General features: G+C 37.7%; 4 protein-coding genes across 4 annotated transcripts; 3 read left to right on the top strand and 1 right to left on the bottom strand.

Annotated features, from left to right (window-relative positions):
- Positions 1-42756: 42756 nt before the first annotated feature.
- Positions 42757-43594, top strand: LOC110727376 (senescence-specific cysteine protease SAG12-like). Its single transcript, XM_021906941.1, has 2 exons — positions 42757-43162; positions 43250-43594. The coding sequence occupies exons 1-2, from the start codon at positions 43054-43056 to the stop codon at positions 43474-43476; spliced, it is 336 nt and encodes a 111-aa protein (XP_021762633.1). The 5' UTR covers positions 42757-43053; the 3' UTR covers positions 43477-43594.
- A 3264-nt stretch (positions 43595-46858) lies between these two features.
- On the top strand, positions 46859-48481 carry LOC110727375 (protein PAM71-homolog, chloroplastic-like). The gene is made up of 6 exons (XM_021906940.1): positions 46859-47047; positions 47582-47647; positions 47730-47780; positions 47866-47970; positions 48052-48117; positions 48246-48481. The coding sequence occupies exons 1-5, from the start codon at positions 46874-46876 to the stop codon at positions 48115-48117; spliced, it is 462 nt and encodes a 153-aa protein (XP_021762632.1). The 5' UTR covers positions 46859-46873; the 3' UTR covers positions 48246-48481.
- Positions 48482-53898: 5417 nt separating this feature from the next.
- LOC110727374 (beta-glucuronosyltransferase GlcAT14A-like) lies at positions 53899-58666 on the bottom strand. The gene is made up of 4 exons (XM_021906939.1): positions 57701-58666; positions 56873-56948; positions 56662-56777; positions 53899-54832 (listed from the first exon to the last, which is right to left on the bottom strand). Exons 1-4 carry the CDS (start codon positions 58254-58256, stop codon positions 54333-54335), a joined length of 1248 nt encoding a protein of 415 aa, XP_021762631.1. The 5' UTR covers positions 58257-58666; the 3' UTR covers positions 53899-54332.
- A 1377-nt stretch (positions 58667-60043) lies between these two features.
- LOC110727373 (1,2-dihydroxy-3-keto-5-methylthiopentene dioxygenase 1-like) lies at positions 60044-63605 on the top strand. The gene is made up of 5 exons (XM_021906937.1): positions 60044-60348; positions 60482-60569; positions 60663-60757; positions 62857-63096; positions 63275-63605. The coding sequence occupies exons 1-5, from the start codon at positions 60337-60339 to the stop codon at positions 63401-63403; spliced, it is 564 nt and encodes a 187-aa protein (XP_021762629.1). The 5' UTR covers positions 60044-60336; the 3' UTR covers positions 63404-63605.
- Positions 63606-72089: the final 8484 nt, after the last annotated feature.

Here is a 72089-nt window from a genome sequence, read left to right as displayed (position 1 = left end):
TAAGCTCATATATGTATAAGAGTATGAGACTTGGAATTTCATAAAACTGAGTTCTAACCTATTCACAAAAAATCAAACATTAAGGGTCATCAATATCATCAATTTCTGATTACAGGTCTAGCCTTTTACCAATTTCGACCAATTATATTATGGGATATGAAAAATCACATTGGCTATCTAGAAAGTAGGTTCTCTAAGCTTTCTAACTTGGGGTCACGCGTCCTCATAGGATGAAAGTTGCTACACATACACATGGCGTATGTGGAGCCTACATGCACTGCCAATGAGATTACGCCACATCATCAGAAGCAAAATAAAAGAGAGGGAAAACATGGGGGGGGGGGAATAATTAGGCAGTTTGGCTCCATGGGCTACTTGAGGCGGGATAATTTTGTTAAGCACCAATTATGCATTAATGTTTAGTCACATTTATCAATTAATCTCATCCACTCTGAATTTAAAAATTAAAGGATAATCTCATATATTTCCAAATTTGGCTGGAGAAGAACAGTGAAAAGATGGCAGCCATTAACGCCAGTAAGAAATGCGGTGTAATTTTTTTTTAAATTGATGGAGTTAAAGTTAAATACCTCATACTCATAATAAATTAATACAGTACATAATGAGTCTTGTATGTTCGACAGTTTTGTACTTTACTCCATACTTACTACATTCTAATTTATTTATTTATTTTTTTTTTAAGAAGAAGAAAATTACTACATTCGAATTGAACAAGGTATATATTGAAGTTTTATTGGATATAATGGTGTGGTCTTTATATTCCAGTTATAACTATTAGAGTTTGTTTATTCTGAATGTTATAGGGATTTTGGATTTTATTCAACTCTAGTAGTGTAGATTTTATAGTTCTGGGAATCGGACAAAGAAACTGTATTCTAGTTTAAATCCAAAATTCTGTGTTCGACGCATAATAATAGTTATTGAGTTCTGTTACTTTACGTGGTGTTAAAAGGTTTCATATTACTTTAGTAAAATAAATTATTTTTTAGTATTACAAACTGAAAAGCAGTACCTGATAAGAAATGTATCCAACTCTAGTTATTAATATTTTTTAAAAAAATCATTAATTTTCAGTATAAAATAAATAAACATAATACTCAGTAAATAGTAGTATCATGTATTGGTGTTAGTAAAGTCAATTTGTTTTTTTTTAATCTGTACCCTAAATAAATAATATTTATTGAAAATTAATAATAGTTTATAAACTAGTTCTAAGCTAATTGTTGACACAATAAGTATTTTGTTCTAGTTCCATAATTGTAAACACGACAAGTATTATGTTTACGTATTTAGCAAATTATTTAGTGCTTAACAAGAAAATTAAATCGTTATCAATTATAGGGTATGGATTTTCCGAAGGATACAAACTTGCCACAGGATACTAAAATGTAGTTGTTTTGTTTTTGTTTTGCTTTTGGTTTAGTTTGCTGATTGTTTTTCCTAATTCTTAGTTTGTTCTAGGCTTTGTTCTTCTCGCCCCTCGTGATCACCAAAAAACAAACTAACTTGTTTTACAAAATGACCAAAGGATACAAACTTACCAAAGGATGAAATAAAAGTGTATAAAGAAACCAGTTGCGTCATAAAGACAACTTGCAAACAATTACAAAAATTAAATCATTAGAGTACAGTGCATCATTGTAAACTAAAGTATATTTTTACATAATAAATAAAATGGTAATGTTACTACAAATACATCAAACATACCTTACTATGGAACTAGTCTAAATTTTTTATTTTAATTGACAAAGATCATTAATAAATGATAATTTTAGCTTAAAAGACCACCGATAAACGATAAATTTTAAAATTTTAATTATGTTTTATAGTTACTTGTTCATCTAATTCTTGGAGAGAGGGAGAGAGAGAGAGAGAGAGAGAGAAAAAAAAAAAACCAACATTGCAATCATATTATATGGGATCTTTTAAAATTTGTTAATTATTTTTAACGAAAGGCTTCAATCATATAATGTTATGGTCATTGTTCTATTGTTAGCAGAAAATGCTATATTTAGAGGCTTGCCCGGTTTTATCACCTAAACATGAGTTGTTTATCAAATGACAAAATTTGTAAATAAATGCAAAAAAAAAAAAAAAAAAAAAAAAAAAAACCCTGTTCATGGTAAAACCGCTAACACCATTAGCGATTCTACCATGAATAGTGTTTTTTTGGCACGGTTCATGATAGAACCACTAATGGTGTTAGCGGTTCTACCATGAATAGTGCAAAAAAAGCATTGTTCATGGTAAAACCGCTAACACCACTAGCGGTTCTTCCACGAACAGTGTTTTATTTTTTATATTTATTTACAAATTTGCCACCGTGATAAACAACTCATGTTTATCAAGGTGATAAACTTGTATTTCTCCTATATTTATTAAATTAATAACTCACATAAATTCCGTCGATTAACATATTTATATGGAATAATAACTTCAAAGGGTTTTAATCAATTTTTTAGGGTTAAACATATATACATTTAGAATACAAATTAAACAACTGTTATCTGTTACTAAAGAGTATGGCATGTGTTCTTACTAACTTGTTACTTTACACATCCGATCCGTAGTGCTATTACAATGTATCATATACATTAAATAGATTCAAATACCTATTGATTCATAATTGTGTACCAATTTAGTATGTGGATTAAAATTACATTAAAATGTCGGTAAAAATTAGCTAACAAAGTTGTAGTCAACGCTGGATAAGTAACCAATATTGTACATTCAACATGTGAATAATAGTTGAATGTTAAAAAAATATGTATTGAAATACACAAAATAGTTTATGAGATTATTTTAATAATTAGTATGAAGTTAAAATGTCATACAACATATTAAGATAGAAAGTTATAAACTATTTACCATCGATTTTATCGTTTTCAGTATTATGATACAAAGTTATAAACTACTACCTCCGTTTTTTTTAGTTGACAGTTTTAACTTTAGCACTATTCACACAGTCTTCTTTGACTGTGTTTTGTGCTTTATACGTAATGAAAAATATAGTCATGTGGGATCTTGTTAGATTCGTCACAATGTATATATTTTCAAAATATCAACTTTTCATAATTTTTGCTTATAGGTAATTAAAGATATTAATGATTGAAATTGTGCATTGGCAAACATGACTAAAGAAAGGGTCAACTAAAAAGAAACGGAAGAAGTATATTATATAATTGTTCTTATTCATCTATTCTATCGTTCTCAATATTACACCATTTTGTCTATAGCATATAGGCCATATACATTAGGATTTGGAAATACAACTTCTAAGTGATTAAAACAAATAGTGGATGGTTACTAAAAATATCAATTTGTAACATATAAAAAACATAAACCTGATTTTTTCTACTATAGATATATATATACTGTAAAAAGTTCAAAAAAGTTATATACATGAATGGATAACATGTAGTAATAGTAACCAAGATTCGAACTCGGGATAACAGCCATAAAAGCTTTTCCATTGCTGCATTAATAACCAAGATTGTGGGATATTCACCATGTTAACAATTTGACACTTAAATTACTTAATGTAAACAAGACTGGGCCATGAGAAGGAACACTAGGTTTTTTTTTTCAAACTGTAAAATAGATTTAAAATACTATTTAAATTATAATTGTTACCACTTACTACACATATATTACAAACTTCCAATCGTCTAAACGTGTTATATTTATTGATAAATTAAACTTTAATATAATTTTGTTTTGCACTGTTTTATTTTCTATTTTAATAAACATATTAACAGACTACAAAAGTTTCCTGCATTAAGCACGATGTTTGGTTCTAAATCAGAAGTTTTCTATTACCATGATAAATTAAAGAGGTTAATGTTTTGTCATTATGATTACTAAAATGCCCATCTTAGTTTCTTACTAGTCGCTTCTGGGATAAATCAAAGAGGCTAATGTTTTATCATTGTGATTACTACAACTCCGATCTTGTGTTATTAAAAAATAATCTAACTTACAAAACTTTGATGTTGAAAATAAGGAAAAACCGAAGAACATTTGAATTAACGATATTTCATTTTTCATGAACGAAATATTATCTTTCATAACTTTATTAAAAATCAATTGGAAATATTGATATTTCAATTTACATCACAATCGAATTTGGATGAAGAGAAATAAATCATATAATGGAAAACGACAAGAAATATTATTAGAAATTTATAATACAAAATGTTGAAGATTGAATAAGATGGAAACCTAATATAAGATATTTCAAATTAATACAAATCAATAACAAAAAAATATTACAAATTTACATTCATTTTTTAAAAAAAATTGTTCGGCAAAAAAAAAAATCTTACAAAAAATGGAACAAATTGTTTAGATAAAATTTTCGGCACGGAATATAAAAATCTAAAAATTAGATTTGTAACACATTATTAAAAACAAACAAAGTGCCGAGACAATCAGGAAAAAAAAAATAAAAAAAAATAAAAAACATGACCAAGATGGAGAACATTAGAAGAGGGGAGAGAGAAAATATTCAAATCCAAAATATTAAACATTATAAACTGATTTCAAGAAGTTCAATTGTGGGTAGAAGATTGATATTCGAAATATAGTTAAGAAACACAAACTAGGAAAATATATATGCATGAAATAATATATATATAATTATTTTCACAAACATATCTAGAAAAAGAAAAAAAAAGAAAAAAAAAGAAGAATAGATGAACATGAAGAACCATTGAGGATAGAGAAAAGAGAATTGAAAATTAGAACAAAAAACATAATTTGACTGACGAAATGAGAGGAGATAAGGTGGGGGTAGTTGGAGAAAGTGGGTGCCATTAAATGTGCATTGAAAAGCCAAATTTCATTTGAATTTTAAATTGAAATTCAAATGAAATTTTAGAAAATAAATTTTTTAGGACCCAATATGTTAACCAATGAAATGTTGACACAACACAGGTGTATGTTGGGCCCACATACACCTTGTGTATGTGTAACTTTTACGTCATAGGATGCATACTTTATTTTTTATGATTTTTACAAAATCTATTAACTATTACTAAAACAAAACGTTGCTGACGCCATCACTGTCTACATGTCACTCAAAAAATAAATTTTTTCCCACCTAAATACAAGAATGATGTCCTTTTTTTTTGGTATATCTACCATTTTTAACAATTTTAAAATTTGAATATTAGAAGCTTCGACATTACTACTACAACCTATCAATTTATCTTTAAAAATTCAAACAATTGTAAATAGCACACTAATAAATGGACTCCTTCATTGAAATATGTATTAGGCGGCGTTGAACATGTATTATATCATAATTTTGATTAAATCTAAAACTATAAAATTTAAAATATTTTTGTACAAAATGCATAATTCTTATTTATATTTATCATTTATTTTTAAAATGTACAAATTACAAAAATAGATTTTATTTAAACCGTGCATCGCACGGGTTTAACCTAGTAGAGTATTAAAACACTAACTTGGTTCAAGACTGCTCTTTCCAACCAAGAGTATTATTATTATATAACATATACACACACACACACACACACACACACACACACACATATATATGTCATTTTCGAAGTATTTTGACCATTACCACCTGATTTCCCAGGAACATCCCAAACTAAAGCGATTTTAAAAGAAAATTCTATCTCTCATAATGTAACCGTTAGATGGATTCTAATTTTTAATATATTATTATAGAAGACATATAGACCTTCCAAAGACATATCATACGCCCAAATCTAACCACTAGATTGTAATACCCTTGAAATTTCCTTCTTTTAAAATACTCTTTTTACTCTAAATAAAACTCATTTTAGGAAATAACCAAAATATTACTGCCACCGTGATAACGGCTAAGGCTATTTTCAAAGTCACACTACAGAAGTCTAACTTAAAAAACAACTTTTCAAAATAAATAACTTGAGTTCACGCCTCTAACTTAAAAATCAACTTTTCAAAATAAATAACTTGAGTTCACACCTCAAAATATAAGTAAAATAAAACGTCTACAAGTTGGAACCAATATAAACATGGCCCTTCAAAACCAATTTAAAATAAAACATAACAATGTTAGTCCATAATTAATAAATCAACAATTCATAATATAGAACTAAGAAAGCATAACAAGTAATTTCTGCACTCATTCCCTTCATGCTCTTCATGCTTCAAGTACCCCTCACTTTATCTTTATTTCAACCTCTCTACTCACCATATCAATAGGTCATAGTAGGGCCAATCCAAAAGAAAGCCAAACACAAACACAAAAGTACGAAACAGCAAAAGCTGAGTACATATGCACCACACTAACATGATCATCCAAACAATAATAAATAAAACATGCTCGCCATACAATTCACAAGTCAACTTACCTTTGACTCTTAAATAACAATATTAATTATTAATAAATAGCTTTGGATTACGCATCGAACGAATTTTCTTCCTTAAAAATAGCCCTTTAAAATATGGAGCTTCTAATTAAGGAGCTACCCCAATTGGCACCTACTATGTCACACTTGTGACGGAATTCCAGCGCATTAATAATAAAAGAAAGTACAACATCCTGTACTCCTGTAAAAGCTATGATCAAATATAAAGTCACATAACTCCCCCCATATGTTCATACTCATGGTGTATACTCTTGCACATACAATTTACGTGATTTACCAAATTAACGTAAATCAAGAACGTTAATTAAGGTTGAGCTACCCCCAAATTAACGTTAATTAACGTTTTGGTGCGTATCCTCTTACACTTTACGTGATTTACCAAATTAACTTGTGATGACTCCAACCATTCAATCAAGAACAAACATAACAATAATCAGCACATACTTCCATTTTATTCTTGAATTAATTAGTGAGCACATACAATTTACTTTAATTAAGGTTTCTTGCCTAGTTTTGTTCACAAAATTGCACTATTACTACCTTGGTGCATAAGATGCACTAATAAACTATAAGAGTTATGAAAGAAGTTGTAATTTCTCATTAAACAATATTATATATATATATATATATATATATATATATATATATATAATATAAATAAAATAATATATATAATATAATATATATATATATATATATATATATATATAGTATACAACTGGTAAGGGCTTTGGCTTAAGTTAGGCTATACATGATTACAATCAATCAATCACTAAGATTAAGGAGGGGATTAAGGCTAAATTATATAGAGTAAATTACTGACTAATATTCCTAGAATCAAGGTAGAGAATATTAACAAAATAATAGAAGATATTTACTTTGAGAAGATCAATCCTTAACACGCCCCCTCAAAACGGGTGGCCAAGATGAGAGCCCGATTTTGCTTGTTAGAGTAGTAAAAGTTTGTCTTGGTAATGGCTTGGTAAGAACATCTGCAAGTTGGTCATTTGGTTGAAATGTAAGAAACTAGGAGCTGACCACTTTGAACATTCTCCTTGACAAAGTGATAATCAAGAGCTAAGTGTTTCTTTTTGGATTGAAACACCGGGTTTGCACTTACATAGGTGGCTCCGGCATTGTCACAATAGATGACTGGAGCTGTTGTAAATTTATGACCAAGTTCCTTAAACAAATTTCGCACCCTTAAGATTTCAGCCGTAGCATTTCACGGCTCGATACTCGACCTCAGTTGAGGACCTTGCTCTTGAGCGTTGTTTTCTTGATGACCAAGATATTGGGTTCTTGCCTAAGTAAACAATATATGCTGTTGTGGAGATATAATCATCCTTATCTCTAGCCCAATCAGAGTCGGAGAAAGCATGGATAGTAAGAGGAGAGTTTTTATGCTAAGTTAAACCCATGTTGGATGTGCTACTGAGGTACCGTAGGAGGCGATGCAATGCTTGCATATGTTGATAAGTTGGTCTTTGCATATATTAGGCTAACTTATTGACTGTGAAGGCAACGTCGGGACGTGTTAGACCAAGATATTGAAGACTACCAATGAGTTGGCGGCATTATGTAGGATCCGGCAGTGGCTCTCCATGAATGGACAAAGGAGGATCCGTGACAATGGGTGTGGCAACTGGTGTGGCTTCATCCATGTTGTCTTTGCACAAAATTTCATTAATTACTTCTTTTGACTTAAGAAAAGACCATTTGGATGGGGCATGACTTCAACTCCTAAAAAGTATGAGAGATCACCCAAGTCTTTTAAGGAGAAACGAGCAGCAAGTTGTTGAATAAAAGATTCCATGAATGATGATGTATTGCTTGTCACAATAATATCGTCAACGTAGACAATTAAATAAATGATGTTACCATTTTTGTGGAGAGTGAACAAAGAGGAGTTAGAGATAGTGTTCCTAAATCCCAAGTGAATCAAATGTTGGCGCAATTCATTGTACCATGCTCTCGGTGCTTGTTTTAACCCGTAGAGGGCTTTGTTTAGCTTACAGACATATGTAGGATTATAATTAGGATCACTATAACCCGGTGGTTGAATGGTATAAACATCATCAGGTAAAGTGCCTTGGATAAAGGCATTACTGATGTCCGATTGGCGAAGAGGCCAACTTTGGCTAACGGCAAGGGAGAGAATAAGACAGACTGTTGTGGGTTTTACAACGGGGCTAAATGTTTCACCATAGTCGATTCCCGGCCTTTAATTAACTCCCTTTGAAACATACCTAGCCTTGTATTGAATGATATTGCCGTCTTTATCTTTCTTAATTCGAAAAATCCATTTGTACCCCACTACATTTTGTGAAGGAGAGGAGGGAACAAGATCCCATGTTTTATTTTTCACCAAGCATTGATTTCGGCATCCATGGCTTTTCTCCACACTGGACTTTTGAGAGCTTGTGTAATATTTTTCGGAACCTCAATATCAACAACCTATGCATTTAAATTTAATTTGTCAATTGGTTTCCTAATGCCATGTTGAAGTCGGGTGGCCATTTGTGGTGACAAAGGTGCATGGTGGTTCACATTTTGTGGTGATGAGAGAGGAGAAGGTGTGAGAGAGGCATGTGTGGGTGGAGTGGAAGGAGGTGTGTGGTATGATGTTTCAGCAGTAGAAGGAGTGGTAGTGGGGTTATTTGAGGAGTGGGGTGGGTTTGGTGTAGGAGTTAGAATGGGTAAGGTAAGAGGTGCCCATTTTTCGACCAATGATGAATGTGAAGGAAAAGAAATATTTTTCTCAGAGATAGGGAATTTGTTTTCTATGAAATGAACGTGCCTAGAAGTTTAGATATGATGAGAGTTTAATTCTAGACAATAATAGACACTTTGTGTGGGTGAATACCCAAGAAAGACACATGGTTTGGATTTTAATTCCAATTTATGAGAATTGTAGGGTGTAAGAAAAGGGTAACAAAAGCAGCCAAAGCTCCTTAGTTTATTATAGTTGGGTTGAACACCAAACAATTTAGAGTAGGGCAATTCATTGTTTAGTGTTGGAGTCGGTAGACGATTAATTAAATAAGTGGCAGTGGAACAAGCATGGGTCCAATATTCAAGAGGCATGTTGGCGTGTGTTAGTAAGGAGAGAAATGTTTCAACAACATGGCGATGTCGACGTTCGGAACAACCATTGTGTTGAGGGGTATGAGGAAGTGTAGTTAAGTGAGAGATATCATCAATAGAGAGGAATGTTTTAAGGGATTCATATTCACCACACATTATCCATGTAAAAGTTTTAAGGGGTAATTGAAAGTATTTTTCAACAAGAGCTTTATATTGGATGAATGTATTTTTGGCGTCGAATTTATTTTTAAGACGATATAACCAAATGTATTTGGTATAGTGGTCCACAAAAAGTACGTAATATTTGAAACCATCATAAGAGTAAACTGGTGAAGTCCATAGGTCGGTATAAACATATTCGATATAGAGAATGGAAGACGATGACTTTTATTACAAGCACAAGAATTACATTCTAGAGTAGAGATACTGGATACATTTAGTTTATTTTTAGAGATAATTTGCCTAAAGGCATATTGGGATGGATGTCCTAATCGGTGATGCCAATCAAGAGAACTAGTAGTTATGCTTGTGTAGACCTTAGGAGAAGTGGTTTGGACTTCATAGATGCCAGACTTAATTTGCCCCTGGAAGAGAGATGCCCCCATTGTCAGATCCTTCACAAGAAAAGAAGTGGATGAGAAAGTGATAGAAATATTATTATCTTGACATAATTGAGATATGGAAATAATATTTTTGGATATAGCAGGAACAACAAGAACATTGTTAAGTTTTAATGAATTTGAGAAGATTATAGAACCAAAGTTAGTAATTTTTAGGCCTTTACCGTCACCAACAACTAGTTCTTCACTCCCATCATACGGAGTGTGCATAGAGAGATTGTTCAAGTCTGCTGTTACATGGTGGGAGGCACCGCTATCAAGAATCCAGGTGGAAGAGGACAATGTAGCAAGATTGACAGTGTTGGCTTGTGGCATAAGAGTTGGACGGTTGTTGTGTGGTGGTGGTGTAGCAATAGGAAACTGTTGTTTAACAAAATTGCAATGAGCAACAACATGACCCTGTTCACGGCACCATTGGCATTTGCCGAGAAAAGGTCTTGATTGCTTAGTATGGTTGTTGGGAGTTGGAAGAATACCTGTAGTATTAGTACGATTGTTGTTTTTACCGTAGGTACGGAAGTAAGGCTTTGTTGACGCTGCAAAGGCAGTGGCAGGAAGTGAGGGATCAGTATAGCTTTGTTGCAAGGAGAGCTCCTTGTTAATAAGTTTCTCTGCAGTTTCTCAAATGAGATGGGTGTATCCCTAGCATAACCGATTCGATGACTGAGTTGTAGGAGTCATCAAGGCCAAAGAGGACTCGATCAATTAAATCCTCGTGCTCAAGCTTCTTGCCCAATGACGCTAAACGATCGACATAAGTTTTGAGAGATTGCATATATTTAGTGATGAATTGACCACCCTTGGTGATGCGATTTAGTTGATCCTTGACTTGTTTGATGTGGCCACGAGTAGGAAGAGCATAAGTGCGTTTGAGAATGTCCCACAGCTGCTTGGAGGTACGAGCCTCAGAGACCAAGGGAACAAGGTTTGGTGATAATGTGCCGATTAAAGCACCAAAGAGAAGACGATCTTGGCGAGTCCAAAAAACATGATCTAGGTTGGGTTCCTCTTCACCACTAGAAGAGGTGATAACAGAAAGAGGGCGTGGAAGGGAGCCATCAATGTATTGAAACAAATTATGGCCGACGAGTATAGCTTCGATTTGAATTTTCTAGGAAAGGTAGTTCACAGGGGTGAGTTTGATAGTGGTCTGGATATTGAGAAAAGTGAAGGGTTTGGCAGGGTCATTCCCATTGGGAATTTGATAAGAAGGAATAGAGTTTGAGTTGACCAATTTGGTTAGAGAAGAAAGAAAAATTAAGTGGAGGGAGGAGATCGGTAGGTTGATACCATATAAGAGTTATGAAAGAAGTTATAATTTCTCATTAAACGATTACATATATATAGTACAACTGGTATGGGCTTTAGCATAAGCTAGGCTATATAAGATTACAATCAATCAATCACTAGGATTAAGGCTAAATTATATAGAGTAAATTACTGACTAATATTCCTAGAATCAAGGTAGAGAATATTTACAAAATAATAGAAGATATTTACTTTGAGAAGATCAATCCTTAACATAAACTTTCTTGACTCAATCTCAACTTACATGAGTGAGTAAATAAATAAACTAACTTCTTGACTCAACTCCAATAATATATGGGCGAGAAAGAAATCATGAATCATGCTCAATAATTATAACTTTAGCTCTTATAAAGATACATAAGCCTTGCTTATTAAATTCATTCTTCCTTGACACTTAAAAATAAAACTACTTACATGATTCACACATATTCAACCAGTATCATGCCTCAAATAACATATTCACATGCTTGCATAATAATTCATGATCAACTAACATCCAATCCAAGCATTTAATCAACCAAACATGCTACTAATTCATCACTTGAAACATACTTTACTTCCCTAACATGATATTACGCACACACAAATATTTCTATGCGCATACGTACCTTGAATAATGCCTAAACTCAGCCACACTCGCTAGAAATCACCTAACTCAAAGCTTCCTACAAATAAAAATACATAACCATAATTAATCCTCTATTCTCACAAATTTTTAGCAACAATAATACACTTTAGACCTCACTAATTAACCCAATTTAATGGTTAAAAGGCTTAAAACCTTTTCTTTAAGTGGGTACTTAAAACTCTTTCAAAAAGACTTGCTTTTCATCACTTAAATAAAATTTCAGCATACTTATTTATTATAAAACATCACTAATCAATTAGAAAATCATATTTAAATCATCAAGAACCTTTTTCCTTTTATGGATAATCAAACCCTAACATAATAATTAAAAAGTAGTGTGTATAATTAAATTCCAGCATTAATTGAGGGCTTAAAACTCATTAAAAGCATGTTCTAATCATTAAGTTAACAACCACAACAACCAAGAATCAAAGCCTAATCATAAACATTCAATATCCAATCTAGGGTTTGTATATTAGGGTTTTTAATCATATTAAAATCTGAAAATTATAAGAATAAATTAACAACATCAACTACCCAAAAACAACATCAGAATATAATTAAAATCATGCCTTGAATTAATTAAAACAAACTTAGAAATTAAATTAGGAGAAAGAGAGTTTTTTTTTTTTTTTTTTTGTCCCAAAACCAAAAAGAGAGGAGAGAGACGATGGCCTGCTGGTGGTCGCCGGCTGTTGCTGCTGGCCGCTGGTGGTCGGTGGTGGCACCGGTGGTCGCCGGTGGTTGATAGGAGGAGAGAGGCGTGAGAAAGAGAGGAAAAAAATAGGAAAAAGGAGAGAGAAAAATAAGAGAAAAAGTTTGGAGTTTTGTAAAATTTGACAAATTTGATTTTAAGTGTGAAATTGTTGAGTTTTTAGGGTATTTATACCCCTTTTAAAACAAAAAAAAAACTTAAATACAAAACTGCCATTACTAATCTCATCCCTCTTTGAATTCTCCTTTAGGGCTAACTTGTTGGGCCCTTAAAAACTCTTTTACTCTTAACAAATTAGTCCAATACTTTTATTGATGTTGACCAATTTTATTGCCCCGATTATTAGCTCATATTATTTTATACACACTTCTTTTATATTTAAATAAATAATTCATTTAAAATGAAATGAATCATTTTAATTTATAAATAAAATAACTAATTTATATATATATATAATATTATATAAATACGGAGTATTACATAGATCATAAGATATCAAGTCTGAAATATCAGGGGAAGCATAAAACTTTCAAGAACTTCAAGAAGGAGAAAGAAATGAGTATTATAATTTATGTCATAACCTTATTTTTCACTTATTATAAATATTTTCTTAAAATATTTTTGAATCAATCTAGGTGATGAAAATATAAGTTACTCATGCCTCAAATTTATATCAATCTCTCCCATAAAAAGAAAACGTATATGTATCATTTTAAACTGATTTATCTTCCTCTAAGTTTTCTTTATATCCAATAACTATATGAAAGGAGCACTATAATTAAGTAAAAAGTTATTTCATTTTAGAATAGAATATTTTATACCTTTTATAGAACTTTTATTTAAACTTTAACTCCATCATTGTTCGGAAGAGCAAAGTTTCCTTATGCATTTCTTAATAAGAAGACAATTAATTTTTAACTAAGTAAAATACATACGACTATGCATGCTTGTATCATCTTAGTAATAAAATAAAATCTTTCGATTTATGGTTTATGGCCTATATTTAAACAAGAGGGTAAAATTGAGTATTTAATTATGACGGGTTACAATTTGATCTATTTGCCATGGAGAATTATACTTTTAAGTTTCATTTCCTCCGGTAGATCGTTTATGTAGTCTAACATGATCAAAATTTTCAATTCATCACCTATTATTTAGATTTAGGCCATATAGAATGTCCATTTTGCATAGGTCAATTTCATACTATCCCAACACATTTCCTTTCATATTCCTCTCAATTCGTATCAAACAAAATGCCATTAAATCCCAACTTACAGAAGTTGGTCAATGCAAAAGTCGTCAATCGAAATGCATCTCATAAAAAAAAAAAATATAAAAAATTCTCCTCCAAGAATTTTCTATGGTGTCACTAATTCTAGTGGCTTCCTTAACCTTGATAGATTGACCTCCACCTTGAAAGCAAGATTTCTCAGTTTCATTCAAATGATCCTATATGGATCGAACCCCCCCCCCCCCCAAAAAAAAAAAATCCTTTTCAAAACCTTGTATGAAATTTTTAGACCATGTTTAGATGGACATTTGCTAGAATTATATATGGTTTTGATCCAGGAGTGGATTCAAATCCCACGATGAACGGTACATTAGGCAACTTTAATGCTCAAGCCCACCATATATCGTAAGGTTTATTTATTTATTTATTTTGCATTTGAATGTGATTGAAGATCAGGAAATTTAAGTGTTTTTGTGTATTATCAATTTAAGAAAAAGCATGTGAATAACCATAACTAAGTAACAACGTATTAGTAAGAGCCTACTCTTTAGAACAGAGGAAGAGACGAGTTCCACACGTTCGATCTTTTTAACTTATACCCCGTACCTAGAGATTAGGGGATTTTTATCCACCAATCACCGTCTGACAAGTGGACCAACCAGGTTCCGCCACGTGTCCTTCATGAAGGCCAATAGGAGCCTGCCACGTGTCAATCACAGATACGTCCTCTACGGACCAATCAAGGCACGCCACGTGTCCACCCATGCCAAATGGGAAAACCGGCCATCAAGGCCCAATCCAGTCTAGAGGCCCGATCAGCCCTAGGTTTACCTTAAACCTAGAGAGTGGCACGCTTCTCAAGGCTATAAATACTTAATTAATCCTCATTAGTTGGGGGATCGAGAAATCAAGAAATTAAGCAGAGAAGAACAGAAATATTACGGAATACCAACAACCGGCTAATCTCGCTAACGACGCAGATTACCAACACTAAGCACTCTCACCTAGAGAGATCTTATTACTTTAATTTCCGTATTAATTACTCCTTAATCAGGTACTAACTTGACCGTTGGAGGCGGAGCTCTCAGGAGTCTCCGTTATTTTGCAGGTACAGGCGTCCGGTTCCAGTCTCGGAATTGTAACTCTCCCGCAGGACATCAGAAAACCCCGAAACATTTGGCGCCGTCTGTGGGGAGAGTACTTCAGAGATGGCATCCAAGTCTGTACCGACTCCTGAAGAGAGGCGTCCCCTAGACGATCCTCAAGTTCAGTCGGACCATGATACCGAAAGTGAATTTGAAGTTGAAACTCATACAGCTCCAGACGGGACCCTAAGGGCCCGACGTACCCGTCATACCGAAAGGAGGGAACGGGAGCATCTTCAAACAGGAAGCGAGCCAGCAGGCGCACCGCCTGCTCGGCAACAGCCGACTGATGGGTCTGCTCCCATCACAAGGAACGAACTCATGACCTTCATGAGGGACTTCAAGGGAGAGATTCAAGAGTTGATCAACAAAAAACCGCCTGCTTCAGTCAAAGAGCAGTCGGCCAAGAAACCTTCCACTTCACTGAAGAGGAAGCCAGTTCAAGGGCGAGAGGCGACTCCTCATCCTAAATCCAAGAAGCGGGAGCCACCTGCTCTTGATTTCACAAAACTCCGTTATCCTACGGGAAATAGGAAACCGGTTCGTCATATTCAGGCGGACGGGTCAAAGCAAACGTTCACAGATGCTCGGCTCCTGCTAGAGCAGAAGAAGAGTGACCGATTATCAGAGTCGGCTTCTACTTCAAATTTTCAAGACAGTTTGCGAAATGCCTCGTTGAGGCATACTCAGTCGTACCATGAGAGTCAGTCAGGCGGCACCTCCCGTCAGTCCGGCTTTCATAGTGCTCAGGCGGTACCAAACTTACCATTTGTGCCGCAACAACAGTATTTTATGCAGCCACCTCCATTTGGTGGACCTGCAGCAAAAAACGTCCAACCTATGGACTGGCAGCTACGGCTGCTTAGACTTGGTGAACAACCGTCGGCCTTCTCCAAGGAAATTACTGAAGCCGCTCAGCCGGCCAAAGTAAAAAATGTTCTAGTAGGCGCCTATGACGGCACTACTAACCCAGAAGACCATCTGATGGCATTCACCAACCTGATGTACCTTCAAGGGTTGGATGATCCCACTTGGTGCAAGTGTTTCCCAGCGACTCTCAAGGGAATTGCACAGCAATGGTTCGGCAACCTGCCGACCGGTTGTGTAAACAGCTTCAGGACGCTTGCTTACTTATTTGCCTCCAACTTCGCCATGAACATCCCTGCGAAGAAAACGACCCTAGATTTGGGAACAATTCAGCAGGGCGAGAAGGAGGGGCTTCGTTCTTACATCAGGCGGTTCAACCTGATGAGAATACAGATTCAAGGGTTGCCGGATGAGGTAGCTTATACTGACTTTTTTAGAGGTCTCAAAGACGGGTCTACCTTCAAATTTGATTTAGTTCGAAAAAGGGTGGCGACTCTTCAAGAGGCCTTGATTGAAGCAGAAGCCTATATACAGGCGACTGATCTGTGTACGATAAAACAGTCGGACGGGAAGAGGTTCGACAAAAGAGAGGGACGACAGAAACAGTCGTCCAACAAAGATGAGAAAAGAAAAGAGGTCTGGGCGGCTGATTCCTCTAAACAGCCGGCTCGGAAAAAGAAAAAAGAATTCAAACCATACTCCCCAAAGTATGTGTTTAACAAGGATAACCAGTTTATCCTAAAAGAAATAAAGGGACGGTTCTCAATTGAGAAGCCTCTCCCCATGAAGGGTTCTGCAAGCAACCGGAACCAAGACAAAATCTGTGCTTATCATGATGACGTTGGTCATCACACCAATGACTGCATCAGTCTCATGCGGTACCTAGACCGCTTGGCTGATCAAGGTGATCTTGACACTTATGTCAAGAAATCTACGGGGAACACTTCCTCAAAAAAGCAGTCGGCCAAAAAGAATCAACAGGCCAACAGTTCCGATACAGATGATGCAGTCGTCTACACCATTGCAGGCGGCTTCTCAGGAGGCGGCCCCACTATTAAGGGCAATAAGGATAATATAAGGCGGCTAGATGTAAATTCCGTTCACCAAGAACGGCCGTCCAAATATACATTTCCTGAGATTGTCATCACTGAAGAGGATCTAGGAGGGGTAAGGGGGCCGCATGACGACCCTCTCGTTATTGAATGTAAAGTGGCCAACCAGAGAGTTGGCCGAATCCTCATAGATACCGGGAGCTCCTCAGATCTCATCAGCAGCAAATGTCTGTCAAAACTGAAATATCAGACGGACTGCATACATCCGGCCTCCCACCCTTTAATAGGGTTTGGAGGAGGAGTCGTCCACCCATTGGGACGAGTAGATTTACCCATTCGCCTGGGCGAAAAAGGGGAAGGACGACACATGGTAGTCCGGTTCCTAGTAGTAGAGGAACTCTCGGCCTACAACATGATTCTGGGTCGACCAACCCTGAATAATTCCAAGGCTGTTATAATCCCGTCTCTTATGCTGCTTAAGTTTGAAAGGGATAATGGAACAGTCGGCTCCCTAAGGGGAGATCAGAGGATGGCCCGAGAGTGCTATCTCTCGGATGTCAAGCCCACTGTTATGGCCGCTGGGTCAAGTGGAGAAAAAACAGACCTTGACAATGTCAAGGAGAGTGCGCCTGTTCAAGAAACAGGCGACAAAAAGAGAAAGGCGTCCCAGACAGAGTCCGCAAGAAAAGCAAGAAAATAGCAATCATTGGCAGAGGAGCGGCCGGATGAGTTCCGCCCTCAGCCGCCTGGTGAGCATGCGGACCTGATATTAGACGACTCACGTCCTGACCGAACAGTCAAAGTTGGGACGACTGCTCTGAGAAACCTTGGTGACGACTTTCACAACCTGTTGAAAGAATACAAGGACATCTTTGCATTTGAAGTCCATGAAATGCCAGGCATTAGTCCTGATCTGGCAGTACATAAACTCGCTGTGGATCCGAAAAAGAAGCCGGTACGGCAAAAGAAGCGGAACCATGGTGAAGAAAGAGGTCAGGCGGCAGCCGCCGAAGTCAAAAAATTACTTGATGCAGGGTTCATTCGGCAATGTTACTTCCCAGATTGGGTTGCAAATGTGGTGCTTGTTAAAAAGCCGAATGGCACCTGGCAAATGTGTGTAGACTACACAGACTTAAACAAGGCGTGCCCCAAAGACAGTTACCCTCTGCCTAAAATTGATAACCTGGTCGACTCAACAGCCGGCCATGCCTTGATGAGTTTCATGGACGCCTATTTTGGTTTCCATCAAATTCCCTTATGGAAGAAAGATCAGGAGAAGACGGCCTTCGTCACTGATCAGGGATTATACTGTTACACGGTCATGCCGTTTGGTCTTAAGAATGCCCCGGCTACCTTCCAACGAATGATAAACACAGTGTTCTTTGATCAGATTGGGAGAAACGTCGAGGCATATATTGATGATATGATTGTCAAGACTAAACTTCAGAAAGATCATCTGACGGACCTCCGAGAAACTTTCGCCACACTCAGGCGGCACCATGTCATGCTCAATCCCAAGAAATGTGTATTTGGAGTTGAGTCTGGGAAATTTCTCGGATTCCTTATCAATCAGAGAGGAATAGAGGCGAACCCTGAGAAGGTACAGGCGGTCATTGACATGCAGTCGCCTCGTACCGTCCGTGAGGTTCAGAAGTTAACAGGTTGTCTGGCGGCCTTGGGGAGATTCCTAAGCCGATCAGGCGACAAATGCCTATACTTTTTCCAGTCAATGAAGAAAAAGGCAAGGTTTGAATGGGGGCCGGATGCTGAGGCCGCCTTCCAGAAATTAAAGGTTCACTTGCATTCCTTGCCGAGGCTGGTCAGCCCTTTGCCCAAAGAAGATCTCTACATGTACCTGGCCGTCTCTGATCATGCGTTAAGCGCTGTGCTCCTTGCTGAAAGGGACGGCTGTCAGCTCCCGGTCTACTTTGTCAGTCACGTACTGAAAAATGCCGAGTTGAGGTATCCCCTAGTGGAGAAATTTGGTCTTGCACTCTTCATGGCTGTTAAAAAATTGAAGCCCTACTTTTTGGCACATGCAGTCGTCGTGTATACCGACCAACCAATCAAGCGGCCCCTTACCATCATGGAGTCGTCAGGACGAATGATCAAATGGGCCATAGAAATACAGAGCCTCGAAGTTACTTTTGAGCCTAGAAAAGCAGTGAAGGGGCAAGCCTTTGCTGACTTTATTGTAGAGATGACTCGTCCTCCTGACTCTCAAGTTCCAGACCAAGTCTAAAAGGTATATGTGGACGGAAGCTCTACTTCAAATGGTTGTGGAGCAGGCGTCGTATGTCAATCTCCAGAGGGCGACAGGTTCGAGTATGCTCTACGCTTCAGTTTTCAGGCTTCAAACAATGAGGCAGAATATGAAGCTTTACTAGCCGGGATCCGCATGTGCAAGGCGGCAGGAGCAAGAAAAATAGACGCCTGTTCTGATTCACAATTGATAGTGAGTCAGTACAATGGCGAATACGAAGCAACCCATCCGGCCATGATCAAGTATTTACAGGCGGTCCGACAAGCAGTCGGCTCCCTTGAGGATTTCCATCTGATCCAAGTGCCGAGATCAGAAAACAACCAGGCAGATGCACTGTCAAAATTAGCATCATCCGCCTCCTCCGATACTCCTCGTACTGTTTTTTGGGAAGTAATGGAGAAGAGAAGCATCGAGGAAAACCCTATTGGAGTCCTAGACAGAAGCTCAACCTGGATGGATTCAATCAGGGCATATCTGACAAACGGTACACTGCCGGATGATCCTCAACAAGCGGCAACACTGAAAAAACGAGCCTCTTGTTTTGAGATGATACAGGGAGAACTTCACAAGAGGGGGTACCTTCAACCATTCTTAGTGTGTTACTCCTGAAAAGGGACGAGAGATACTAGATGATCTTCACTCTGGTTTCTGTGCTTCCCATATAGGTGGTAGGATGCTTGCTCAAAGGGCAAGGCGGCAGGGCTACTTTTGGCCTACTTTGGAAGCAGATGCAATGGAGATGGTGAAAAAATGTGACAAGTGCCAAAGGTTTGGCAAATTAATTCACCGTCCGGCTACTGACCTCACTACCATTCACAGCCCACTACCGTTTGCTAAGTGGGGCATGGACATTCTGGGTCCATATGCGCCTGCTACAGGCGGCAGAAGGTATATACTTGTTGCTGTTGACTACTTCACTAAATGGGTAGAGGCGGAGGCTGTAAAGGGAATCAAGACGAAAGATGTAATTTCATTCATTTGGAAAAACGTCATCACTCGGTTCGGGGTTCCCATGTCTATGGTTTTTGATAATGGTCCCCAATTTGAGACGCCTGTTCTCAAAAGCTGGTTGGGAGACCAAGGAATTGCACATTACTTTGCATCTGTCGGCCGTCCACAAGCAAACGGCCAGGTAGAAGCCTTTAATAAAATCATCTCAGACGGTCTCAAGAAAAAGATTGAACGAGCAGGCGGCCTATGGGCGGATGAACTACCACATGTTCTCTGGGCCATTAGGACGACTGAAAAAGGGGCGACTGGAGAAACTCCATTCCTCCTAACTTATGGTGCAGAAGCTGTTCTTCCAATAGAACACTACGAGCCAACTCTTCGAGTAATGCTGTATAACGAAGAGGCAAACTGGGAAGCCATGCGCCTGGCATTAGACTCTCTTCCTGAAAAGAGGGGCAATGCTGTTTTGCGCCATGAGATCTATCGCCTGAGAATGACTAGATCATACAACAAAAAATTACACAGGCGTCCACTCAAAGTAGGGGACTTTGTACTTAGAAAAATGGAAGCAGTAGGTAGGGCTAACGAGTCTGGCAAACTAACTCCCAACTGGGAAGGACCCTACCGAATCTATGAGGAAGTCAGGGACGGTACCTACCGTCTGGAAACACCAGACGGACAACCGTTGCCTCGAACTTGGAATGTAGATAACCTTAAAAAATATTTCTTCTGAGAGATATAAAGTAAAGAGCTACTTAATAAGTTTGCACTTACTATTTAATTTTGTATTACGAGGGGCATGCCGTCTGTACCTTTACAGTCGGCTACTCTCCATTGAGTTTCACTCTATCTTCTGAGGGGCATGCCGTCTGTTCCTTTACAGTCGGCTACTCTCCATTGAGTATTTTACTCACAACACTTAGCTAAAAAGATTAGGGCCTGGCCGACCCTGTGCCTAACAGGCGGCTACCCTTCTTTGACTTAGCACCTACGTTCACCAAGAACTTACCAAGGCCACCGGCCGAATGATCAGACCAGGCGCCAAGCCACCTGATCAAATCTACAAAACTAATACGACCTGTCCCAACATCATAGCAGGCGTCCGACGGCATCCCTCCGGATGAAATTCGTCGCAGAGAGCAGCTCCCTTTTGGGTGGAACATTGTTCTATAAACTAATTACACGGCACCTATACGACTGTCCCCAAAAGCAACCACGTAGCCGTTTTTGAGACAAGGATAACTCTATCACTAACCAAACCAGTGGTAGCAGTTGACATCTGAGTCAGATGACCGCCTGTATTACTTGGGATAAATGCAGGGGGTACCTATTGAGTTAATAGCCAACAAACATTGGCGAATCAAGGGGTCTAGCCGGCCTACGCCGCCTGGCACCTCTACTTCTCAAACAAAAGTGACGGCGACTGAGTAACTCCAACGTTAACTCATAGTCACTCCTTCAAATTTGGTATAAAACCTAAAAAGTTTGAGTCGTCCGCCTGTTTCAAACAAACAAGGGCACTCAAACCCCTATTCCTACTAGGTAACCTATTGAGTTAATAGCCAACAAACATTGGCGAATCAAGGGGTCTAGCCGGCCTACGCCGCCTGGTACCTCTACTACTCAATCTAGATTGTGACGAAGACTAAGTAACTCCTAGGTTAATAGTCACTCAAACTTAGTATGGAGCCTAAAAGGTATGAGTCGTCCACCTGTTTTTAATAAGGGCTCTCAACCAATACTCTTGCTAGGTTAACAAATTACGAGTTAAAAGCCAACATTAGCAATAAAGGGAAACAACCGGCACCCGCCGCTTGTTATCCTACTTAATTCCTTGGCGACTAGGTAATACTATTTACTTGGTCAGACCAATTGAATAAATAGTTCGAATACCGATTGAATAAATGGCCGACTGATCGTCTATCCTGGAAACAGACAACCAGTCGTCCAGGGGCATAGGCGGCATACTTACTATTTGTACCTGTCTTAACGTTCGGCCATACACAACAGTCGGTCTAGTGAACAAAGGGATATTAGATATGGAATACTTAGACAAATTTGAACCAAAACAAAAATTTGATTAAAAATGAGCCGGTCATTAAAGACCAGCAGAATATTCAAAACCCCGGCCCCCTGGCCGGGTAATTACAAAGCAAACGGCACGCAGGCCGTGGAAAAAATACGTTAAGCTTAAGAAGGGGGCAGTTCAGTATCAGCAGCTGCCGCCTGGTCAGCACTCTTCTTGCTGGACTCGGCTTTAGCTGCACCCTCTTTTGATGCCTTACCCCCAAGTGGCACAAGCGCCACAACCGGCTCTTCCTCCTCCAACGCACCTTCCAATGCCTCTTCTTCAGCAGCCGCCAGGATCTGTTGATTATATGTTTCCGAACACTGGCGGTACGTTCTTTCCCATGAGGCAAAGTCGGCACTGGGGAACAGTCGTTCCCAGGTCATGCGCTGGATTTGAGCGGAGTCTTCCACCATCTCCCGGACGAGCTCTTTCTTCTCTTGCTCGGCCTTTTCCGAGAGCTCTTGGGTAAGACTCTTCTCTTGGTTCACCAGGCGTTCTTTTACGTTGGCCAAAGATTATGGCTTCGTAAGAGTGCATTTTTTGGCGAAGAGGTTTCAGCTCGGCCTTAAGGTTTGTGACGGTCGCCTCCAGCTCGTCAACCTTCTTTTGGGCCGCCTCTAGCTGAGCTCGAACAGCGGCGGTAGCCTGCGCCTGATAATAAAGAAGATCAATGGTCAGTACTTCATTTTGGGCAATTTGAAACATTGCCTTATCACAGCTGGAGGCGGCCATAGCTTTTGCGGCCTTTACCTCTTTGTTTTTTCCGATCAATCGGCTTGCGAAGGCTGTTGACTCGGAGCAGGGCCTAAGTGCAAAGAAAAACAGGCGTCAGTTTCCAAACAAAAAAGATAACAGGCGTCCTGGAACTCAAAAGCTCAAAAATATGCTAAGTATACCTCAGCAAGGACCCCTGAAATCCCATCAAGGTCAAGGGTGCCGGCACCCCTGACCGCCTCCCTGTCAGATGGAGGAACTACTTTAACCATGGACTTGGCTACCTCAACCAAGTCAAGCCCCTGAGGGCCGGCTGCATTAAGCGAAAGGAAAAAACAAGTTAGACCTAGTCAAGAAGGAAGCAAGTGAGTTTTTACAAGTGTGTCCATACTTCTAGGAGGCCCCGCCGGGGTTTTAGAAGAAGTGGCCGGCTGCTTCTCAGCCGCCACTGTTTTCTTGGAAGACCCAGGAGAGCTTGCAACAGTCGTCCTCCGGGCCTTGGGGTCCGGCTGTTGCGAGGAAGAAGCCCTTGGAGTGCCAGACTAAAAACAAAAAGAGTTAGTATATGCATAAGACAACTAAAAGAGGAAGAGTTTTCGAAGCTTACCAAGGGTGCCCCCTTGTTGGGGGAGTCGGCATAAGACTGTTTCATGAGCGAGGCCCGCAACATGGCCGCCGCAGTCTTGGATGCTGTTATTTTACTCATGGCGTCAGCTGCAAGAAATAAACAGCAAAGTTAGTAAAAATCCCAAGTAAACAAGGCGTGAAAAAACAGAGTATTTGTCAGGCCGGCTACCTCTAGAGCACCGACTGCTGAGGCCACAGGCGGCCAAAAAGTACTCGTCATAGAGCCACTTGAAGCTCGGGACGCAGTTTAGGGGTACTTGCTCTCGTACCCCTGAAGTAGAGTTCACCCTAGTCTCTACTTTGAAGAGTCCTCTGTCTAGGATCTCTCTTTTAGCCTTTGGGGGAACAGGCGGCATGCTGCGGCCGCCTGCGAGAAGAGGCGGATCCCTATTCCACTTGTTAAAACGTTGGTTCAGCTCCGTGTCTGAACCCTCAATGATAAGGAAGGTGTTCCGCCAATCCTTCCATTTGTTCGCTTTGCCTCTCGTCATGAGGTAACCCCTATGGCTTGTTAATTGATACCAGCCGGTACCTCCCGACTTAGGGGTCCGGCTGAGATAGTTCATGTGGGCGAAAGCCTCAAAGCTTGGCTCCACCCCGTACATTTCGCACCCGGCCACATAGCCGAGTACGTTTACCCAAGAGTTGGGGGCTAACTGCCATAACCCCAGATCATACCCATCTAAAATCCGCTGAACAGCCGGATGTAATGGGAAGCGCAGTCCAGCTTTGATGGCCGCCACATAGCAGCCAAAGCAGCCGTCATCATAGCTGGTACCAGTCGGCCAGACGACAGTGTCTTCTGGATCTGGCACGAACAGTAAAAATTCCGGGCCCATTCTGTGGTTAGCAATAAAGCTCGCCACGTTGTCTTGCATGGTTGCGATCCGGCCCCGGGGTACCATGCAGTAGTAGGGGGCGTTTTCCTCTCTGTAAGAGGCGGACGGCTCCGCCCAATTGTCCCCCTTCTCAACTGCATGAGAAAGTCTCGCCTCTTGTAGGCGGCTATGTCTTTCTTCTGAGCCTGGAGAACTGTGGCCAGAAGAGCTGGACTCGGACTCGTCCTCTGACGAGTCCGAAGAGGACGACTCCTCCCCTCTCCCAGAGGGGCCCGCCTCCTCTCCCTTAGAAGGGGCAGGAGGAAAATTAGACATGTCAACGGTAAGATGGGAAGGGACCACCTTGGCCCCTCTCTCAGAACTGTCGGCTTGGCAGTCGCCTCGTTTCAATTCTACATCTGGCGCCTGGTCAGATGTTTCACTAAGGAGCACCCTTTGGGAGGAGCCGTCTGAGTTTGATATCATAGCAGTCTGTTTCGTTCTGGCCATCACGTTCTGCATAGACACAGATACAGTCGGACTTTGTATAAAGGGCAAAGATGGGTCCAGAAAAGGGCAGGCGGCACTCCTAGTCCTAGATTCAGCCGTCCCCGGTGACCGGCTGATCACTAACTTAGGTCGTGTCGTGTGCTTCCGTGGTGCCATTTCAAAAAATAAAAAAGAAAATTAAGAGTAAGAGAACTGAGTTACCTGAACGAGTGACGGTTGATGAAGTCCTGGAAGTCCGGGTCAGTCGGCTTGTCAGAACAGGCGGTAGGCAGAAAAGGTCCGAAATGTCAGAGCAAGTTCAGGGGTCCGAATGTTCTCGCAAAGTTCTCAAATGTGAAAATGACCGAAGTCAGCACTTCCTTATATAGGCAAGGTGAGAAGGCGAAAGGTCGCTTCCAAATTCAAAATTTGGGCGGGAAAATCTCTCGGCCGTATGCAAGGTGACACCTGTAACAGGCCGTCGCCTGTCACCGTGCGACACCTGTCACAGGCGACACGTGACCAGTCACGTGCCACCTGTGAGGGGCAAATGATTAGGGGATTTTTATCCACCAATCACCGTCTGACAAGTGGACCAACCAGGTTCCGCCACGTGTCCTTCACGAAGGCCAATAGGAGCCTGCCACGTGTCAATCACAGATACGTCCTCTACGGACCAATCAAGGCACGCCACGTGTCCACCCATGCCAAATGGGAAAACCGGCCATCAAGGCCCAATCCAGTCTAGAGGCCCGATCAGCCCTAGGTTTACCTTAAACCTAGAGAGTGGCACGCTTCTCAAGGCTATAAATACTTAATTAATCCTCATTAGTTGGGGGATCGAGAAATCAAGAAATCAAGCAGAGAAGAACAAAAATATTACGGAATACCAACAACCGGCTAATCTCGCTAACGACGCAGATTACCAACACTAAGCACTCTCACCTAGAGAGATCTTATTACTTTAATTTCCGTATTAATTACTCCTTAATCAGGTACTAACTTGACCGTTGGAGGCGGAGCTCTCAGGAGTCTCCGTTATTTTGCAGGTACAGGCGTCCGGTTCCAGTCTCGGAATTGTAACTCTCCCGCAGGACATCAGAAAACCCCGAAACACCTAGATCTTTAATTTCACAAGATCATTCTTATATAGTGCCTCACCTAATGGAGTAAATGTCGTTTTCTATTTGGAAACGATCTTATAAAAGACTGTCTTTATTCGGAGAAAAATAGAGTGGCAACTCTAATTTCTTTTTGTCTAGTCAAATTATCGACTTACGGGGGATTTTGACTTTTAATCTAAATTTGTGAAAAAAAATAGGTACCACAACTGGCGTAGTTTCTCTTAAGTAATTAATTTTCAAGGATTTCCCTTTAACTTATTTTAATTTAGTTTGGGATTTAATAAATATTCATTTTTTTCATTTTGCAAGATCAAATGAAATTATTACAAAACAACACCGACGCATATAACACAGATAATCAACACATTTTAAGAAAAATAATTTAAAAGTAATACCTCATGGCATCGAACGAATCAAAAAGACAGTAATATTCTTAAAACTCAATGGAGCAATATGATGTTGCCATGTGTCCTCTTTCCTTCACCATGACCTGTCACCACATGAACAATGGCATGACATTTCCATAAAACCTTTCATTTCAAACAAAATAACTTAATGTCTAAACTTTATTATTATTGAGAAAAATTACCCGGCATAATCTGACCTTTGCCTTATTCGCCCAAAATAAACCCACCTTTCGATTATTTTTTTAATAATCCGACCTTTAATGTTAATCCGCTTTAAAGGATCCCAACCGGTCATTTAACTTGTTATAGCATGTTAGGGCTTGTTGAATTCACCTTTTTTTTTTGCTTATCTGATTTGCAGGCGTCGCACAAAGTGCGCCTACGTGGAGCATAGGTGAATGTGCTTGGAAATCATAGGAAGTTGGATTTGACATATAACGATAGGGACAAAAAAAGTAGGGAGCCGCCAACAAGTTTTTAAGGAACTTGTAAACCGTTTATGGATTATTAAAGGCAACCACGAAAAGGGACAAAACCGAAAGCGACAACAATTTGATTCATGAAGGTTACACCCCATTCATAATCCATGAGATTACTAACTCCATAGTGAAACTGAACCATAATTGGATATTCCGGGATGATGCCACAGATTGAGTCATGAACTCAATGCCGCCCGTATTGGCCTCTACTCGATTCTTATAGTGACATGTATTAACTGCAACCCAAAAGACATACATGCAAACAATATTCAATTCGCTCCAAACTAATTAATCTAGGTTGGTTGAATATTTAATGCATACATAAATCTAATTATTGTGACAACTTGAATTTAGCAACAAGATTACTAGGAACTTAAACCGGTTGTCCAAATTATCTTATTAGGCGTGATTTTTAATTACATATTCCCAATTAAACATGCAATATAGGTGATCAAAACAAATAGAATAATCAAATAGATTAAATAATAAGCAAACATATAAATATTGGAAGCAACTCAATAATTATAGAACGAATTAAAAGCATCCTAAATATAATACTATATAATTATTAATAAAATCCTAGGCATGATACTAACAAAATTAATATAAAGCCTAAACATGATACTAATAATTAAAAATAACGATCCTAAACATGATGCTAGTAAGAGTAAACATTGTAGAATTAATTAAACAAAAGAATAATCAAATCTAGCTACTTACTTCGATTGCGAAACCTTACAACTACATCATGAATAAACGGTAATTAACTTCAATAATAAATCGAAATATACTAAATTAAATTAATTGAAGAAAACAAATTAAATCAAGTTTAGATTGAAACCCTCAGGGTTTATGATCAACCTTTCACGCCGTGGACCGCCGATAGAGCTTCGGGTGAAGTATTGATGTCTAGGAGCACTCGGAGGAGGAATTTTGAAAGATTATGAGAAAGAGATTGAGATGTCTAGAGCATAAGAGAATATGCGAGCATAAAACGGTGCTTGTGACCCTCGAAAGGCCACGATATTTATATAAAAATAGACGGGAAATAGCTAAAAATTAAATCGCCTAAATCAGAAAGACCATGCGCCATCTCGGGATCATTGAGTGGCGATGATTTGCATCGCGCCACGATACAATGCGTCGCGACGCGATGCAACTTGGCGCGACACGATGCAAACGTCGGCTACGTCGCCACGCGCCAGATTACTTCTTTTTGAGTTTTATTGAAATTAGTCTTTGTACGTCCTGGTATACAAAAATTCATCTTTTTCAATACAATTTTGAACACGCGTAGACCTTTAGAAGATTATTTCAAACTCAAATTAATTTATGATTTAGATAATTTTTAGAAAATTGAGTTGGAAAATAAGATTAAGAATGAAAATAAGAATTAATATTAAAATTAATGGATTGGGCTTAAGATTAAAATAAATGTGGGCTAGAAAAGTTAGATTAAATGGGTTTTAAAATAAAATTATGTACTCCTTTATTCCAATACTAAACCCGAACCATATGTCAATGAAAGGCAACCCTCATCATCGGGTTTCAGTCGGAGAGACATTTTTAGGTGTCTACATGATCTGATTTGATCTAGTCCAATCCGATCTGATTTGTTCTGGTTTGATTAGATATGATCTGATTGTCTGATTTGACAAAATTTTGACCGTATGTGTACGGCAATCTATAAAGAAAAAATACATTAAGTGGGATCTTGTTAGATTCGTAATAATGTGTATTTTATTAAAGTGTATTTTATTAAAATGTAATTTTATACTTTTTTTCATTACGAAATTAAAGATATTTAGCGATAAAAAATCGCACATAAAATGATGATATGTTCTTAACTTAACTAATTTTTTCTGAAATAAGTAAAAATAAGTTAAATTAAACAAGACCTTACATGACACATGTCGACATCTGATTGGTAAAATAAATTTCAAAGAAAAAATAAAAAAAAATTACCTAATTAATTTAAAAAACCACCCCCACTTGCCAACCACCCTCCACGGCCGCCAACCACCCTCCCCCTCCCTCTTGAACCGCCGACTCCCCTCCCCCCTCCCCAGAACCACCAAATACCCTTGAAAAAACCCTTCCCCATCCTGATCCTGACCTCCCTCCCCTTCTACCACCATGTTTTTGTTAGGTTTTCAAGTAATTCTAGAGCAAGAACTACTATAATAATTGTGGGAACAAAACCTAAAAGTGTATAATCAATATCAAATTATACAACAATCCTAATACAATCAATGTATTACAACTAAACACCAAAATATCACAATATTTCAGAAATTACAAAGAAAACACTAGTGTGATAGATAATAAACTTGCCTCTACTCCAAGCCTTAGAAAACGAACATGAACATGAGAAAAACCGGTGACCGCTTGAGTCTCAATCCTTGATACACTGTCAAAGGCGTATGAATACTTTCCTAAAGGGATTAATTTCCCCCACACGGTGCTTGGGTTATACCAGAAATTCCCTTTGAGATACAATTGACAGCCCTTTTCGTTCTTAGCACAAAGAATCGAAAACAAAGATGAATGATTCTCAAAGAAGGCTAAAATTAAGAAGATTTCTCACAAAAGTTTGCAAGAATTTTGAGAGAAATTATGGAGAATACCGTTTTGGAGAGAATGAGAGATTAATTTTCTATATGATTTCGAGCCTTTAATAAAGACTTAACCGTCAGAAAATCGCGAAAACAGATGGGCGCGGGCGCTCCACCAGGAGGAGCGGGCGCTCCTCAAGGTGGAGCGGGCGCTCTACCAGGAGAAGCGGGCGCTCCTCAAGGTGGAGCGGGCGCTCCACCAGGAGGAGCGGGTGCTCCTCTTCTGAAATCCCAAATTTCTGATTTTCCAGAAATTTGACGCGATTTTGTCGCGATTTAGGCGCGGGTCGCGCCTAATAGTGGCGCGGGCGTGCCACCAGGAGGAGCGGGCGCTCCTCCAAATTTTTGCCAGATTTATAGAAACTCATCGCGGTTTAGGCGCGGTTTCATCGCGGGTCGCGCCTAGCTAGCGCGAGTGTGATAAATCAGTAGAGCATGCTCCACTCCGACATTATAAGTAATCAACAATCCTCCCCCATTTAGAGTGTCCCTTTAAACATTCTCCAATTCTATCATTTAGCCACATCTCATGCATCAATTTTAATGTCCCTTCGGATTGAATTAACACCTAGTACAACACACTTAACGATGATCATATCCCATGATTTCCATATGGATTGAATCACACAGATATATCCAACCATTCGAAGGTGAAGTACACACAAGATAAATCGAATTAATCATCACTTGACACTTTTAAACAACCATGTGTCCGTATCTTTCATAAGTTCATCAAAGTCTATATGTCCGTCTAGACTTCTTGAAGCGGCTAAACTTCGAACTTATATAGGTAGGTTCTCATATACGTAAATGTGCTCTTGTGAAAAAACACTTACATTTAGAGCTTCTCAACTCTAAACCTTTGAGAACTTTAAAAGACGCTACCTAGCACATCACAAGTACCATAGCAATGTTGGTCATCATACATTGCTAACAAACAACAAAAATGTAATTTAACCACATTGAATCTAAGAATTGATGTTTCTTCAAGCGTTAGATTGGGTTTCACAAATTCGTGTTTTTGGACATAAACCCATTCCATTCATTGCAAATATGATGGAATGTCTTGGCATTGCTTTAGTAAAGCAATCCGCCAAATTCAATTTTGTTGGTACATAGTCAAGACTTATGATCCCATCACTGATAAGCTCTTTCACTAGGCTATGCCTTAGTGAAATATGCCGAGACTTACCATTGTAAACTTGACTATAAGCCTTTATCAACGCCGAATTTGAGTCACAATGGATTGCCACCGGTGGCATTGGCTTTGACAATAAAGGCAATTCTAGCATGAGATTCCTCAACCACTCAGCTTCCTTACTAGCTGAAGCAAGAGCAATGAACTATGCTGCCATAGTGGAATATAATCAGCGATGCAAGTTTGTTTCTTGGAAGACCATGATATGGCACCTCCCCCAAACATGAATACCTAACCACTTACAGAAGAGTCATCCTCTTTGTAAGTGATCCAACTAGCATCCGAAAATCCTTCTAAAATCGAAGGAAATCCACTATAAGATAGACCATAGTCTAATGTACCCTTAAGGTACCTCAAGACCCTTCTTATTGCAAACAAATGCTGTGCACTCGGGTTACTAGTATATCTACTTAGTTTTCCCACAGCCAATGCAATATCCGGTCTTGTACTAGTCATGGCATACATCAAGGATCCAATTATCCTTGAATATTCCAATTGGGAAATCGTTTTCCCTGAATTCTTAGCCAATTTGACATTAGGTTCCATGGGGGTATTCACGGGACACTTATCAAACATATTGAACCGTTTGATCATTTTCTCAATATAATGAAATTGATTTAAAATAAGTCTTCCATTGTCCCGAATAATCTTGATGCCTAAAATGACATCCGCCTCCCCCAAATCCTTCATCTGGAAAGATGAGGATAAGAATTCCTTGGTCAATTCTACTTGTTGTAGACTTGTACCAAAGATAAGCATATCATCAACATATAGACAAATGATGACACCATGACCTTTGTCATCAAATTTGCTATATATTACATTTATCAGCTTGATTCACTTTGAATCCAAAGGACAAAATCGTGTCATCAAATTTCCGATGCCACTGCTTTGGTGCTTGTTTAAGTCCATACAAGGACTTAACCAATTTACACACCTTACTTTCCTGTCCTTCCAAAACAAACCCTTCGGGTTATTTCATGTACACTTCTTCCTCTAGATCTCCATAAAGGAATGCCGTTTTGACATCCATTTGATGATTCACTAGATTATATACCGAAGCCATTGCAATTAACAACCTTATCAAGGTTATTCTTGCAACCGGTGCATAGGTGTCAAAATAATTAACACCATGCTTTTGCTTAAAGCCTTGGATAACTAATCTGGCTTTAAATTTCACTATGGAGCCATCCGGTCTCCTTTTCCTAGTGAAAATCCACTTGCAACCAAGAGGTTTGCAACCGGGAGGTAAATCCTCTAAGACCCAAGTATTATTTCCCATGATGGAATCCATCTCATCATTTATAGCCTCTTTCCAAAATGCAATATCTTGGGAAGATATTGCTTCACTATAAGTCTTTGGGTCACTATCCACATTGAAACAATATGGAGTAGTAGAACTAAGGATATCCCGAGAACCTTCAACTAGGTAGATTATAAAATCATCACCATAGCTCTTAGGTCTCCTATCCCTAGTACTTCTCCTAACCTGAGGAGTTTCAACATTCTCTGCATCGAATGTTTCTTCATGAGGAGGTTCAAGTTGTACATCCAACTCTACTATCTCCCTATCATTGGCACTTATTTGTAGATCTTTCGGTCTACTCATTGATGAAAACCGATTTTCATAAAAAATTGCATCTTTAGACTCTATACCGAATGAACCGATATATAGTCATTTTGTTCTATTACATAGAACCTATAGGTTTTGCTAAATTCAGCATAACCTATAAAAATGCATTCCAAGCCCTTTTCACCGAGCTTTCTCTTCTTGTTGCCGGGCACTCTTACAACTACCCTACAACCCCAAACCTTGAGATATTTCAAGTTTAGCTTTATTTTGTACCAAAGTTCATAAGGAGTAGACTATTTTCCCTTTGTGGGAACCCGGTTAAGAATGTGACATGCTGTCAACATTGCTTCACCCCAAAACCCTTCACTCAAACCTGAGTAAGATAACATGGAATTAACCATTTCTTCAAGGGTTCTGTTTTTCCTTTCAGCTACACCATTTGATTGTGGGGCATAACTAGCTGTAGTCTCATGAATTATACCCAAAGATTGGAAATATGCTGGATCATAGTATTCCCCCCCTTTATCAGTTCTTATTCTCTTAATAAATGATACTACTTGCAATTCCTCTTTTATAAATATCAAACTTTATTAAAGCTTCATCTTTGGAATGCAAAAGATACACATAACAAAACCTAGAATAATCATCAATGAATGTAACCATGTATCTTTTGTTCCCCAAAGAAGGAGTATTATGAAAATCACACAAGTCACTATGGATTAGTTCTAAAATGTTAGAACTTCTCTCAACTCTCTTAAATGGAGTTCTAGTGATCTTGTTCAACATGCAAGTAGAACACTTATTAGGAGAAATATCACAACATGGAATCAAATCTTGTTTTGACATGAAAAGCATTTTATTGTAATTCACATGTCCTAATCTAGAATGCCACAAGTCAAACAAATTTAAATCAACATGATTATCACTTGCTTCAACATTCAAACAAACATCATCAAATACATACATGTCTTTCAAAGAAAGCTTAAATAATCCATTACATAAATAACAACGACCTATGAAATTTGTTCCTCTAGTAATAATACACCTATTAGCTTCAAACACTAGTTTATAGCCAAGACTATTCATGGAAGGTCCTGATACAAGATTCCTACTAAAATCTGGAGCATACAAAACATCCCTAAGAATGATTGCATTCCCCGAACTAAACATTAGTTCTTCTTGTCCTCTACCAAGGACCTTGATGGTTGAATTGTTCCCCTTAAAGAGATCTTCTCCATCACCAACCTTGTGAAAGGTTTTGAACCAATGCCTCATCTTGCATACATGTCTAGAAGCCCCCGAATTAATCCACCATGAGTCATCATCCTGCACCATTAAAATGTTAGGATCCATTGTATTTAAATCCAAATCGGAATTAAATTCAACCTCATGAATTGGATTACCTTTAGTGGGTGGGTCCTTGCTAGTGCTAGCACGGCCCTCCTTGGCTTTCTTCATCCTTTTCTTGTAAGAAAGACAGTCCTTCTTGCGGTGACCAACTTTACCGCATTCCCAACAAGCAAACTTGTTATTGTTTGCTTGCTTCTTGGACTTTCCCTTGAAAGAGTTATTATTCTTCCTCTTTCCACTAGTGGAAGCCCAGTTTTTCCTTCCTCCACCAAATTAATGGTAAATGAGCTAGGATTCCCATCCTTAGCATTTTCCATGACTCTTATCCCTTCTTCAACTTCAAGATGGGTGGTCAACTCGGATAAAGACATGTCCTCTTTCTTGTGTTTAAGCTCATGCTTAACACTTTTCCAACTAGAAGGTAACTTGTCAATTATGCTTGAAACAACAAATAATTCATCCATAGATATACCATGTTTTTTCAAGTTCCCATAGATTCGTTGTAATTCATGAAATTGGTCCATTATGGACCGACCATCAACAAACTTAAAATTATTAAAATTACTTACTAAAACTTCTTACTTGAAGCATCTTCAGCCATATATTTGCCTTCTAAGGACTCCCAAAGCTCCTTAGCCGACTCAACATTTTGATAAACATTAAATAAATCATCCTCCATACCATTCAATATATGACCACGACAAATAAAGTCATCGTTGTCCCATTTCGACCTTTCCCGAACATTTTCCAAGGATTCATTCTCATGTTCACTAGGCCTTGGAGTACTAATGACATAGGCTACATTCAAAGATGTAAGAAGAAAGTACATCTTCTTATTCCATCTTTGAAACTCCACACCGTCAAACTTCTTGAATTTTGACAAAGTTTGTGGTCAATTCTTTCACACTAGACATGCTTGCTCTATTTAATCCCTTTAGATTGTTAGGTTTTCAAGTAATTCTAGAGCAAGAACTACTTTAATAATTGTGGGAACAACCTAAAAGTGTATAATCAATATCAAATTATACAACAATCCTAATACAATTCAATGTATTACAACCAAACACCAAAATATCACAATATTTCAGAAATTACAAAGAAAACACTAGTGTGAAAGATAATAAACTTGCCTCTACTCCAAGCCTTAGAAAATGAACATGAACATGAGAAAAACCGGTGACCGCTTGAGTCTTAATCCTTGATACACTGTCAAAGGCGTATGAATACTTTCCTAAAGGGATTAATTTCCCCCACACGGTGCTTCGGTTTTCCGGAAATTCCCTTTGAGATACAATTGACAACCCTTTTCGTTCTTAGCACAAAGAATCGAAAACAAAGATGAATGATTCTCAAAGAAGACTAAAATTAAGAAGATTTCTCACAAAAGTTTGCAAGAATTTTGAGAGAAATTATGGAGAATACTGTTTTAGAGAGAATGAGAGATTAATTTTCTATATGATTTCGAGCCTTTAATAAAGACTTAACCGTCAAAAAAAATCGCAAAAACAGATGGGCGCGGGCGCTCCTCTTCAGAAATACCAAATTTCTGATTTTCTAGAAAGTTGACGCGATTTTGTCGCGATTTAGGCGCGGGCCGCGCCTAATAGTGGCGCGGGCGCGCCACCAGGAGGAGCGGGCGCTCCTCCAAAGTTTTGCCAGATTTACAGAAACTCATCGCGGTTTAGGCGCAGTTTCATAGCGGGTCGCGCCTAGCTAGCGCGAGCGCGATAAATCAATAGAGCACGCTCCACTCCGACACTCTAAATAATCAACAGTTTTCGACCCCCCCTTCCCCTGTCCTTTTTCCGCCCCTCCCCTCGATTTCGGCCCCCTCCCCTCCCCCTTGTCAGCGCACACACTATCAGTGTTTCGGTAATGGGTGTGGTGGTTTAGAGGTGATGAAAGAGGGTTGAAGAGGGGCGGCGACCGGCGCAGAGGAGCAGGGGTCTAGGCGCGGCGGCGAAGGGCCTGGTCTGGGTCGATGATAGGGGTGGGGAGGTGGTTGGGGATGGTGGTGGTGGTTTTAATTTTCTTTACATTTTAATTATTTTTAAAAAATGTTAGTTTTATAGTGGTTAATTAATGTTAATTAGTAATAATCATTTCCTTAAAAAAATTAAAATTAAAAATCACGTTCTGACACATGTAAAAAAAACTTAATAAAAAAAATTACCTACTTAACCGGGTACAGGTCACTTGAGACCATTTAACGCGGATTGACATTAAGGGTGGGATTATTAAAAAATAATTGAATGTTGGGATTATTTTGGGCGGATGAGACAAAGGTCTAATTATTATGGGAAATTTTCTTTATTATTGTGTCTATTTAGCCACCCTAATAATATTACCTTACTATTTTAGAAATGATAACTTATATTAATACTTTGCCATTATTTTTTGTTACACGTATTATATGTTATTTCTTAGGAAAAATTGATTATAGAAATCTCAATTTTGCTCCATTTTCTTCTTTTAATAATCTCAACTTTGAATTATTCAGGAATTATTCCAACTTTGGGGGTTGTCTACTTTCTTCAATTGAATAGGTTTTGTTTAAAAAATTTTCTTTAAATGACACGTGTCGTAAGTGAATTGGTTAAAAAAAATTTAAAAAAAAAACAAAATTAAATGGAAAAAAACCACCAGCCAAACCCCTGACCACTGAAACCTTGACGCCGGCCGGCTGCCGCTATTCCCCCTCTCCCTGCGCCGGTTTAAATAAATGTGAAATGAAGAAACTTTAATAACCAACCACTACAGTTCCCAATTTCTTCCAACACCAGAAAAGAAATTATGAATTTCTTCTTCCAACCATTTGTATTTAGGAGTGATTAAAGAGTGTCCCACGTCTACCCAGATCGCCAACTAACTTGTAAGTTGTAATCCACTTCACATTTTTTTGATTTTTTAATTTCTGGGTTCGTTGCGGCAAATTGTCGAACACCTTGTATTCAAGTTCAATTTTGTTGAAAATGTAGAAAACCCAGTTGAAAAAGGGGAGAATTTGAGGTATAAAAATGGTGGATTGGTTAAACAAATCTTTAAAAAGCCAATTCAATTAGTCGACCAGATAATAAAGGCAGTAGATGAAGCTGCTTCGTTTAAGCAGGAGTGTTTGAAGTTTCGGGGAGGGGGAAAATCGGAGACGGGTGCGGTGGTAGAGGCGCGACGGGCCGGCGCGGAATGGGCAGCGGGCTTGGTGGCAAGCTGTTGTTAAGGTAGGATGGTGGGGAAGGGGAGGGGGGCTGGTGTTTTCTGTTCTTTGGGTTTTGTTTTTATTTATTTTAATTTTTTTTTAATTTTTTGGACTAATCAGGACTTGACACGTGTCAAGTACTCTAAATAACCAAAATAACCCGTGCTGTATGACGGGTAATCGGCCATAACCCCCTTGGGAGTTTGGATTGGGTATGGGCGTATGGGCGAGGGGGTATGAGCTTATTTTTGTCATCAATCAGTATCTCTAAAAGTCCAAAACAGTACAGCTTTCCTAGTTCTTCTTCATCATTCTTCTTCATCTATCATCTTTCACATCAGCAGTAGTGATACCACCAATCACCAAACGCAAATTCTTTCAATTACAACCCAAACCCCCAAATTCTATGTGCTTCAATTTTTATCCAAGATGAAGAATTAATTGGTTTGAAGCAAATATTAAGCAGAAAGTTGGACAAAGTAAGTGATAAAATGGTGGTGAAGCAGCAGCTTATGGCATCAAAAATTGGCATTGATGGCGGAGGATTACTTCCATTGTTAGCTGTTCCTTCTTCTGTCCGCTCAAATCCCACTTTGCCCAGACGCCAATTTTCTCTCTCATGTAATAATTCTCTCTCCTTTTTCTTTTGAATTTCATGTTTTAATTGCTGTTTAATTTTACTGTGTTTTTGGATACTTAATACTAGTAATCTCTTTGTTTAAAGCTCAATTGCCTCAAACCTATCAAAGTTTTGCTTTTGTATTTTTAACATGTGGGATTGTTTTATAACTGAATACGGTTTGTCTAACGTGCGCCCATGGGCACTTGTAAATTCGGCGAAGATAAACCCGATAGAAATTAGTTTAAATAGGGGAATGGTGAACCCTGAATAAAAAAGGGAAGTCATTTTGGTGTACAAAGAATATGATTTGGTTAGAAAAAGATGAGGTGTGCCATTTATTGGTAAATGCGCAGAATAGCGTGTTAATGTTTTCATAATGCAGATTAGACAACTGCATTCATGATTTTCTAATGGTTCATTCACTAAGGCCTTGTTTGGTTTGATGTAAAACATTTTCAATGGAAAATTAGTTTTATGGAAAAATATATTTTCAAGTAAAAGCACAATTGCAAATTAGTTTTCCTTAGTTTGGTTGTATACGAGGAAAGTTAAAGAAAAATCAAAAATAGGAATGGGAATGTGAGGATAGATAAAAGGGAAGTAAAAGGGAGGTAAGGAGGAGGGATGAAAATGTGCTTCCCTTGTTTTGTAAAGGAAAACGTTTTTTATCGTTAAGGATGCAATTATCCACCGTTGGGAATATTGTTTTCCACCCCTTCACAAACCTAACAAAGGAAAATGGAAATAAAAGGGAAAATCATTTTCCATGAAAACATTTTACATCAAACCAATCAGGGCCTAAGTGTCTTTCCTGCCTTGATTTTGTTGACGCACTAGTGATTATGCAAAGTCTCGGTCATAAATCTGATGCATGAGCATAATTGGAACTGAAAATCCTTAAGACCATCCAACATGTTTGATATCTACAACCTAGTACATGGACAAAATGGACGCAGGTAAATAATTACTATCTTGCTGTATGCTCTACAACATTTAAACATAGCATCTTCACATGTGAATATCCGGATTTAACTTTTAAGAGGTGTTGGTAGACTTCGAGTAATGAAGTTTCGGGTCAAGTATCTCTAAAGGAAAATTAAGTAAGAGCATAATGTTAATGTTAGAAATGACTCTTGTGACTTGTGAGTGATCATTTCTTGTTTACCTTTGTTCATTCTGCCTACTATTCTCCTCTTGTAGGTGACTCAAAAATTTTAAGCTACCCTTTATAAACACTTTAGGAATTTTTGCTGCCTAAAAATTCAACAAAACCATCAGCTTTGGGATCCTAATAGATTTTGACATTACCGAATTCTTGGGCCTTGTTTATCAATTTGATATCATTGTGCAGAAGGTAGTATATTCAATTAGCACTTAGAAGACTTTACTAGTAACTAGTAAGCTGGGTTAGTAGGTTTGCTAGCCGTAACCCCCGTAAGTAGACTATATAAACGGTGTTTGGTGATTAGTAAAATAATAACTACGTGGTCTACGCCGGCTTTCGCTTTTGAAATCCAGAAACTGAAATGCTGGAAGAATGAGCGTTTGCAAATTAGCATACTTGGGACCAATATACATAGTAAATATTCTCTCAATCTAGTTTTGTCTATGGTAGGTGATTGCTTCCATAGCTGTCCTATGTTCTCTCCACTCAATTCCCTCTTTACCCACATGCCTCTATCTCATATAATTTCTCTCTCCTCTTTCCCTATTTTCTAACGTGTACATTTTTCCTGCTCTTGAATTGATCTATGAGTTGGGATTCAATTTTACTTTTTGTTTTGAGGATATTTCTTTAGTTGGTGTTGAGGTTATTCTTATGCTAAAAAAGGTTTCTTGTGCTAAATATGTAATCATCCCTTTTTTGCTTCTTGAATCTTGAGTAGGAATTAGCTTTTTGTTCTACACCTAATTATTTAATCGAGCTTATGAGATTGTAATAGATGATTTGAATAATTAGGGGTTACATTATGTTGGGTTGGTGAAGGATGTGTTAGCCTGAACAACCTGGTTATTTGGTGAGGCTATTGTAGAAAACAAGGGAATTTCTCGATGGTAACCCTTCGGTTCTTTAACCAAAAAAAAAAAAAAAAAACCCCTTCAATTATACATGAACATGTGGCTTAATAAAGGTTATTTCCTTTATAAATTGTTTTTCATTTGTGTCTCTTTAAAAAACCTGAATGAAATAGGATTTCAATGAGAAATGAAGGAATAACAATTTTTTCAATGGAAACTTATGTCATTTTATTTTTTTAAGAACCTTAATTAGTTTGAAAACAAACCTTTTAGCCAATTTTTAGAACGGAAAAAGTTATTAATATCACATTTTCAAGTACAACTAAAATCACAGGGTTACCAATTGAGAATTAAAATTAAGTTTGGTTACCAAAGAGAAAATCCAAAACATATGATTATTGTACTTCAAGTAGTTCTGATCCAAAAAAGTTATTAATATCATGAATTATGTTATTAGAACAATAGAGTTGTTTTTTTTTCAAGTAGTTCTGATGCTAAATATATGGCTCTTATTATGGTTATTGTTAAGAGCGATTAATCAAATTTGCACGAAAATAAGGAAGTTAGCTATAACCAATTATCAAATGTGTTTGAAAAATTAACTACCAGCTTGTTATCCAAGTACTCCATCCAATCTCGAAAGTTTGACTTGCTTTATGTTTTGGTCTGTCTAGAAAGCAAGACTCAATTTTACTTTATTCTATTTTTGGCAATCTCCTATTACTAGTTAACCCCCCTTTACTCCACAGTTTATGCACCTTTCCAATTTACAATTACTCTCTTACATTATCCAATTCTTTCTTACACCTACCTACCTTTTTACTCCAGCTCTTTTACTCTAATTACCTTTTTCATGCACCCACTCACTTTTTCTTAACTTTCCTGTAGACAAGAGTTGTACATTGTGAAATGGAGAAAGTAATCATATACTTGGGCTGTGTTGTCATGTAGACTTCACTTGCAAAAATTGAGTTAGTAGGCTTGTTGGGAGTATGTTGACAAAACCATCTAAAAGGTCTTTAGTATGTTAGCAATTTGACAACTACATTGGCTTTTACTTTTGAATTATAGTAATTGTCATGTTGATAGCTTATAGAAAGTGCTTTAGAAAATTAGCATATTGTGACATTCATGCTGATAAGTATTCACTCCATCAAGCACGTCAATTGCCATATTTAGGTGATCAAACATGCAAATTGTTCCCACTTTACCGATAGCAAAGTATTACTCCGTCAAAATGCTGAGTACCTCCTTAGCTTAGTTGGTATAGCATCTTTGCCTCATTTACTCATGGTTTCACTACCTTATATTCTCTTAACCTAGTATAAAGATGAAAGGAAAAAGTATTGGCAAAAATTACACCTGGTGACCAACTTTAGGGTGTGGCTATATATATTGAATTTGACTTCTACGACCCGTTGGATTTACACCAACTTGGCGAAAAGAACAAAATTTACATGAATAATATTATATTGGGACCTATTCGCCAGAAAGTTATTTTTTACCATTTAAAAATCCTTCTAAGCATTTTAAATAAAAGGTGAATATATATTTAATGAATTCAATCACCTAAATAAAATTTAAAAAATACCCCACCTAAGGTAAGTTTGTATGTGCTTAAAAAGTTCCTGTGTTTTAACTCATTGAAATTATCTTCTCACTTTTTATTTTAATTAAAATACTAAGATTTGTTTTAAAATGGCATCAAAAACAACTTTCTAGCAAATGGGTCGCACGCTGGTTTAAATATGTCAACTTTGTTTTTAGCCAGTAGGAACTATTTGATAATTGGCACAAGCTAGAGTCAATAAATTTAACACACCCCAAAGTTGGTGTCAATGGATGTACCATAAGTATATCATTAAATGTGTGTTGTGTTCTTGTTTGATTTATACAGAAAGACCCATGGTTACTCATAAAAGTTGGAAGATGCATAAATTCATAAAATCTTTGTCTGTTCCATTTTTTTGGTGGTACTTTTTATTTTTATCCATTCTTTTTGTTGGTTACACTTTTTCTTTTATCCTATTTTGGCAGACTTTCAGTGCATTAACTCATCTACAACCACTCTACTCTTTCTTAACAAAACCCACTTACAACACTATCTCTCCTACTCCTAATACACATATCCCACCTTTCACATTCCCTTTCCACCTCTCATTGGTCTATGGTATGCACATGAAGTATTACTAACATATAAAACCGAAGGCAGTCTTAACTGATAATCCTATCATAGTTTTGAAATTGTGAAAGGCCGTAATCTACTTTTTCCAACCTCTTGTATCTTCTCATGTGCATTCATTTTGTTTCTGTGGTTAGTTCAGTTGTCTTTGACATGTTGTGTGGTTGGAGGGTCGAGAAGGGTGTAAAAATAGTTGTAGAATATATTGGATAGGAGGATAATGTTATATTGTCTGCTTCTGTGTGTCTGTTGGCCCTGACTGTCATTACATAAGAGACATTTAAGGCTGTGAATATTGTTTGTTGTATTTGGTGATTTTCATTTTCAAAATGCCTGAGTTTTTTGAGTGTGACCATCAGTGTGTCCAAATGCCGATATGTACATCATTATAGGACACTCCTATATGCCATTATACAGTCAATCTTGGTAACGTTGATGATGTTTTAGTGAACTAAGGGCAATGTACATGTTTTGACTTTGGTCTTTAGTATCTATATTTTTTTGTATGAATATCATATTGAATGAAGAAGGGACCAGAATTTTCTAGAATTCGATAATATCTGACTGAAAGAGCTTGGTGAAGCAAGTGGAACTAATTCCATGTTTGAATGATGACCTGTTAAGAGATCAAACCTGTACCATGGCCTGTAGGTGTCTTTCTCTTCTGATATGGTCCGCTATTTACTTGAAATATTGTGTTTTTCTTGTCAGGACGTTATGTTTCTCCTTTTGCTGCTGAAATGGTGAGACTTAGTTTGTCCTTGCCTTTTGACTGTGTAATTGGTGGCATACCTATATTTTCTATACCGACTCTCATAAGTAACATTAATTTTTACTGAGAATCCTCAATTTGTGTTGACATATTCTTATACAAACCTAGTCTCTGGAATTCTAGGTTTTGGTATTTACACATTGATACACTAAATTAGGGATATTCTCAATGGTATCCCCCAACTTCTGCTACGCACCAATAGTAACCCCTTTTTTTTGGATTATACAAAATGACCTTAGTTAAAAATTTCATCCCACTCATAACCTTATTTCATTAAATATTAACTATGGTTATATTTATATTATTTTGAAAAAAAGAAAAATTTAAAATTTAATCACAACCCCCAATCCCCATTGATTCCGGCCAACCTCTCCTCCTTCCCCTCACTTTCCACCGTTCCGGCCAGCCCCCCTCCCTTTCCTCCTTAACCCCGCCGCGACCATCCACCGTCGGCTAAACCCTTAACCGGAAAAACCCTGATAGCCGTAGTAGGCAATTTCATTCCATATCCAATGGCTCGATGACAACGGAGTTCAGGTATGAAAACCTTACCGATTATGACATCTTGCCTTCAATGGATTGGAGAGAACAAGGAGCTGTTACAGGGATAAAGTACCAAGGCCAATGTGGTATGAAATTAAACTATAAGTTACTTTATATATATGCATTTTCTTAAAATTGATTTTTGATTTAGTCATTATGCTTAAAAATTACAGAGGGTTGCTGGGCATTTTCGGCGGTTGCGGCAGTAGAAGGACTAAATAGAATAAAATTTGGACAATTAATCTCACTATCAGAGGAAGAACTCATTGATTGTGTTCAAGAAGACGGTTGTCGTGGCGGTGATGTCTCGAAAGCTTACACATCCATCCAACAAACCCAAGGCATAACAACTGAAGATGAGTACCCTATCAGGGTCGGCCATTGCGTGGGAGGGGGATAGATCGGCGGCGCAGGGGAGGAGGCTGTGTCAGCCGCACTCCGGGGAGGGCTACTGGAGGGTTGGCGTGGGGGTTGAAGTTGGGGTGGGCTGGTTATTATTCTTTTTTTTTTTTTTAGTTTTTTTTAATATATATATATATATATATATATATATATATTTTCAAAGTTAACCATAGTTAGCTTTTTTTTTTAAATAAATAACACTCATTAATGTCATATGTGAGATAAATTTCATAATTAGGGTCATTTTGTATAATCCAAAAAAAGGGGGTTACTGTTGGTGCGTAGCAGAAGTTGGGGCTTACCGTTGAGAATATCCCAATTTTGATTGATGATAAATAAATGTTTTTTATGTTTTGAAGTAAAACACAAGGAAACAAGGAAGTTCAAATCAGTCTTCAGTCCAGTCCGAAGCCAGGCCTCAAATATTGGTGTTGGATCAAGTGACTTTGATGGAAGAGAGGAGTTTAATAGTCAGAATATAACTTCAAATGGCTCATCCACTGAAAGTTCCTCTCAAATGTAAGTATCAGTTGTCATTGTTGCAAGCTTGCAACCAATTAAGCTTTTATTTGTAATCTTTATGTCATAAAAAGTTTGTATCAGTTTTCGTTGTTGCAAGTTTGCAACCAAGTAAGCTGTTGTTTGTAGTCTGTATGTCATAAACAGTTGTGTTTATTTGAAAACACATATGACTGACATGCATCACCTAATAATAAATAAGCCTATAGTCCACTAACAAGGTGGTGAGGGAAGTAGGGTCGTACAATGTCTTTTTGATCCTATTATATATGCGGTCCAGTGTTTTGATGCTGGAATAATTGAAACTAAGACAATAATTGAATAGGGAATAATCAATACCAAGGCCTTGTTTGGTTGACAACATAAAATGGGAAAAGTGAAAATTCATGGAAATTGATAAGTTGGATAGTTGTTTGGTTGACATACAAAAGCAAAAATTGAGGAAGTGGGAATTCATGGAAATTTCAACTTCCTACAAAATATGAAAAGTAAATTACCAAGCCCCTTGGTTAATCAGGTTTCATGGGAATTTGAAACCCCCCCTCCCTTTGTCTTCCCCAATTCTTCACTTTCTCTCTCTACTTTCCAAACCCTAACTTCTCAACTTACATACTTTAAATCTCTCACCCTTTCTTCGTCTCTCAAATTCTCAAACTTTGTTAAATCTACTATCTTAATGCACTCTATTTTATCCTCGTTCTCTAAAGTCTTACAAGTTTCAAATATTCCAAAGAGATTAACTTTCAAGAATTCAAATATGGCACCAAAAAGATCAAAAATGGGTTTGAGAGTCCGAGATAACCACAATGGGAGATTCAACAAGACCCAGACTAGATTTTTAGGACATAGTCATCGACACTGCAGACTAAAGGGTACTTCTCGATCATTATTAGTTTTAAAAAGCATAAGGCACACAGAGAGCCTAGGCACTAGGCACAAAGTGCATGCACGCGCCTTCCATAAATGAGGCACCATTTTTTTTTTAATTAATTAATTTATTTATATACTGCTTTCTAAGTATTAAATATGTCAAAAAAAAAAAACTCAAATTTAATCTTTAAAACTGATTTACAATAAACTTTTTTATTTTTTTTTTTATTTTTTTTTGTAAATAAAAAAAACAATCAGAAAAGAGAGGGAGTTTAAAGTTGAAAGTTCTAGATCCTCTTAGAGGGTAAAAAAAAATTCATAATTGTCAATTAATTCCTACTCGTTTCATTCATAGAAATCCTTTAAATGATATGGAAATTGATGATGAGGTAAAAATGTTGTTTGCTCAATGTTTAGTTTGTCTTGTTACACTTTTTCCCTAATTACTTACAGTATGAATTTTTGAGCTCTTAAGTGTTGTGAAATCTAGAGGTGATGACATTACCTTGTACTTTAAACTAATGAATAGAAATATTAATATGAGTTTGAATGAGTTTGCACGAATTTTTGGCCTAAGCGATAATTTTATTCACAAATCGCTGCCCGAATATATCGTCATAAGAGAACTGTGACTCCCTCCATCATCTATATGCCACTCGAATCCACCACCTTGTCTCTAAGGTTTGGCACTGGTTTGCCGGCTTTACTATTTTTAGGAGGCATGAGCCTCAAAATGTTCATAGTGAGGAATTGGCCATTTTCGGTAGTTATGTTTACCGAACAACTAACCATACAAAATTAATTTTGCGCCCCAACTTGCAGTCCACCATAAGGAGATAGCTAAGGCACCTCACTGCTGTCCCATTTACTTGGGTGGCTTGATCACCCACATTGCTTGTGCTAAGATCGGTTTCGTTGAAACTGAGCATGTACTGGTCCCGGTCCTATCCAATTCGATCTAGCCTATTACAATAGTGTACATGGGTTTGTAATAACTGTACTCCTACAAAGCAATAAAAACTAAGCTAATTGCATCTAAGGATATACTAAGGTCTATCAAAGTAAATACAATTTCTCACTATCATTAGATTCCTCAAATGACTTCTTTATATCTCTGTGTAGGAGTCATTTTTACTCTATTAATAATTATGGCATTCCTCCAGACCCAAATGCTATAAATTGCTTCAGCCATAGCCATCAAATAAAATTACTAGTTGCACTAGTTTTTTTGGCAATCTTAATTGCAATATGCACTTCTTCTCTGAAAGACTTCATCTGCCTTATCACCTGCAACACATTGAGCAATTATTTCCAGACTTCAGCTGATGAGCTGAGAGAGAGCAAGAGAAGAACTAATGTTCAATGCTCCCTGGAGCCTGATCATATAACTGCAGCTTTGCACACATTCAATGCCCCAACTAGTGATTCTGTCTTTAGTGGGTAGTATAATATTCAGATAGTATTAATATGTGCGCATAACATAGTGTAGTTCAAGTTTTTTAATTATGTATATTAGATTATACTTGGGGAAAAAAAAACCTTCATGGCTCCTTGTTACTTTTTCTTACCTATATAGACAACTTAGGGGGTGTTTGATTGGGGCTTTTGGAATGGATTGGAATAATGTCAAATCCATTCCAATGTTCAGTCGGGCATTTAATGATGTGGAATATCATAATATTTGTATCTAACTCGATTCCAACCCCCTAAAATCTCATACCTAACTCACCCTCTTAAGATTCTAAAATCTAAATTCATACCATTATGTATGGGATCCCAATCCATTCCATTCTATTAGAGAGAGAATAGTGGGTGTATATTTTTAATTAGAAAGTAAGGGATGTGAGAGAAAAGTAACGAAAAATTTGAGAGTATGGACCATAAGATGAGAGATTTCATAATTAAAAAAATGTAGAAGATTTCCATTTGAAGGAGTATATATTAGATAATAGGTCACTCTTGCATTGAGCTCTTTAAACATATAAAATGTTTGATGCTAATCATGTATGGTCTCCTTTTCAGCTCTTCCGATCGGAGAGTATGCTGTTGTGACTCTTCTGCTATTCTTTGGCTTGAAGTCAATCAAAGATGCATGGGACCTTCCAGCAGATGATTCCAAAGATGAAAATAAAGATGGCTCTGAACTTGGTGAATATACTGAGGCTGAGGAGCTTGTGAAGGTGAATTTCAAAACACCGAATTTTATTTTCACGATACTTATAGATCGCATATTTTTATTCTTAAAAAAACATCGTAACTCTCACTTCTTTTTAAGCTTACTATTACCTCTGTCTCATTTGCACCATTTCTGAATTAATAAATTTATTGCTCTAGTACTGGACCCTTAGGCTCTCAAGTGAATCTCTTTGACTCCATTGTGTCCAATTAATTATATTTTCCTTCAAAGTTTCTAATTAGGACTTTGTTTGCTTGAACATAACAAATTAAATTCACTACTTTTTATTGGGTTTACCATTGTTTCGTTTACTTTGTTTAATCTATATCAAGTATATAGATTAGATCTTATAAATTTATTAGCCCCCTCCCTCCGAGGATTAACTTCACTGTAATGACACAATGGAGTTCTTGCTGCAAAACCAAACTTCTCTAATCATCCTACCCCCCCCCCCCCCTCCCTAAAAAAAATCCTAAAAGGTGAAAAAGTTGTAATGATAATCATTGCATTAGTGACTGAGCCTATTTTTACTGTGCAGGCTTCAAAACGACTGACAAACCCATTTGAAATTATGTGGAAGTCATTCTGCCTTGTGTTCTTTGCAGTGAGTATATAATCGATCGTAAGTAGCTGTATTTATAATAATTTCATTTTGCTGAAACATGCTTACACTTTTGTTTCTGAAGGAATGGGGTGATCGCTCAATGCTTGCTACCATCGCCCTTGGTGCTGCACAGGTACGATATAGAACTAGCATTCATATGTATAAACTTGTATGCATCCATAAGTTTTACAATTATATCTTAATTACTTAACTTTCAGTCTCCATGGGGCGTGGCAAGTGGAGCCATAGTGGGACACCTAGTTGCCACATCTGTTGCAATTCTTGGAGGAGCATTTCTTGCCAAATACATTTCTGAAAAGCTGGTAGGTCACTGAAATGTTTCTGCTGTTAAATTGTGCTATCTTGCTGCTCTTATTTATCATGCTCACTATATTTCCCTTTAGGTTGGCTACTTGGGAGGAGTCCTATTTCTTCTTTTTGCTGTAGCAACATTCTTTGGATTCTTTTAGTTCCTCGTGCCATAACAGAGTCGAAGGATATTTTCCAAGATATTATATTCAAAGTGTTTATCTTCAAAAAGGAAATCTTCAGAAGATTTGTTCCCCAGATCAGGAACTCCTCCCCACTGACACATTAGTTGGATCGTGCAAGTAGAATCTATCAGCTTTATAGCCAGCTTGGAAATGTTCATACAAGTTACGCCATGCCAATTCAGCTACAGAGCACCTTAAGTAGGAAATTTGACAAATTCCAATAACTAGGTAAACAAAGTGAAACCTGTGAAGTATAGGTATTCATTGTTACTAATAAAATTTTTGTGCCTTCCTATGTATGACATTTATTTAAATTGCCATCTTGCGACAACCATTTTTGTATACATAATGATTTACCATGAAAAAACAAATACTAAAGTGGTGTTCGGAAATGGGGGCAAATGCTTTGGCTAGAATGTCTGGTTTCAAGGTTTAGATCATGGCATAATCAATTTTAACTCATAATCACTTAAGTTGATACACGACGGTTGTGAGTTACATGAGAATGTGAAGGCCTTATTAGAGAAGCTTGGACAAGGGAAGAGATGATTAATACTTTGCCATTCCACTTGAACAGGGCGCAAGATTTATAGGTGAAAACTCTTGTTGATCAAAAGGAGGTCTGGTAGGAAGTTTGAGGTGGAAATCTGAGTCAGGCTTACTATTAGCTGGTCTCGAGACTAGCTGTAATACTTCCTCCATTCTATTAATATTGTAACAAGGATGAAATCACACATCTCAATTCACATTTTATATGTTAAATATCTATAATTCTATAAGCATAAAAATTATAAAAAGTTGATATTGTGTATGTATTTTACGAGACGAATCTAACAAGATCCCACATGAATATATTTTACTTATATAAGTCATAACATGTGGTCAAACAAGCATGATAAATAGTGCAAAAGTCCAGTTGTTGCAATATTATTAGAACGGAGGAAGTAATATGGTTCCTCACTCTCACTATTGATTTGTATTTTTTCATTTTTCAAAAACTAAATGTAGTCATTTTTTCTCTCTAACAGCCCACATTATCTCTCTATTTCCTCCCAAGAACACCATTATCAATCTTCAAAAAATTTAAGATCTCAAATTTTGTGTTATCAAAAACTACTAAATCATGGATATTCAACAAAAAAAATTCAAGGTGCAAACAAAGAGTTTTAATTTTTACTATTTTCTTCTATATTTCATAATACTAGAGAAAATTTGTTGAATAATTAGCGGCTATTTCACCAAATCACTTTAATAATTCACCAAATACCATCAAGGTTTCAAAATTCACCAAATGCCACCGAGTTTTAAAAAAATTCACCGAGTGCCATTAATGACTGACGGTCGTTTGGCCGTCAGTTGACCCCACCACTTGCCACGTGTCACCTTATGATTGGTCCGTTTTTTAAAAAAAATTATTAAACAAAAATTAAAAAAAAATAAAAAAAAAACCAAAAATATTTAAAAAAAAATTAAAAAAAAAAGAATAAAAAAAGAAAAGAAAACCACCAAATCCCCACCCACCACCCCACCCCTTCTACCACCCTCATCGGCAGCTAGGCCGCCCACCCCACCCTAAACCCCTCCCTGCCGCCGAAGAACGAAGCCCCTACCGCCGGCGACCCTCATCGGCAAGCGTGTCGACGGCCCTGCCCCTACCTCATTCCCTCTCCGTTATCTTTTCACCACCATTAAAACCCACGTTCAAGCTCGAAGGTAAGAACATAACATGCTCATTTCTTCACCATTTTCTACAAAATTACTATCAAAATGCTCACAGTCAAGAATGCAACAACATGGGACAAACAATTTCATCAAACAAGCATAACACGAGAAAGCCCCAAATCAATTTTTCAAAGGGGGTTTTCAAATTTTTCACAAATTTGCATGAAATTTGACAATGAAGCAAGGATTATACATGGAAATACTTACATTGCAATGAGAAGAAGAAATTACACACAAATTGCAAAGAAAACTAGCGGAATTTGAGCCAAAAAACGAGCACCCACGAATCGAAAAGGGTCGGGTTGTGTGGGTGGGTGGCCGGAAACGAAAAGGGGAGGAGAAGGGTGTTTTGGGTGGGGTGGCCGAAAAACGAAAAGGGGAGGGGAATGGGGTATTGGGTGGGGTTGCCGGAGTTGAAAAGGGGAGGGGAATGGCTGGGAGGCTGCCAAACTTTCGCTCTCCTCTTCGCTGTGCTTCTCCCTTCCCTTCCCCTTCCCGGCGGTAGGGGGCTGGCTCCCTAGCGGTTGACTATTTTTTTTTGTTATTTTAAGATTTTTTTTAAAAAATTGAACCAATCATATCATGACATGTGTCATGATTAAACCCTAATGACTAAACGGAGTTAACGGTCTTCAGTCATTAATGGCACTCGGTGAATTTTTTTAAAACTCGATGGCATTTGGTGAATTTTGAAAACCTTGATGACATTTGGTGAATTATTAAAGTGTTCAATGTCATTTGGTGAAATAGCCGAATAATTAGCTATTGAAGAGTATATTCATAATGTTCAGAACAAATTTGTGAATAATTAGCTATTGAAGAGTATATTCATAATGTTCAGATTAATACTAATTTTGCTCTAGTATTATAAAATATAGAAGAAAATAGTAAAATTACCTTTCTGTAAAGGTTATTATTACAGTTCTTTTTTTCACCTTGGATTTTTTTGTTGAATATCCATGGTTTAGTAGTTTTTGATACCACAAATTTGATATCTTAAATTTTTTGAAGATTGATAATGGTGTTTGTGAGAGGAAATAGAAAAAGAAAATGACTGCATTTGGTTTTTGAAAAATGAAAAAGCACAAATCAATAATGAGAGTGAGGAACATCAATGTTTATTTGATGCACCCTGGTACTAGGTGCACAACGTTTATGATATGAACATTTAATAAAAAAAAATATGAACACATTACAAATAATGAACATTTAGTAAAAAAAAATATTAACATGCGCGTTACCAAAAATGAATATTTAGTAAAAAAAAAATTATGAACATGCCACATAAAAAAATGGACATTAAGTAATAAAATATGAACATGTAATTTTAGTAATAAAAAACGAACGATTAGTAAGCTAGAAATGAATATGATCATGCCATATAAAATGATCATTTAGTAAAAAAAAAATAATGAACAATTAGTAATAAAATAATGAGCACGTAAAGACAATGAACATTACACATTATAGTTATAAAAATGAACATAAACATCCAATTTTATAAGTTCATATTTATAAAAAAAGTTCAATTTATATGCACTAAATGTTCAGTTTATATTACAAAAGTATTGAATTATATCGAATCAGACTAAATTCTTTCAAAAAATTGAAGTTCATTATAAAATAGTGTTGTGTTCATATTTAAAATTTCAATGTTTATTTTCAAATAATATATGTTCAAATTCGAGTAGTGTCATGTTCATATTTATTGATGCTCATTGTAAAATAGTGTAATGATTATATTTAAAAATTTCAATGTTTATTTTCAAAAATAATATGTTCAAATTCTAATAGTGTCATATTCATATTTTATATATTTATCTTCAGAAACTATAGTTTAAAATTTTATATATATAATTGTTAACGAAAAATAGATCATATTAATTCATTATAAATTCTTTTATGTTCATTATAATGTGCTAAATGTTCATTTGAAAAATACTAATTGTTCATTTTATATATCAAATTCCAATTGAGGTTCATAAGTCCTTAACCCAAATTAACTTATGTTTATATAATAATCTAACTCAAATGTTCATAAAAAAGATATACATGTCCAGATATCTAACATAATATGTTCATAATTACAAATATTAAAAATGTTTTAAAAATACATAAATCGAAAACAAAATAAACTTTTGTATGCAAATAATCAAATGTTTAGATATATAAATTATAAATTACAAAATGCCAAAATTTTAAAAATGATTAAAAATACATAGATCTAAAACAAAAATAAAAGTTCATAAGAAATGAATCACATGTTCAGAATTATAATTAAGATGTTCAAAATTCCAAAAATATATATCGATAAAAATAAATATTTATAGGAAACGTATCATATGTTCATATTTTTAACTTAAAATGTTCAAAAATACCAAAATGTAACCAAATATAGATTTTTTCATAATAAAATACACAAATATCACACAAACTCAAGCATTGATTAAATCTAACTAGATCAAAACATCATAAATAATTTTGACTTAGCTACACCAACTATATGAAGAGTTCAAAGATGAATTTGGCATAACAATTAACAAAAGATATTCTAAAACTCATCCTCTAACCTAGCGATGGCGATTTAAACAACGGAATCTCATCAGAAAATGATCTTCTCCACCGTCTTAACCACCTTCTCGCCAAAATTGCCATTTTCGGCTTCACTTCGTTGTAGAGACTAGCTCCATTAACAAAGATTTAATTCTTTAAATCGAAGGTTGGACAAAAAGAAATTTGAATTTGATTTCTAGAAATTATTGAAAGAGAAAGAAGAGAACAAGATGAGGAAATTTTTAGTAGTGTGAGGAGAAGAGAGATTGAGGTACTTTTTTGTTGTTTAGAGAGCCACAAGGGCGAGTGATGAGTGATGAGATTCGATCCCAAAATTACCTAAAACCGAGAGGAGAACTCTAACCATCTGAGCTATCCCTCACTTTCAGAATTGTGGTATAAATGTGTAAAAAATCTAGAAAGTAAATAATCAGGTTGGAGGAGAAGGAAAAACCCCAACTTAATATAATACAATGTAATTTTGGAGTGGTGGACCACCTAAAAATAGGTGAAGCAGAGTTCATCTAAAAATTTGCAGTCCAAAATGGCATGTATTGGGCTTTTCCAACGAGTTTGGGAAGCAATACTATGCCCCAATGGTCAAGAGGTCCTAAACCCATAACTAATATATTTATAGCTACTATAAATAGTGCTCAGGAGCAAATCCCAAGGACCAAGGTATGTTCAATTTTTCTATTTGTTCGTACTTATCGAGAAAGATTACAAGCGTTTTTCTTTCTCAAGAACTCGTAACTAACTTCGAGTATTCTTAGACACCCCTCGAGCTTAGTTAACTATATTAGGTGATCATGATTCAAGCCTAAGATGTTCCTGACTAGTCAAGAAATAAACTCTTGATTTGGTGATTATACTCGAAACAACACTCATATGGACACAGCTGAGCGAAGAATGGGACCAAAGAATTTTTTATCATCCAAGTATTTGGTCCATAATAAGTAATAAAGCTATAAATGAAGGTCCGGGAATACTTCATCTAGCCTTTCATGATTCACAATTGAAACAGTTGAGAGATTTTATTCTTACAACAATGCATCCTTCATGTTTCATGATAAGTATTCTTCTGAACTGATGGTATCTATAACTATCTTGGATGGGTGGATGGTCAAGCATCGCGATTACAATGTTGCTGAAATCCATTGCTTAGTATTTTAGTAATGTAATGTTGTCTTGAATCTCAAGCTACTTGGGAGCATACTTTAGATTTTGAGAATAGGTTTCCTAGTTTTGAGATTCAGACTTGAGGTCAAGCCTTTCTGATTGCTACAGAAAACAACTATTAGCTTGATTATAGAGAATGTGGAAGTTTTTGAGTAGTTTCGGCAGGAAGTTAAGTCAAAATTAAAGTCAATTGTTCATTGTAAGCAGATTTTTCTCATCACCAAAATATGATGCAACAATATGTGCAAACAATTACTCGTAGTCAAGAAAACTCAGGTGCCAATCGAGGAACTAGAGGCATCATTTAAGTACAACATAATCAGCCCTCTCAACTAAACAAAAAAAAAGTTAATTTACTTTACAGCAATTACATCCCCTGCATCTTCAGGGTCATAGCGCATTGGTAGAGTTAAAGGAAGAAAAGGCAACTAACGCCAGCAAGTCATGACTGTCTAGAGCAGCTAACCCCAACCAATTGGGTTCGTACAACAATTACAACCCCAACAAACCACAAAGGCTTGGACACCTAATGTTACAACATTACAATTAACCACTAATCGTCTAACCCACTTCTCTGATGCAGCATTGACAGTTATAAAAACCTCAGAGCAGAGCTAAGATGAGCCGAGGAAAAAAATGCTTCTATAGGCGGAAGCTGAATAAGCTCTCATGAAATATTTTTTCATTCCTTAACGTGTCATTCAGGTGAAAATTGTGTGATAAATAGGGTAAAGAATTTATTCAATCAAACACTGCTGAGTTCGGAATGTCCCATTTTTAAGCAGCTCAGTGACACGTCTTTCAAATCTCTTAGCTCCAGGACCCGGCCTCAAGATGTCTGCATCACCCCATTCACCACAAGTGTTGTTCCTCTCACCAACGCACCATCCACCAGGCACAACACTCCCACGTCTCCGCCCAAGAATTTCTCTGTCGATACGATCAAGTATTGGGTCATTCGGACGAAACTGTGTGGCAAATGCTGATCCACTCTGTAGCATGTCTTTTAAGTCAGAGCCATTCAGGTGTCTGGGACTATCATTTGAAGATGCATACTGTAAATTATGGTTTACAGCACTCTCTTTGAACTCTGGTGAGTTGCAAACAACGGTTGGTACATAGCTCAATAAAGATGATGGGGAGTTTGCTAAGTACATCAGTAAAGTTCTTGGTAAGTTATCTGATCCCAGAACACAGAATTCAACAAATTTCCGATTCAAAACAGAGGTTGGTGAACCTGCACAAAGAACACCAATTATCAGCTGATGATTCATTACTCAGAAATTCTGGTGAATTTTTTTATTGCTTAATAGGCCAGAAGAAGATGCAGTTTCTTTGACATATTCTGAACAAAAAACTGTTGAAAAGATTTCCATCTATATTTTTTGTAGTTTCTCATCGATTTATAATAAAAATCGGGAAAATTAGGGGATGAAATAGATGAATAAACAAACAGCTTTCAGTTTCATCACTTTCATATAGTTAAACAAGAAAAATGCCATCAATAAAATATTCAGAATATAAGCCATTCCAGCACAAATGTCAAAGAGCCAATGCTCCTAGTTGCACCTACAATAATGTACAAGATAATTCATCCGTTCATGGCATCATGCAGCAAGTAAATAGCCAAATAGGTATATGTCAGAGGGAAGGTGTTTTTAATTTGCAGTTCTCAATGCTTATCCTAGAGGCCTAGACACTTTGACAAAAGAACAGGGAGGGAAAGGGGAACAAATGTAGTAAGTAAACAATAATTATCACCATCCATAGCATCAGTCTCATTTTGGAGAATATCATACATCAGGATCAAGGAAAGTCTAATAAGAGTTGAGACCAGACAGAAGGTACCCCGATTATGGATCTAAAGTCAATTCACATGATCCCCTTTACGGGAACATTGTTTGGATAGAGGGATAAGGGATGTAATTTCCCTAATTTGGATGGTATATTATGTAGGTGAGAGATATGAAAGGGAGGAAAATGGAGGAAATTTGTTTATATATTCTCTGAGAAACAAAATTCTCCAAAATTGGGAAGATGTGGAAAGAAAATGGGAATAAGACATTCGATTAACATGAAACGACAATATTACCTTTACCAACATCTTAATTTTCTCCCATTAACACTTGAGTTCTTCCAAAAAAATAACCCCTTTTTCATTTTTTTTGTCTTTGTCTCTCTTAGATGTGAAACCTAGATTTATAATTGACATTCTTAATTTTCATGACTTCCCCAATTTCAAATCAAGAATTTTGAAGATGAAACTACCTACATATCTTAAACCTCAGTTAAGAGACTAACAACTATTTCAGGAGTGAAGAAAACTTTTTATCACACCCAGCCATCAGCAATGGTAGTATTTTGTGGTGTTGTTGGCGGTAGGAGATTGATGATGAACTTCACCTTCAGGTGAATGTCTTTGTGGAAGTGGCAAAGGATCTTGTGGTGTTGTAGGCAGTAGTAAATGATAAAGAATCAAATTTTTTGGGGCTCCAATTTGGTGGGTTTTCTTCTTCTGTTGATGAAGAAAAGCAAGTTCAAATGGATGAACTGTTCTCTATAATAAGACAAAAAAGTTCGTTTCCCCTCAGATTTTCTTCCTTCCGCTCCCCTCCCAGTTTTCTTCATTCCCTTCCTAAAATATTATCCAAACAAGCCGCTATTAAGTCCTTGAGTCCTAGCTATGTAACCACTTTCTGGCCTAAAATCTCAAGTAACTTTTCTCAAAAAATACGAATACTACCAAAGCTTCAATACTTATCCCTGATTCTTGCCCTGATTATCTGGCAACATCAGAGGAAAGACAGACAATGCAGGAAAGAGATCCCTTATGAAGCTTCAATTAACCAAAACTAAATCCCATTATGTACTTCTTTCAAGAGAGTGAGTGTGAGTGTGTGTGTGTGGGGGGGGGGGGGCGGAAGTACAAAACAACTAAGGCAGCGATAGACTAAGGTTTGCAATTCAAAGGAAAGAAAATCTATAATAGCTCAAACCAAGAGCACTAGATTTAATTTTTACTAGTATTTGAGCTCTGGAAATATGCAAGTGATGCTGCAGACTCACCTGAGAACAACTGATAAGCACTGGGAAATTCCCGCTTTTGAGTGGCATAAAACATCCCAGTCTTTTCTGCAAGATAAAGTCCAGGATCCACAATGATGGGTTTCATCCTTCGAGCTCTAAAATGCCACATGAAACCAGAGTTACTAAAAGTGAATGGAATTAATCAACAACCAAACAAATGAATCATGTAAAACAAGTGAAAGTAACTAACTCTTTCCATCCAATGTAGCTGGTATGATTCACAAAGTTAAGGTCTTTTGGCGTGTATGACAATATGTGCAACAAATCTGGATAAATGTGAATCATAACAACAAAATCAAAATTAAATAGAAGTTTGAATACTTGAACCAAATTATCAAATCAATCAGGGCATATATGCAACAAAACCCTGAAAGACCCACATTCTCAATCAGTGTTTAACATTAAAACTTGAACCAAATTACACATCAATAAGATAACGACAGTCTCCTCATCCAATGTAACTAGAATTGTCACAAAGTTGTAATCTTTAGGTAATGAACCGCGAAATGAGCAGCAAATTTGAACAAAACCAAAAGTCTGGGTAAAAGTCAGGGTGTAATAGCCAACACCCCATAATCAAATACCGTCTATATCACTGCTCTTTGGGACTCTCTATGTGATCATAAAAAAAAAAAAAAAAAAAAAAAAAAAAAAAAAAAAAAAAGAAACAAACCTAGTATCTGACAATACACCCAACACAACAATCAATGCAGCTAATCAGAGAAATCCCAACAAAACTACACTTCAAAACCTTAGTATCTTAGTCAATTCAAGTCCTAAGGTAATACACAAAACGTCGGATCATATTCCATCTACATCACTACTCTTTGCGACTTCCTAGCGCTTAAAAAGCAAAACTAGTATCTTAGACCAAATTAACAATCAATGCAGCAAATCAGAGAAAACCCAATAACAATAAATCACAAGATCAACCATTATTAAATCACAAAAAACATTAGTAAATCAAACATCCAAGCAAAATCCACAAAAATTTAAAATTCAAAAGGTAGAAATTTACCATCTTGAGTAACAAGGGGATAATCATGAGCAGATAAATTGATGAACCAATCCCAATTAGAATTCAACCTAAGCAAAATAGAAGCACCCCTAAGCAAAGAAGCAATAGGGGAAGATCCTCTAGGGTAAGCAAAATCAGCATTACCAATAACATGGACATTCCGGGCAGCTTTGACCACGGGCAGGCCGTGCACCCTAAGAGACAAACGGTCACGGTCAGACTGAGGGGCAAAACGGTCAAGATGAAGCAAGTAAAGATTTTTAGGGTGGTAAATAGAGAGAAGAAGCCGGAAGATTCTAGAATAGTCACCGGATGATCCGGTGATGAAGTAAGCAATTGAAGGGACAGAAGGAAGTGGGGGTGAGTTGGGGTTGTTGAGGACATATTGAGGGTTGGGAAAGAGGCGTGGGTCAGGTGATGTTGCGGCGGTTGTGGTGGTTGTTGTGGTGGTTGAGATGAAGAAGAGGAGAGAGAAAATGAAGGAGGCTGCTATGAAGTAGAAGGTTGTGGAGTTGTCTCTTGGTGGTGGTGATGGTGGTTGTTGGTTTTGCAACATTGTTGTTGTTGTTGTGTTTTTTTAAAAAAGTTTCTAATTTTTGGTTCTTTTGGTACAAGATGGTTATGTTGTTTTGGCGTGTTTATAATGGGATTAATGGTGCTATAGGGCCATAGGGATGGTTCGTCTTTGAGATGGGGGGATTATTATGCTTTCGTGTATGTTTGTGTATCGAAATGAAAAATAACGGAGTAATTATTGATTTTTAGGATGTTTGAGATTATTAGATCTAAGATGGGGAGTTTTTGGTGTGTTTTAGGAAGGTTAGATATTAGGAAGATATTTTATTTACATGATTTTGATTAGATGATGTGATTACCATTTATTGATTTATTAGTAGTGTTTAAGTGGAGGATGGGTAAAGATTAAGGAGGCAAGAAAGGTGGTTAGATTGGAATGAATTAACAAGGTGAAAGTGATGTTATTGGTGAGCTTCTAACTATTAGGTGCTCCCTCACGTCTTTATTAAGTCCCTAATTGTTACATTTATGCTTTTAGTACTTTTTGATGCGGAATTTTGATAGTGATATCTTTAATTATCGTCCTTAAAAAAACATTAATTGTCAATTATAGAGTAGTATAAATTGTAATAAATTAATATTAAAAAGTAATTCATTAAGATGATTTTAATAAGATTTTACATGACTATATATATTTTAGATCTTGTACATGCATCGGCCTAACTCGCTTTTAACCCTACAAAATGTGATCATCTTTAACCCAACCTACATTGACCCCGACCCTTGAAGCTCTAGGCATGCAAGCCAGTCAGCTAGACTATAGGTTTAAGGGAAAAGCCCAAGTCTAAACAAAACTAAGCATTAAAAAACTTAGAACCTAACCGATTAAAACAAGGAGAATATATGTAATAGGAGGATAAAATGCTATTATAACACCCTAAAAAAAACAAAAACCCTACCCAATCTTTACCTTTATTCTTAGTTCGATGAAACTTACAAACCCTAGAACGGTGGTGATAAATATAGTTATGACATGTTGCCGAAATTCTCTAAAAATTATCAGATGTGAAAATTAAATCTTTTCTCACTTGAGGAACAAAGAAACTAATGGCCAAGAACACCCAATCTTCTCCCAAATTAAAATCCTAACCCTAGCTTATCTTTATCGGCGAGCGTATTTATCAGCGAGCACTACGTGACGGCGTTAGGGAAAGCTTGTAGAATAAGGATGCCAAAGTCTTCTAAAACAAATTAGATTTGAGGTGTTGCTTCCTTGAAACACAATATAGGGCGTGTTTGGCATTAGCTTTTGAGTAGCTTTTAGTGGTTAGTCAAACCAAATTCAAAAAAATATATGGCAATATAGTGGCTGAGGTAGTGTTTAGTGGTGAAGGTAGCTTTTATCAAAAGCTAGAAATATTAGATTTTAAAGTTAGAGGTAGTTGTTGAAAATTTAATTTATAGGTTTAGGAAAAAATATGAATTTTTATATGTAATAGATAGTCAATCGCTATTTTACCAATAAACCCTCATACCTTAATTATCTATCTTCACAATTAATAACTACCTTTACAACTATATTTTGTCGAACACGCCTATAGCTAAGCTTACACGATCATGGGAGTAGGTTTGAACATATAACTTACCCTGTATGATATATAGGCACTCAATCTTTGCCACTAGGTCAAAACCTCATTAATATAATAATGATAAACTAACTTGCTAATAGTTGGATCTCTTTCTCTCTAATTTTCAATCCCTCAAAAGCTCAAGCTCAAACTCAAGCAAAATGCACAACCAAATTTCATTTTCATGACAGACGTCCATTTAAAATTTTTAAATCCATCTACTAAAATTAATCATGAGAAAACGAAGCCTCCACAAATTTTAAGCATCCAAATGTCATCATGCTAACTTTCTTACCTGATTTTTTAAACGTAGAAACTAGAAGCACCACATTAACCACACACTTTCATAAGTTTTTGTCCCATTTCATGCTCTTCACATTTTATAATCCCTCTATATTATTTTTCAGCTTAATTAAAATTAATAATCCATTTTTCTAAATATATCAACCTACTTCATTTACCAACCCACCTCTACAAAACTCAACTGAAGCTATGGCAATCGAGGTGAGATATATTCATCGTCAAATTTAATACCCCTTTTCCCTTTGATTATTATGATTAATTACTACTTTTAATTGTATATATAATCTCAAATTAATAATATGTGATTTAATTAATTATTAATATTAATTTGAAGGCTTGGTATATGGATGAAAGTAATGAGGACCCAAGGCTTCCTCATCATCGAAACCCAAAAGAATTTGTCTCCCTTGATACCCTTTCCGGTCTGTTAATTCTCCCTCTCATTTTTTTTTTTTTCTATTTTTTTCTGGGAATTTTTGGGATTTTATTGATGTTATAAATGGGGTTTGTTGCAGAAATTGGTGTTTTACACTGGAAATTGAATGCTAAGGACTATGAAAATGATCCTGAATTAAAGAAGATTAGAGATGAGAGGGGTTACAACTATATGGTAAGTTTGCTCCCTATATCGGAAATAATAGTCACTTATACTACTGCCTCTGTTACATCTTACGTTTTTGTTCCATTTTATTTTTGCATAGTTTTCAATACACGTGATTGAATTATAATATATGAAGTATTTAATTACTGGTGATTACAAGTTATACTAGTGTAACTTATAAATAGTTGATATTTTGAATATAAATTCAGTCGGACCTGATCATATTTCTTCTTATGTACCAATTATGTTTGAGTTTAACTCATGATATGATATGATTTTTTTTTTTGTTTGACCACATGAATGGTAAATGTGACAAACAGGGGAAAATGGAGGTACTATTAATGAATGTTTGGAAAATGTTGTCGCGTTTTCTAAATTATTGTTCCATAATGGATTTTGAGTGCAAATAAAAAAAAATACCAAAACTAAAAAATACTGGAATGATGTTGATCTTATTGGATTGGAAATTCGGTGAGTATATGTATCGCATAATTGATAGTTGGCTCCAATCTGTTTTTTGATGTTGCATCAAGATTGTGGGTTACGAATAATTTTATGGGATAATCAACATGAGATTGGGTTGATTGCTAGAAGTAATATAAGCAAAAATGCTACTACCTCCGTTTCATGTTATGTGCAATAAAGGCCTTGACACGGACTCCTAGGTAAAATTTGTTTGAGTGTTAAATGAAGAGAGAAAGATATAGATGCATGTGATGAGGAAAGAGATAGAGGAAATGACAACTTAAAAATGAAAGAAAACATTTGTTGCACATAATTAATAGCATTCGTTTTTAGTAAATATTGCACATAATTTGAAACGGAGGTAGTATTTAAAATTTTAGCTAATTGTGCTGATTAGGATGTTGAGAGTTAGGAGTTACATTGGGTTCAGTGCTTAGATTAAGGTTGAGGTCTTGAATGTAAGAGTTGATTTACTAGTATGTTTGTAGGAGTGTGTAGCAGTGTAGGTGTCAAGGTGCGAGGAGTTGAAGCACAATCTAGAGAGAATAATAGAAATTCGACTTTGTTCTAAATTTGTTAAGAGTTACTATGTACTCTGCAGTTCATGATTCTGGTTTTACATGTGAATCTGTAGCGAGTACTGTAAATTTTGTAATATGCTGCAGGATATCCATCTATGATATCAATTTGTATCAAGTGTGTTGTCCTTGGTACTTAGCTAACATGGTATAATGTTGTTGTACAAAATCTATAATATAGGGGGAAAATTAAAGGGTGTCCCAATTTAGCAAGGTAAAAATCTAAATCTCTCCAATTTCTGCTGAGCTCTTTGCTCAATAATATAGTGTTTTACACATTGACATCTGATTGAATCAGCTGGATGATGCTCTTCAGTCTTCACCACCAGCTCTCTTGTTTCTTTTCTTCTCAGCATAAGTATGGAGCTACACTGCTACGACTAAGAGCCTAAGCCGCTATTATTTCTTTCCTTGGAAGACTTGCTCTTCAACAGTTGTGAAGCTTTAACGTACTGCTAAGTAGAATGCAATTGCATATTAACTTATTGTTTCCTTTTCTGTAGAATTTTACATTTGAACTCAAAACAACACACCTACTAGTGACAATTACAAGTGCTCTTGGCCATACCAGTAATTAAAAAAAAATTCATCACGAACCCTGCAAATGGCTAGCTATTCTTATGACACTTATGAGGAGTCTTTTTTTTCCTAGCGCACTTGGCTTGGAGTTGACATATGCTGGACAGGGCAGCTGGGCAGACGTAACTCCAGCAATCAGCAGCTGTGTTTTACTTTTTGTTCAGAAGGGTGGGGTGGGGTGGGGGGGGTGGGGTGGGGGAGAGGTTGGAATTGTGTATTTTATTATTTAATCTTATTTTTATTTAACTGATTAATTTAGATTCATTTTGAATTTTTGATTCATACCTCATGTGATTAAGAAACTGCAAAGGTTCATAAATCTGATGAAAAATATATTGTAGATCTTGAAACCAGAGTTATGGAACTTCATGTCTTGAACCCAACTTTTGCAAAGTTTACATCCTCTATCTTATGCTTTTCCGATTAAATCAAGGGTTGTTTTCTCTGTAGGGACTAGGGGCTCATACGATTTATTCTGATGTGCAGGATATTCTTGATTTGTGCCCTGAAAAGGTGGAGAATTATGAGCAGAAGCTGAAGAACTTCTTCACAGAACACATACATGCAGATGAAGAGATACGCTATTGCTTGGAGGGAAGTGGCTACTTTGATGTACGAGATAAGGCAGACCGTTGGATTCGGATCTGGCTTAAAAAGGGTGATATGATCATACTTCCTGCTGGAATTTACCATCGTTTCACTCTTGACACCTCTAACTATGTGAAGGCAAGTATATACTAAGTAGTATACAGTAGTAATTTTGTGTGACAATATAGTCTCACTACTGTTGAGCTTTGCATCCCTCTCTTTGTTACCTACTGTCTCTCTTTATTACCAGTAAAGGATCATGGACATTGCTGATATGATTGTAATTTTAATGAGAATACTTATGAACAACATGCAGTTGATGAGGCTTTTCATAGGAGAACCAGTGTGGACACCATATAATCGGCCACAGGAGGATCATCCAGTTAGAAAGGAGTACGTAAAGAATTTGGCAGAGAAAGCGAGGATGCCTGTTTCTGCTTACTAGTCATTCGATCCATACCTTGTGGTTGCTCTTGGGTATCAAAATTATATAGGTATTCTGTGACTGTAATCATTGATATGCTACAGCTATTGCTGCTTGTAATGTGTATTGCTGCTTTTTTGTGGACAGTAGTAGGAAGTAATAGTGTAAAAAATTCTACACAATTATCGTTATTATATATTGCTATTTGTAAACTTTCTAAGTATATGCATGTTTTGGTATCTTGTTAATCTCTATTATATAAAGGAAGGGGAGAGGGGGGAAGAAAAAAGTTGGTGTTGTTGAACTATCCATAATGCCCCATAGGCCCTGTTCACTTCACCTTGCTTTTATGGAGCTTAAATTATTATTTTTGATGAACGTAAATTAATTTAACTGAACTGAAATTATTTTTTTACTAATTCTCTATTATATTTCTCATTAAAGTTACTGATTTTTACTGAACTAATGAAATTATTTTTGTTGAAATGAAATTATTTTAATTGAATATTATTTTTTTAAGGTGAAGTGAGAAAGGTCTTTATTCATTATATTCTTTTAATTTAAAAAAGAAAAAAAAAATAATTGAAGGTAATTGACATATTAGCTGATGTAATGAAAAATTAACATTCCAATCAAAAGTTCAATCAAGTTTAGAAAAAATAAATTAGAAAATATTTTTAATTAACCAAAATAAAAAGGAAAATTCCCATAAATAAAACATAAAGGAAAATTCACTACTACTACATTGATAATGATCAATCTTAATTGTTAATAATCATAAATAGTTATCATTTCAACAAATATATATATATATATATATATATATTGTAAAAAATAACCACCCCTAAATACCCCACTTTTCTAAAAAAGCACTCATTTTTTACGAAATTAAAAAAAACTACCTGCAAAACCCAAAATCAGTAGGAATTACCACCCTTCCCTTATTCCGGCCTGTTTTCTGACTAAAGAGTCCACTTGTCACTACCTTATTGAGCAAAATTAACAAAAATAAAAAAAAAATAAAAAAATCCTCAACCAGCCCATGGCAGCCACCCCCTTCCCCTTGCTTCTTCAATCCCGCTGCCACCACCGCCTTGGCGCCTCCACACCTTCCCCGCCCCTCCGACCACCTAACCTAGCCACACGCAGCCTTGCGCTGCCAGACGAACACCCCCACATCCTCCCTCTCTTCTCTGCCCCGTTCTTTCTCCTTCTCGTGTTCCTTTCTTTCTCCTCCGCGCCGCCCAAACCACCGCTAGCGCCACCCCAACACAGCCACCTCTAGCAAATACCCTTGCCGGCGAACCCCACCAAGCCCCACACAAGTATTTACCTTCTGTTTCGGTAAAAACAATGGGACCTTCGGCAGGTCCTTTGGATGAGTGGAGATGAGGCCCAATTCGAGTGATGACCGAATTGGGGATTTCCTGCACAGCTAAGCAAACTTAAACTGGCCTCGGGGGTTGTGCCGAGGAAGGCCCCTCCGATGCCGAAGTCAGTACGAGTGTAAAAAGGAGAGAGAATTGCTATGCAAGAGTGTTTGTTGCTTGAGGCAATATCTGTGAATGAAAGTAAGTGAGGCAAAATGAGAGTATTTATACCTTACTCCAATTGAATGGAGTGGGCTTGAGGAATCAGTTGGGCTGCCATCTGATTGGGCCCCGCTGACTTTGACTTGGCATATGTGTTAGAGGGTTAGACCTTGCCTATTGGGCTTTGTTTATTTTCATTTGTGGACTGGGCCCAAATACAAGTTATTTGGACCCCAAACAACTTGCCCCGCAAACCCGATTCGTGGGGATAACGGGTCGGGTTTTCAGCTGCCGAGAGATTTAGGGGAAAATAAATGAAAATAATTTGAATTTTGTTTGAGGAATTTGTACGGTTTAATAACCGTTAATTTGCACTTAACTAACTTCAATGACAGTTAATTGAGAGTAATGGGGAAGTGGAAAGAATTTAGTGGGAAGTTAATTTTGCGGTTGCAATTAAGTGGGAAGAATTTGAGTAGCCACGAATTGAAATAGTGTTTAGTGGGTGGTTATTGCTCTTTAATTCCGGAAATTGCATCCCAAAATATATTTAAGAGTGTTTTGAATTCCCTTAATCTTCACTTCGCCACTCAAAATCCAATTGTCTCCCAAACACGCGCAACACCTTAATTTTTCTCTCGCTATTTTCTTGCAATCCGAAGCCCTAAACTCAAAATCCGATTCTCCGAGCTTGTAGATCGGCGAATTCCGAGTCTGAAGAAGGTAATTTTTTAGCAATTTGCTTCGGTTTTCTTTGCTTCTTGAAATATCTTTCCTTTTCCCTTTTTTTCAAACTTTTCGAACTTCCGTCCAACTGAAAATGGCCGGCAACCGTGGGAAAGAACCTGTCAGGCCCGAGTCAAGTGCCGAGGAGGAAGAGGAGGAGGTGCCGCAGCTAATTCTGAGGCGGAATCGCCCTTTGGCGATGATGCCACCTCTCAGCGACCAAAACCCTAACGCTGGGGTCGCTCAGGCCGCCACTTCTAGTGGCGGTGGGTTGAGGGTAGTGCCTTTGTCCAACTGTCCACCCAAGGATTCAGCTGAGGCCAGTACCTCTGGCCGAAGCATGGCTTCGGCATCCAGGCCGCTGACTCCCGAAGAACGGGAGTGTACCTCGGTCTATGATAACGAAGGCATTATGAGGGCTACGCCCTATTCTTGGTGGGTCGAGAACGACGCCTAGTACCACTTCGCCGAAACAACTCGAGATATATTACGGCATCATGGAAGAGGATGGGTACTGGCGCCGAATGCCTGTTGCCGATGACAGTATTCATCGGCCCCCACCTAGGTACATCGGGGTCTACACCCGACAATTGCAAAATGGGCTCCGATTTCCTGTTCACTCTTTCGTAATCAAATTGCTGAATGGATACAACATATCCTTATCTCAGCTGACCCCATTGAGTGTCCGAAGAATCATGACCTATCTTTGGGTCTGTTTATTTTGTGGATTTGAACCGAGCGTTCACTGTTTTCGGTGCATTCACAAACTAACGCCGAACACCCAATCTAGCCGATGGCATGGCCTAGGGTGGTGGCAGATAGAAGATGAGAAGGGATTTCTCACATCTTATCCGAACGACACATCGGATAAAAATTGGAGAGGGCAGTGGATCTGGATCTGAGTACCCTCGGATGAAGCTTATCCGAATTATTTTGGGGCTCCCCGCTACCTGAGAAAACCAGACCCCGGAATTTCAAGCATCGGCCCTGATGAGTTCAATGAACTTGATCATCGCCAAATGGAGTTATTTGGCCGAAATAAAATGACTGTTACTGGCTTAATGGCCAACGTGCCGAGCACTTGGCTACCCTGTTTTCATTACATCTTCCAGGAGAAGATTCTCGCTGTCGTCGGCCTCAGCCGAAGATACCAAGGCGGTAAGGGGAATTTGGCTGGGGCCGAAGTCTTTTTATGCTCTTTTTTCTTCTTCTTTTTTTTTTGCTTGCTGACTTATGAAACTAACTTTTTCAGCTGAACTCATCTTCGTTTTCTCTTACTTTTCAGAGTTGTACGAAGCGAACTCGGGCATTGATTACGAAGTGCTCGGGATTAGCGACGAGAGGGAACCACTCACTAATACGCCGAAGATAACAGAGGTTAAAGATCGGCCACTTGCCCTCCAGCCGAGGAAACTTGAAATTGTCAGTGCCTTAGAGTATCAGAGTCAGAAGGCCTGACATCAGAAGATTGACCCCTTCTTCCTCCACTTGGCTGAAGAAGTTGCTGCTGCTGAAGCCGCCTTAGCTCCGCAGACCGAAGCAGGGCCCTCTGCCTCAGCTGCTGAGGCAGGAAGGGAGGAAGCAAATAAGGAAGAGGCCCACAACGACGAGTATTTGCTAGATACTACGGTGAGTTTCCTACTGCACTTTCAATTTGCGAGAAATTGCTCTAAGTACAGATCTTCGGCTACTTTAATTCATAAGAAATTCTACAATTTTTCTGAGTGTGTAGCTTCAGCTTAAGTATGCATGTTATACCCAGATTTCTTAACTTGTAAGAATTTTCGCCGAGTATAAATCTTCGGATGCATGTCTCATTCTACTTGTTCAGCATGTTAGAACTTGAATAATTGCAGAAACTCTATCAATCTTTTGTTGTGATTTGTCTGACTTGTGTAAATTTGCTAAGTATAAGGCTTCGGCTGTGAGACCTGTGTGTATACTTTATGTGTGTGTGTGTGTGTGTTTTTTTTTTTTTTTTTTTTTTATAGGCTCACACATGTATCTGCCCCCTTCTATCTCTTCTGCTTTAGTCCGACAAAGTGGAAGTAGAGAGAGAGGATTTAGCCGAAGCCTTCCCTGTCCCCGAGCCTGCTCCTGAAGAACCGATGGCTGGAGGGAGAAGAAGACCCTTGGTTCGTCCTGGCCAGTTCAGGGCACCTGAGATACCTGCTAAGAGGCCTCGGCTTGGGGAGGTCCAGGAAGAGACGCCCACAGAAGTCACTTCCCCGTCTTGGGAAGTTGTAGTTGAGGTGGTTGAGCTGCAAACTAGCTCTTCACCTCCTCGCCATGTCGCCGAGCCGTTTTTTGAGGAGGATTGGCATGAGGCGGATGCTTTGGGTGTCTAGGTTGATGATCCTGGGCTTGCTGTTAATGAGAATGAGCCTCAGCTAGCTGAAGCTGAAGTGCTCAAGCCTAGGGATATCCCCTCTAGCTCAGCTGCGGACTCTTTCAGAACTTTTCAATCCGCTGAGATGGGTTTCGGCTTGGCGCCCATGGTTCCTGTTCTAGCGCATGCTCGGGCAGTGTTTGAGGATAGGCATGACTCGCCTCTTTCCTACTTCGGCAACTTGAGAAACCTTTCGGCCCTGGAGAGAGCCAGAGCCTGGATGCTTGGTGCCGCCACTGGGGCCGCTGAGTCCTTGGAGAATGTGCTGAACCCTCTTCTGGAGAATCAGAGGGTTCTGATGCAGGTAACCTTCCAACACTTACTGTTTTTTCTCTATTTTACGTTGTTTTTGCGAAAATTCTTCTAAGTGTTGGACTTCGGCTAGCTGCTAAGCTGCGATTGTTGTCTTTGCAGGCTGTGCACAACCATTTCCTTGCTGTGGAAATGTATGATGAGATTCAGAGCAAAGCAGATAAGGCAGAAGCGGCTGAAGCCCGAGCTCAACTTGCTGAGCTGAAGCAAGTTCAGGCCGAAGAGGAGGCGTCTGGTCTGAGACTGAACATGCAGGATATGAGCGCCAACTTCCTCTCGGTCTGCCAGAATCTGGAAAGAACTATCTTTCCTTGGATGGAGGAGGGTCACGCCCTCATCCAAGAGTACGGGGCTGAAAGCATTGCCGAATTCAAGGCCCGAATCGAGGCGAAGCTAAAGGAGGATGCTGAGTCTCGACGACTTTTGATTTCGGACCATGAAAGTCAGCTCGCTCAGGTTCGGGAAGAGGCTGAGAAGAAGCAGAGTGACTTGGTCGCTGCCAATCAAAAGCTGAAGGAAGCTCTCGAGGCTCAGAAGTCTGAGCTTGAGGATGCGAAGGAACTTCTCAAGACCCGCATTTACACAGAAGAAGAATATGCCGAAGGGTTTGAGAATGGCTGGAAATCAGCTCGTCTCCTGGCCCTGCATGCTGCTCCGGACCTCAACTAGGATCAGGTTGAAGCCTGGTCAATGGATCCTAACAACCCTCGTATCAACGAGGCTAGTTAGGCTGAAATTGACTTCCTGGTTCGTCAGGCCGAAGCTGACGAAGCTGAGAAGGCCACGAAGGAAATTGAGAAACCTTCTGCTTCTTCTGATGGGGCTGGACCTTCAGGTGCTCAGCCTGATGCCGAAGCAGCGCTGTCCTCTGAGTCTTGCGGATCGACTTGCGCTTAAATTGATGATCTCCGCTTCTGCTTTTGCCTGTCTTTTGCTTCAGTCTGCCTTGTACAAACTTTATAATCTTGTTTTTGTGTACTTTTGGCAGCTGTGTTTTCCGCTTTGTGGGCGGCTGCCGACTTTGAATTTTTGTTAAATATTCTGAACCTGGTATTTGTAGTTCTAACTCAACATTTGTAGCTCTAATTTTTCTGTATAGATGAAGTAGAATTTCAGCTCTTTCTTCTCCTTTTGCCTGTTTGAGTAGCTTTGAACTTAATTGCTTTTTCCTAAATTTCTTCAAAATTTGGCTAAGTACAAAGCTTCGGTGTGGAAATATTTAGCTGAGGATTTTTCTTATTCCTTTATGCCTTGCCCATTTTGCTCGGATTTTACTTGAAATTTCCCAAGTATTGAGCATCGTCTTGGAGCTTGATGTGCGAGTACCTCTTGCCCCCCCAGAACTTTGAAGATAAGGTCTTCAGATTTCTGAGTTTATTGCTTTCTTCCTTTCGGCGTAGCCGAATGCTTGGACCTAGCAACATTTTTGCAACTTAATAGTTTGAACACTTATGTTTGTTTCTTATATTCTGCCTGGTTTTAATTCATCCGAGGGAACGACTATCTTGGACACGGTGCCAGGGCAATGATCATCCTAAGCACAAGGCATCATTATGCAGTACATTAGAGTTGCAATCATCACCCGGGATTGACTTGCCGAAGCACAGGCCATCATTATGCAATGCTTCAAGCCTTTTGTCAATTCCTATTTTCGACTATGCCCTTGACGAGCCTATGACCTCTTTTCCGAGAGAAACAAATCCATCCGAGGTACAATGCATCATTATGAAATACCTCGAGGTTATATTTGTTACCCCCATATCGGCAGGTTCTTCGGCTTGCCGAAGTACAGTGCATCACTATGCAATACTTCGGACAACACCGGGTGTAAACCTTGAATTTTTCAAAAACGATGAAGACATGAATAATGAAGACATAACAAAAACTTTGACTAATGGCGGCTCAAAGGCCTTTCATTGATTTGAAGAAGACGTACTTACATAGATTTTTCTCCCACATTGGGCTTTTACACATGAAATTTCCTAAGTACATCAGCATTCCAGTGGTTTTTCAATTCGGTTCCATCTAACTGCCGAAGTCGATAAGTTCCTGGCTGGAGCTCATCGTATATTTCATAAGGCCCCTCCCAATTAGCCGAGAGTTTTCCATGGATGCGACTTTTCCGGACTGCAGCAACATTCCGAAGGACAAGGTTTCCAACTTTTAGGAGCCTTACCTGGAATCTTCGGTTATAGAACTTGCTGATTCTTTGTTTGTATGCTGTCATTCTGTCTCTTGTCGAATCTCGGATTTCGTCTAGGAAATCAAGAGACTCTTTCATGAGATTTTCATTTTCTTCGGCTGAGAACTGGTTGACTCGAAGACTCTCTGAGCCAATTTCCACTGGTAAAACGGCTTCGGATCCATACACCAATTCAAAAGGTGAATGTCCCGTAGCCTCTTTTTCAGTTGTCTGAAGTGACCATAAAGTTCCTAGGAGCTCCTCTATCCACTTGGACTTCTGATCTTCGACCCTCTTCTTAAGAGCATTGAGTATTTGTTTATTTGCTGCTTCGGCTTGGCCATTATTTTGAGGATGAAAGACTGCTGAATATGCCAATTTTATTTCGAACTGATCAGTGTAGCGCTTCAGCGGCAGGTTGTCGAATTGTCTTCCATGATCAAAGACAAACACCTTCGGAATGTCTAAGCGAGTGATGATATTCTGCCAGATAAATTTCCTGATAGTTTGCTCAGTTATGTTTGAAGCTGCTTCGGCCTCAATCCATTTGCTGAAATAGTTAATGCCGACTATTAGCCACTTTTTCTAGTAAGGAGCTTCAGGAAAAGGTCCCAAGATATCCAATCCCCATTGAGCAAAGGGAAGAGGAGCTAGGATTAGCTGAAGGTCTCGCGACGGCTGATGGATGACTAGTGCGAATTTTTGGCATTTTTCACATTTTCTCACCAGCTCCTTAGCGTCCAAAATCATGGTTGGCCAATAGTATCCTGCCCTTAAGGCTTTGTGGTCCAGGGTCCTTCCCCCGATGTGGTTTCTGCAGATGCCGAAGTGAATCTCCCGAAGGATATAATCTGCATCTATTGGACCCACACACTTCAACAGTGGGGCTGAGAAGGATTTCTTTAGGAGTTCCCCATTATAGACGATGAACCTTGAGCCGATTCTTTTCAGTTTTGCGGCGAAGACTCTGTCTTAGGGAAGTTCTCCCTGAAGCTTATAAGCGAGGATTGTATCCATCCAGCTCGGTTCGGCCCCGACACATAGGACCTCAGCTTCTTGGTCGATGCTTCTGTTTCGGCGCACTTCCACATATACAGATCGGTTCAACTCTGTGAGAGATGAACTTGCAAGTTTGGAGAGTGCATCGGCTTGAGCATTTTGACCCCTTGGGATTAGCTCAATTTCAAAAGTTCTCAACTTTACCATAACTTTTTTTATTTTGGCGAGATAGGAGATCATGGAGGGTTCCTTAGCCTCATATTTGCCTCGGATCTGATTGCAACTAGCTGAGAGTCTGTCTTCAAACAAACATGTTCGGCTTGAGGGCTATGCACAACTCTAAGCCAGCAAATGCTGCTTCATATTCGGCTTCGTTGTTGGAGGCCTTGAATGAGAATTTTAGTGCATACTCGAAGTTTTTGCCTTCGGGAGAGGTGATCACTACCCCTTCCCCCGAACCATTCACGATGGCTGAGCCATTCGTGAAAACAGTCCAGATCTTCTTTCCCTCATCGAGTGTTTCCTGATAGGAACATTCGGCTAGGAAATCTGCTAAGGCTTGGGCCT

The sequence above is a fragment of the Chenopodium quinoa genome, unplaced genomic scaffold (genome assembly GCF_001683475.1).
Source record: "Chenopodium quinoa cultivar QQ74 unplaced genomic scaffold, ASM168347v1, whole genome shotgun sequence".
Classification (NCBI taxonomy): Eukaryota; Viridiplantae; Streptophyta; class Magnoliopsida; order Caryophyllales; family Amaranthaceae; genus Chenopodium; species Chenopodium quinoa.
The sequence above is the reverse complement of the archived record's forward strand: the minus strand, read 5'-3'. Positions and strand labels throughout refer to the sequence as shown.

Excerpts from the sequence above, each read along its gene's own strand:
- LOC110727376 (XM_021906941.1), top strand. The coding sequence starts at position 43,054 with ATGACAACGGAGTTCAGGTATGAAAACCTTACCGATTATGACATCTTG. Across the intron at positions 43,163-43,249 it reads AAAGTACCAAGGCCAATGTG|AGGGTTGCTGGGCATTTTCG; the intron begins GTATGAAATTAA and ends TAAAAATTACAG.
- LOC110727375 (XM_021906940.1), top strand. The coding sequence starts at position 46,874 with ATGGTCTCCTTTTCAGCTCTTCCGATCGGAGAGTATGCTGTTGTGACT. Across the intron at positions 47,648-47,729 it reads TCTGCCTTGTGTTCTTTGCA|GAATGGGGTGATCGCTCAAT; the intron begins GTGAGTATATAA and ends TTGTTTCTGAAG. Across the intron at positions 47,971-48,051 it reads AATACATTTCTGAAAAGCTG|GTTGGCTACTTGGGAGGAGT; the intron begins GTAGGTCACTGA and ends ATTTCCCTTTAG.
- LOC110727374 (XM_021906939.1), bottom strand. The coding sequence starts at position 58,256 with ATGTTGCAAAACCAACAACCACCATCACCACCACCAAGAGACAACTCC. Across the intron at positions 56,778-56,872 it reads AGCTACATTGGATGGAAAGA|AGCTCGAAGGATGAAACCCA; the intron begins GTTAGTTACTTT and ends GTGGCATTTTAG. Across the intron at positions 54,833-56,661 it reads TGCTTATCAGTTGTTCTCAG|GTTCACCAACCTCTGTTTTG; the intron begins GTGAGTCTGCAG and ends TTCTTTGTGCAG.
- LOC110727373 (XM_021906937.1), top strand. Across the intron at positions 60,570-60,662 it reads CTCCCTTGATACCCTTTCCG|AAATTGGTGTTTTACACTGG; the intron begins GTCTGTTAATTC and ends GGTTTGTTGCAG. Across the intron at positions 63,097-63,274 it reads ACACCTCTAACTATGTGAAG|TTGATGAGGCTTTTCATAGG; the intron begins GCAAGTATATAC and ends AACAACATGCAG.